Below are 56,848 nucleotides of genomic sequence, written 5' to 3'. Positions count from 1 at the left end.
TATAAAACCCTACGTTTCTTCTTCTTCAAGAAACGTATTTCTTTCTTTATTATAATTTAAATATACTCATTATACTTAAATAACATATTTCATAACAAAGATTAATCATGTATATACATATATATATATATATACTCCCATATATATATTTCATTTTTCTTTTCTTTATTTTCTTTGTTATATATTTCTTTTTTTATCGAGAATAATTTCGACTTGGGGTATTAAGCCCTCATAATATTTTATTATTATTTTACTTGAGCATTATGCCTACCTTTCTTGGCTTAATAATCTCCACACACACGGGAAGCACTTTGACTCTATCCTCATTATCAACTCACTCTTGATAAACCCTTTGACATGCTTATCGAGACGCTAACTCTTCACGGCACGTACTTCGAGATGATCGTCAGGACGTCAGGGCAGCACCTCCTTCTTGATTAGAATGTTGTCGGGAACTGGTACGTATATCGAGGTAATGGGCATGGAAAACGAGGAATCGGGGCACGTTTATCGAGATGGATCGAGGGCACACTTTTTGAGGTTTAGAGAGAGGCTAGTGAGAGAGTAATGTGTGTGTTTTGATGTGTGATGGAATGAATCCCGTGGCCTTCTATTTATTGCCAACATCTGGACCCCATCGCGGTACGCGATGGGTCCCTTGGCAAGCCCATCGCGTACCGCGATGTAGGCTTGCTGAGTCATGGCTTAGACCTGCCATGTGGCGACACGTGGCGGGCGTGTTACCACGTGGCGGCAAACGTTGCCACCGTGTGCCACGTGGCACACGTGTCACGTTGTGTCAGATACCCCATCACGGTACGCGATGGGGCTTTCTTCTGATCCATCGCGTATCATGATGGGTCAGAAATTCAGAATTTTCATTTTAGCCCTTGAAGTTTGGAAATTGATAGTTTTGGTCCCTTGACTTTGATTCTTGACATTTTTGGCACGAAATTTACGTGATGTTACATCCTCCCCACCTTGAAATAAATCTCTTCCTCGAGATTGCTTACGAGAATAAGTGGGGGTATTTCTTTCTCATTTCAGACTCGAGTTCCCATGTATACTCGGGTCCTCTTCGGGAATCCCATCTTACTTTAACGATTTTCAGTGTTCGTCTTTTAAGTTTCTTTGTTTTCAAATCTTCGATTTGTATTGGTCTTTCAATAAATTTTAAGTTCTCGTTAATTTCTACATCTTTTAATGGCATCGAAAGAGATTTGTCGGCTAAAAACTTACGTAGATTCGAAACATGGAATACGTCGTGTATCCCTTGCATTTCCTCGGGCAGTCGCAATCGATATGCAACAGTGCCAATTCGTTCAAGTACCTCGAAGGGTCCAACGAATCGAGGACTTAGCTTTCCTTTCCTTCCGAAGCGAACGACGCCTTTCCATGGCGAGACTTTTAATAGAACTTTGTCACCGACTTTAAACTCTAACGGCTTACGACGGACATCGGCGTAACTCTTTTAGCGATCACGTGCCGTCTTAAGTCGTTCGCGGATTTGAAGAATTTTGTCAGTGGTTTCTTAGATGTAGGCTTGCTGAGTCATGGCTTAGACCTGCCACGTGGCAGGTGCCGCGCCACGTGGCGACACGTGACGAACGTGTTGCCACGTGGTGACATGTGGCGGAAAACGTTGCCACCGTGTGCCACGTGTCACGTTGTGTCAGATACCCCATCGAGGTACGCGATGGGGCTTTCTTCTGATCCATCGCGTGGCGCGATGGGTCAGAAATTCAGAATTTTCATTTTAGCCCTTGCAGTTTGGAAATTGATAGTTTTGGTCCTTGACTTTGATTCTTGACATTTTTGGCCCGAAATTTACGTGATGTTACAATTCGTTTATGAAAGAATTGAGGAATCTAAATTTTCATATCGAATACATTCATGATATGCTTAAGGATCCTATAACTAAAGGTCTATTACCCATAAGTATTACGCGCTTATAATCATAAGGGGTTTATTGATGACCACATACAACTGCATATCGTACTATGAATGATTAACTATTAATTTTTCTCATCACTTTTAATTTTGTACGTCTCTTAATATGTTATGCATGCATAATGACATATAGACAAATTATTATTCAAATCAAACGTTTGAAGGTCTTACTTGAAAATTTTGATCATAACTACTTAAGTTTTAAATAAAGACTGCAGTATGATTAATGAGGGTCTTGAGCTGATGTTCAATTCAGTGACTGTATTTCTCTGCTCCAGTTTAAGTTTAAAGCTAAAATGAGTGTTAACTCATGATCAAACTTATCTAATACTCATAATAAATGATTATTCGGCCAAGTTGGAGAATGTAAGAATAATAATATATAATAATATTTATTTATATATGGCCATTATAATCATTTATATTATAATAAATCAAAATATTAACTATACCTTATTATATATTAGTTTGGTAATTGTTGATGGACCATATTACCTATAATTAACTAATAAAGGGTTTCCCATTGGGTGTATATATAGAGAGATATATATTAACATCATAACCTAATTATACACACATAACAATTTGTGTGCCTCCACTCTCCTAAAATCGGGTTCCTCTCAAGAACCCTAACACCATCCTTAACTATACATCCTAAAGGGGAACTCGATCAAGATGACAAACATGTCGACCACATCATACTCTGCTTCGATTACTATTCTTCATGCTGTAACAGGTTCATAGGTTTAATATTTATCATGTTTTATATTACTTACATGAAGAACTGATAAAACAAGAAAACAAATGAACAGTGATTCCGTCTCTTAACCGCTACTTGAAAAATAATATATAATATATATAATAATAATAATAAAATATAATATATAAATAAAATCTATCTATTCTAATAAAAAACTACTCATTTTTGCCACTTGTCAATCTCTTAGCCATCCTCACCTTTTTTCAACCAATTTCAATATATGGTCCTTATCTTTTTAGTCAATTAAATATATGAATTCAATATTTTTATTAAATGTAAATCCTAACTAATTCATTTATTAACATTAACTGTGAAATAAGGAAATATCAAAATTGAAGTTGCATGCATGTTAGAATAAAATTTTAAAGTCACACATAATTGCAAATTAAAGAAAATAAAGGTGCATCATTGTCGAAGAATCTAGATTTGTATGGTAAACTACAAATTGTTTTTAAATTGATATTCGAGCAGTCGTGCATAGTGTACAGGGAATGTTTTACTTATTTGTAACATATTTGTGTAATCTTACTTATGTAATTGGCGTAATTTTAATGTAAATTGTAATTGTTTTAAGAGAATTCTGCAATTTGTCTCCCTGGTTAATATACACATTTGATGGGTTTCCCCCTGAAAAAAGATTTTGCGAAGTTTGGGCCCCTGTGTTTCTCCGGCGGGTTCCTCTGACTCCTACCATCAGTTGACCCGTCGTTGACCCGTTAAAAAAAGGAAATTACTTTATTACCCCTGATTCGTTTATAACCAGTCGATCTACCCTCTTTCCCTTTATGTTACCATCTCCGGCGATTCTCTAAAGCTGTAATTGAACGGCATTATCCAGCGACCCGATTGACGGATGTCTCAATCCAAGTCAAGTCAGTTCTCCTCGGGTTCACCTTCCAAGCCTTGCCGTGCAGATGAGCTTTGTGTGAGATGTTCATGTGGTGCCGCGACATGTTACCGGATGTAACGATTCCGACGAAACCAGGTATACCCTAACCGGTAGACAATAGTTACGTTATATTTAATGTCGGGTACATGAATTACCATAGTAATTATACGAGAATACATGGTTCACTGTATTGATTGTACGTGAATATATAATTCATCGTATTGAATATGCGATTAATCGATCGATAGTTATTGAAACCCGAACGAATCGAGGGTTCAATTATAGACGATATCTATAATATTTAGTGACTTTACGAAGTATTAAAGCTTCGGGATAAGTGAATTAAAGCACAGAAAAAGAATTTTCGAGTTAATGGTACGTCGGTACATTAAACGAAACCTTCAATACCAAACCGAGCAAGAGACGATCGATCAAGCCGAAAAAGATGCGCAATTATTAATAATATGATGTTTTAAGTTAATAAATGTCATGGGTTAAGTTTTTAAAGTTTTTAAATCGGTTTTATATAAATTTCATTTTTTAAGCCGAAAACGACCGTTTTAGCCTCGTTTTAAGCTAAATTAAACATTTAACCGACAAACGAACTGAACCAGATTATCCAAAACATTATCCGGATTCCCAAAATCTGAATGAATGGCTAGAAATGGAGAAGTGGGTCCCACCCCACCTCCCCTCCTTGTCCGATCGGAATAAGGGTATACACCCCTAGCCCTTTTGTTTTTTTTTACAAACATTTCCATATTCTCCTCCTTCCCTTCCACATTATCACTCAAAAATCCAGAATTTTCGCAAGAAAACCGAGGTAAAAATCGAGTTATTTACGTGTTCATCTTCTGTTCTTGAGTTTATTTGCAAGAAAATGAGGTTTCAAGTGAAAAAGGGTGAAAACCCGAGATGGAAACTGATTCTTGCATGATCAAGTGATGTATACGGGTTATACAAGGGATCTTGGTCCAAGAAAGGAGTTAAACGAACCAAAAACGAATTTTTACGGTTTAAACTTTAGTTTTGAAACAATAACCGAAACTATAGTGTAAGAGGCTTGATGGTGAGTGCAACTTGCTTGGTATTGTGGTATGTTGGTTGTAGGTTCTGTATTTAGTGGTAGATAAGGCGGAAAGACGGGTTTGTAGCTTGTAGTGGCGGAAAACAAAAGGTATATTCGGTTTATGTTCGGTTATGAGTGTTTTGGACAGATTGTGGTACGTTTAGAGTTAGGTCATGAAATTTTACAGAGGTGTTAGATACATGAAAATATGAGTTCTGTGAAAATTTGGTAATTTTTGGATAAAGGATGAATATTTGGTGAATTTAATGCTCGGTTTTGGCTAAAAATGGTGAAAAATACTTAAATATCATGATAAATTCTGGAAAATTCCATATAAGCTTTTGATAACATGTAAAAGTCACACACAAAATTTTAGGTCAGTTGGAGAAGTCTAAGTAGGTCTTTCGGTTAAATGAGTTCTAGGGTTTTCTAGCTCGGTTTTAGTGAAAATGGCATGTAAAAAGAGATTCTGGTTCTGGAAAAATTACAGGGGACTATGGGGATGGCAGGGGTCATCCAGGAAAAATTTGGGATTTTTCTAAGGTCGTTTGGTATTTACGACATATTTAGTGTTTAAATGGTGTTTAAAAATAGATAAATAAATTTTAAATATAAAAATTAATTCTGGAAATATTTTTATAAAATTCCCCACTGTCAAAAAGTAATTTGTGCAAAATTTCAAGATCCGAGATTAAACGGATAATTATTTGTGCTAAAAAAAAATAAAAACAAACTTTTAAGGCTTAAAACGCGTAAACCGGTAAAGTTCGCCTAAACGAGCTGACTGGTGTATAAAAACCCTAAAAATGAACTATTTTCATATAACTGAGTTGAACAAGTAAAAATAAATCATTCGAAAATAATTCGGATGATTTGAATAATTTTATCCGATTTAACAGTTTCCGGTGCACTAAAGACGGAAATGGGTCCCGCGACCAATCGGGGCGTCTAAACCGAGCTCTAATTTCACAACTTTAATTAAAATATCAGTCAACAACTATTTTCGGGTCGTGTGTGATCAAACTCATTTTGAAACGTAAAACGGATAACCGTGCTAGGCACGCAAAACGGGGAAAACGAACTAATAGTAATTTTGACTATTGAACTCTAAACGATATCACAATCTAAGTCCGGAGAAGTGTTTCTGGGTTAACATTGCCCCCGGAATGGGTACAGTACTGGGTTAACAGTGTCCCCAGATGTACCGGTTAACACGGTTAAAGATTATATAAACAATAATTGTATAATAACGATCGTAGGGATCATATTACAGATTGGACGTGTTAACTAATAATGACTGTTGTTACCTGCTTGCATGTGCTAAGGTGAGTTTCACGAGCCCCTTTTTCTGAATTGTTTTTTAAATATTTTCCCGGGGCGGAAAGCATGTTACTATTGAAATGTTTAAGTACATACTGAACGCATGGATTTGCGTGTATTTATATATGTTTTATTGTACGGGAATCGTACGGAAATGTACTAAGATGGTAATTGTCTGAGTTGCTAACATTGTAAGGCCCCGCAACACGAGTGATTAGCTGAAAGCCGGTAGAGTGTGAATAGTACTATTGGTCTGACAAACCCAACTGGTCCGGCATGGATTTGCTGATGTTTCCCAGCCAGTTGCACATGTCTATTTTGTTGTTATTTATTTTGCTATGTAATGTTAGACATAGCGGTTTGGGGCAGGCCCGTGGGCGGAGTATGCCACGGGGTTGTGTGTGGATAGTCAGAGGTTTCACTTGTGGGCTCAGCATAATTACATCGATAATATTATATTATGATATTGATTTATCATGGTTTACTCAAATTGTGAAACTCACCAACTATTCGTAGTTGACCCGTTTTCTCACATGCTTTTCAGGTACGATTAAGATGAAGTGATTGCTTACGTTCTAAGTGCTTGATGTGTGTAAGATTTGCGTGCGAGATGTTATGATACATTATATTAAATAGAATTATGTATCGTATTGTATGATGTGTGTATCACCTAGACGGTAATGAAATATGAGATAATGTAATTTGAAGTATATTAATGTATTCAGTTTTCTTTATAAACAATGTGGTTGATATCAGAGGTGTCTGTTGCATCCCGTTTACGTTTCCGCTGCGGTTACGGGGTGTTACACCGGATATCCAGGACCGATGCAAACCCGGGGCGTCGATTCTTGTGCTGTGTAAGTTTTAATTAGACACGAATTAGGGTTCTAGTCTTTTAATCGATGATGATTTGATCTGTCGTGTTGCTTAGGTCAATTTTAGGGTTGTTTGTTTGTTAATCTGTTAAGCGATGATGATGATGATTTGGTAATCTGTGAATTGTGAATCGAATTAGGGTTGTTTGTTTGTTGATATATTTAGTCCGTTACAGAAGGGGAGTTGTGGATGGCTAAAATGGGCTGATGATCCCACATGCCCTAGTTGTGAAAAGGTAATACAAGCAATGGTGAAGATGATGAACAAGAAAGATGATTTTGCAAGAATGAAAACCAAAGAAGTAACAAGCTTGAAGATGTTGCTAGCAATTAGTTGGTTTTTGTTCTTTGTTTATGTTTGGGTTTATTGATTAGTTGTTAACATTGTATTTTTAGTATTGGATAATGTAATCTTTGTTGTTATTGTAGTTTATGTTAAATGTTTACAGTTTCTTGTTTCATATATTTACTTTAAATTTGTGTTCCACATTATTAGTCATGTTGCAGCCATGATGAAACTAAGAATGTTGAGTTAGGGAAGGATGATGAAAATGTTGAGTTAGGGAAGGATGATCATAATGTTGAGTTAGGGAAGGATGATCAGAATGTTCAGTTTGACCAAGACAAAAGTCAAATGGAAGACAAGGAATATCAATTGGGTGAAGATGAGTTGATGGCTTATTTAGTGCAAGAAGATGACTTATTTTGAACAAGTGAAGAACATGAGATGGATCCTGGTGATGATTATGACCCTGAGGCTGTGAAAGCAGCTTTCAAGTACACCAGTGAGCCGGAAGAAGATTACTATCATGATCCATATGAAGACGATCCAGTGTGGGACTCTGACTGGTCAAACGATGATTGTCATTGGAAGTAACATTGTAGTTGGCTTCTAGTATTGTTTGCATTTGAATTGTACTTTAATTTGACTATTGTAATGTTTGCATTATTTGCCTAAATGCTACTAGTTTTAAAAGCATTAACCAAAATACTGTCAAAATAACATACAAACCATCATGTACCAAATCAAACATAGCATACAAACTATCATGTCCCAAATCAAACATAGCATACAAAAACTATCATGTCCCAAATCAAACACACATGCTACTAGTCTTAAGATTGTTTCAAACACAAACCATGACATGGTACCAGAAAGTTCAAAACAAAAGTCTTAAATAGTCTCAAACACACACCATCAATCTAACTCAAACACAACTTTATGGTTAACATCATTGTTGTTGAATTGGTGCCCTGCAAGGTCTGATGTTGTGTCTGTAACCTCCACATCTTCCACAACTTTTTTCATGCCCCAACCTGGTAAGTCTTCCTCCTGCAGAAAACAATTCATGAACCTCTTCAATCTTCCTCTTCCTCTTCTTGCTAGCTGCCACTTTCTTCTTCTCACATAGTGCCTTCTTCCTGTTCATCTTCGGTCTGCCAATCTGGGTATGATGTTTTGGAGGAGTTATTATTGTTGGGCAATTTGATGTTGTCCACATATCAGGGCCTGGTATGGGCCTGATTTGGTGATTATACACCTTCTTCCAAGTGTCTAACCAGTAAGCTTCATCAACCCACTTCTCCAATGGACCGACATACATGTTGTTTTCTATCATGTTATATAGGGCTGCCACAGCATGTTTGCATGGCATACCTGTCAAGTCCCATCTCCTGCACGTGCAAGTTCTATCCCCCACATTCACCACATAATTAGTGTACATGAGTTAGCCTGTTACAAATATATCCTACGTGTACATACCTTTTGTCGGTCACTTATGAAAGTAAAATTGGCATCATGAGGCAAGTCAAGATCATCTCCAATGAGATCTAAGAACCATTTCCATGAGTCTGTGCATTCGGCTTCCACTATTGCAAAGGCAACAGGATACAAGCAATTGTTACCGTCCGTCCCGACAGCAGTCAAAATCTGTCTGGGGTATTTCCCTTTCATAAAACAACCATCCAACCCAAGAAGTTCTCTACCAAGCAATTTAAATCCTTTAACCAAAGCAGCATAACACACATATATCCTTCTAAATTGCCTTGTTTTAAGGTTAGGGTTAGCACATGGTTCAACATCTAATTTAATGGTACTACCTGGGTTTGCTTTAAGAAGCTCATCAATATAGGATCTGAGGTGGGTGTATTGTTTGGTGTAGTCACCATCCTTCCTTTGCAAGGCTATTGTCTTTGCTCTTCTCATCTTGGATTCAGAAAGTTGTACTTGATGCATATGCTGGAATTTGGCCTTCAATTCTTTGGCAGATAAGTTGGGGGTGGTTTGTAACTCAACCTCAATCTCTTTGGCAACAGTAGACATTGAGTACAAACCAATTGTTCTACTTCTTAGACAGTCGTGTTTTCTAGGAATGACCTTCACACACCAATTATCCTCAACAGTTTGTCTTGAGATGTGCAGCGTCCAAGGGCAAGTGGGTTTCATTTCCCTTTTTTTTACCTTCAACTTTTCCTGACTTGACACATTTGACCCCTCACCAGCAACCAAATTAGGATTGGTCCCCAAACAAATCACCCTAAACCTTAAATGATCATTCTTCTTGATATACAAATCTCTTCTAGCATGAATAGCATAACTCTTAACCATTTCATTGAATGTTTCCTTTAATGGTATTAACTGACCAACATAAAATGGACACTCATCATCATTATTCCTTTCCTTACCCTTGAACTTTCTTAGTATACTATTCAAGACACTTAGGCGCTCATCATCAGAGCTCTCATAGGTATCCATGCAAGGATTTAAACCATCATCATCACTAATATGATCAGCTGTTGCTTCTACCACATCAAAATCTACAATAGCTTTATACAACCTCATGTCAACTTCTACATCCTCCAAGGGTGTTTGAAAGACAACCGTATACTCAGGATCACTTTCATCTGATCGATCACTATCATAACTGTCATCATCTTCCTCACTAGAACTATTTTCGGCACTCTCTTCATCAACACTTACACCACCCACTTCATCAACACTTTCACCACCCACTTCATGAACACTTTCACCACTCACTTCATGGACACTTTGACCACTCACTTCATGAACACTATCAAAAGCAAAACCAGGTACAAATCCATAATCATAGACCACAATTTCAGTACCTATACCACTAGTCCTGCCATGTTCTACAAAAATCTTAACAATGTGAGTACCTATACCATCACTACCTCTAATCATATCACAAACATCTTGAAAATGATAATCTTCAACCAACGGCTTTAAACCCAAGTCCAAACTAATAGGCGGATGTTTGTAATGAAAACAACAAGCTGTACCACAACCATATTGTAACTTACAAAGTATTCCAAGCAACAAACTTTTACAAAATTCAGAAACTTGAACTTCATCAACGTAAGTGATCTTCCCCCCTTCGTATCTTCGCTGCCCCTCGGTAGCGAAAGGCCCTCCATGGAAAAGTTTTATGGTGAACGCATTTGAGAAATTTTCACCTACAACAGCAGTACATTCAACCCGTTAACAACACACAAGTAAATAAAACGAAAATTTTGAACACACAGTAACACCTTACCATATAGGTCGTACGGGTCACAATACTCACTGTCCGGCCTAATAGAATACGAGGTCGACATTGCGATGTGTGAAGTTGATGTTTGATTTTAACGGTGATCGGAAAAATTAGGGGTTCAATGTTCGAACGGTTGGTTTGTATTTGGGTGTTTGGGGAAAAAACCCTAAATCGGGGGTTTTATTGAATCAGGGGTGTGTAAATAAGGAAAAGTCTATATTACCCTTCGACATTAACGGTCAACGACGGGGCAACTGACGGTAGGAGTCAGAGGAACCCGCCGGAGAAACACAAGGGCCCAAACTTCACAAAATCTTTTTCAGGGGGAAACCCATCGAATGTGTATATTAACCAGGGAGACAAATTGCAGAATTCTCTTGTTTTAACAATATATGATCATGTTTTTGAATGTATTTCAATTAATGGCTAAAGTTTAAAATTTTTATCATTATCAATTACTTGTGTAATACACGAGTCTCAAACTAATAATGTAATAAATACGACAGTTAACCTCATAAGCAAAGAGCGAAGACGATTCTGATTCGTGTGGTGTGCATATCTGGCGAGCGTCGACTAAGCAGTCCAAAACAAAACTAAAAAGCGGACTTCCCAATAGATCCATCCATCCATCCATCCGCCGGAAAGGAAAAGAAAAGAAAATGATCTCCGAAGGCAGCGTTGAAGACGAAGAGAAATGGCTGAGCGCCGGCATCGCAGGCCTCCAACAGAACGCCTTCTACATGCATCGGGCTTTGGTAATCTGATCATAAACCCTAATAATTTACACAAAAATAATTAAATAAATAAATATCCTCCTGTTTGATTGATTTCAGGATTCCAATAACATCAAGGACGCCTTGAAATACTCTGCTCAGATGCTCTCGGAGCTCCGTACTTCCAGGCTTTCACCTCACAAATACTACGACCTCTGTAATTATATTATCTATCTCCAGTTGTTGTTGATTGATTGATTGATTGCTTTGAGTTTGACTGTGATTGTGTCTCCCTAGATATGAGGGCTTTTGATGAGTTGAGGAAGCTGGAGCTCTTTTTCAAGGAGGAGAGTAGGCGCAGTTGCTCCATTATCGAGCTCTATGAACTCGTCCAGCATGCAGGCAACATATTGCCCAGACTGTATGTAGCTCACTCTTATCTTAGACTTTATGTATGCGTTATTAATAATTAATAATACATTCGATTATAAAGTATCTGCCTTTTCATTTCTTCAGGTATCTACTTTGTACAGTAGGATCTGTCTACATCAAGTCAAAAGAGGCTCCTGCTAAGGATATCCTAAAAGATCTTGTTGAAATGTGTCGGGGTATCCAGCATCCTCTTCGTGGACTCTTCTTAAGGAGTTATCTTTCTCAAGTCAGTAGGGATAAATTACCTGATATTGGTTCAGAGTATGAAGGGTAAGACTATCAAATCTTTACATGCTTTAGCGACCAGTTGTAACTTGGAAACATATTTTTTAACATTCTGTATTTGAACTGATAAAACACCTTGTCTTTCTACCTACAGATATGGGCTTCTCTTTAGGTTTGATATATCTTTGTTTTATTCGCAACCATTTATACTGATGATAAACTATAGACTTCATTCTCATGTTCAATTTCACTTGTAAAGTATATTATTTTTTATATTTAGTTTGTGACTGTATAGTTTGTGTTATCTCTATCTTTATAAGGACACTAGAGTAAAAGGTGATATATCTCTATCTTTATAAGGACGCTTGAGTAACAGGTGAGATCAGAACTGCCATTATGAAAGATGGTCTGATGTATGCATTTTATGTGATTGGCACAGCACAATTTCTTTTGATATTATTATACATAAAAATGGACTTACAAGAAGCCTGAAGATCTAATGCCCTGATAAGTTTAAGTTGCTAATCTTAATGAATGTGTGGATGCCTTACTGTTGTAGGGATGAAAACACTGTTATGGATGCAGTTGAGTTTGTACTTCAGAACTTCACAGAGATGAACAAATTGTGGGTTCGAATGCAACACCAGGTTCGTTTATTTGTCTATAGAAGTATATATACTTGTGAACAAATTATTATATTTGCTGACGTGAGACACAATTGGACTTTCTGGATTGCAGGGACCTGCACGTGAGAAAGAGAAACGAGAAAAAGAGAGGAATGAGCTTCGTGATCTTGTAAATAATTAATAATCTAAATTGCTGTGATCACTTTAATAATAAACAATAGAAGTTTCCATGTATGTTCTCATGTAAGTGTGCTTGCTCTCATCATGTTTTGTCAGGTTGGAAAAAATCTACATGTTCTCAGTCAAATTGAAGGCATTGACTTAGAGCTGTACAGAGATGTTGTTCTTCCCAGAATCCTGGAGCAGGTATTATACACACGCACGTGCGTACACACACACACGTATCTTATAAGTGGCAAGATGGGCTAGTCAGATAGGTTGTGCAACAGGTAAAAGTAAGTTGGGTCAAACGGGCAGTGTTAGGTTGCTTTGACCTTCAAACATTATGTTGTTCGTTTAGAGAAATCTAGGATTAATTAATATATTAAATGTGACTACGAAAAACAGCATAATAATAATCTGAATCTTTGTACAAATACTATATAGGAGGTTGTAATGTTGTATGCTTTAAAAGTTGATTTTCAACCTGTTTGACGTTTGAGATAAAAACGCAACCCAAATCGGCCCTTTTAAAAGTAAAGGGGCCAAATGACGCCGCTTATCTAGATGTGCCTACATGGCATTCTTTGGTTTGAGAATCCATTACTAGTTATGTTTCTTGTTATAAGTTTAATAATCTCAACAATTGCAGGTTGTGAATTGCAAAGATGATCTTGCTCAGTATTATTTAATGGATTGTATAATTCAAGTCTTTCCGGATGAGTACCATTTACAGACTCTTGAAACATTATTGGGTGCTTGTCCACAACTTCAGGTTGGTTTCCCCATCCCATTTGGCTACTTATTTTAGTACGTTGTCACATCATTGAAAGAGTGATTGTAGGAGTGAGCAAAAGACCGATTAACTGAACCGAAATAACTGACCCAAACAAATAACCTATGACTTTGTTTCTTTTGTAAACCGAAAATTACGGTTCGGTTTTGGTTATGCTACCAAAACTGAACCACACTGAACTCGATAACACTGAACTTGTGTATAACGTTTGTTATTGGATTTATGGCCCAAACTCGTTCTTTGGGGCAAAATTTTTAGGCCCAAATTCATTAGTTGTACTAGTGGTTAACAAATACTTTTAGCCATTAGTTTTGGGCTCAATTTTCTTGTTTTAGGCTAAATTTGCTCGAACCTAAAAATTTTAAGCCCCAATGAAAGGCCAAAAAGTGACCCATAACCGAATTCATATGTAAAACCGAAACTCCGGTATAAAACCTCTGACCTTTTTTTTGGTGTTGTTTCTGGTATTATATGTCAAATGTTTTTAAGTATTTATATTTTTTTTGCAGCCCTCTGTTGACATTAAGACCGTACTTTCTGGTTTAATGGAAAGGCTATCTAATTATGCTGCATCAAGCGTTGAGGTGCGTGAACCCGTGCCAAATTTGGAAAAGGTTCAATTTCATAAGCTCTAATAATAATTTTGTTGTAGGTCTTACCAGAGTTTGTTCAAGTAGAAGCTTTTGCAAAGTTGAACAATGCCATTGGTCAGGTAAAAAATGTCATCTAACACCTCAGAGCATTTTATGTTGAATTGGCATAGAAAAACATCACCAAATGCACAACATATACAGGTTTATTGGAAATAAAAGTTTCAACAAGATTCTATTTGTTAACTGGTTTATAGATCTAATAGTGGATGTTTTGAATTCTACTCAAGCAGTTTTGAACTTGGATTTTTATTATTATTTTTTTAATAGTTTTTTTTAATACAGGTGATAGAAGCACAACCTGATATGCCTGTTTTTGGCGCTGTAACATTATATTCATCTCTTCTGACATTTACACTTCATGTTCATCCTGATCGGCTTGACTATGTGGATCAAATACTGGTATGCTCCTCTTTATATTGGTTTTTCTACTTTCTTTATTGAAGCTATTATTTGATCAAATTATAATATGCATTTGTTAGTGAGGAATAACTATATAAATTGATTATATTGGGTTTTTTGTTATTCTCTTAATGCAAAAAATGCACCTTAAATGTATTGCTGTATAGTTGGAGAGCTCAATTTATCAGACACAGCTATTGATTTACATCATGCGCATATGTAAACATTAAACTCTAGTAAACACCAATAAAGGCTGATGAAACCATCAAACAATTTGATTATGTGTTGCGAGTGTTGTAACTTTGATCATTTTGATTTTCTGCTTATTAACAATATATATCCAAGCATTTAACAATTGAAAAAGTTATTGTCATAGATTCATAGGCCATCTCCAATCATAATTTTCTATCTCTAGTTATAGTCATAGATTAAAATAAGCAATTTTCATTATATTTCTTTAAAAACAGTTCATCTTTAATTGTCTGCCTTAAGAACTAACCTAATTTTGTATATACTAAGTTAGTTCGTCTTCATACAAACATTTCTTTTACAATTAATTTATTTTGGTTGTTAACCAGATAGGCATACTGTTATGCTCTATTTTAGAAATTAAGAATAAATAATTTAAGTTTTTATATTGATTATGTTTTAATTGTACTTTTTCAGTTATAATCAATGTAGTTAAATATCTTAACATATTTCACAATTAATGAATTTGTTGTTTATTTGCACCTTTTACGCATCTTCTATGTTATATATATATATATATATATATATGTATATCAATCAATCAATCAATCATACCCAGTGGAGTCCCACCAATAGCAAAGCTATAAGTAGGGTCTGGGGAGGGTGGGATGTAGGCACACCGTACCTCTATCCAACGGGATAGAGAGATGGCTTTCAGAGAGACCCTCAGCTCTTGACTACATATGTATGCGGCACTATAAAAGGAAATCAAAGTTCAACTATAGTGTAATTGATAGTAGCACGTAGTAAAAATGATAATACTATATATATATGAAAAGAAAATACCATAATGGTGTGTGACCAAAAAAAGGTAAATAGAGGCCCCTAAGGTATTCATTTCTCCCTAAAAATCCTTAACTTTAATTCTACTTCTCCAATAATTCATATCCCTAACCATGTCCTCTGAGAGATTTAGGTCTATCAAATCATGCCTAATCCTCTCATCCCACGTCAACTTAGGTTGTCCTCTCTCTATATATATAATTAGTTGAATAGGAAAAATAATTTTTATTCTTAATAATTAACCTGGCAAATAATATACAGTTAAAGTATGATAAGGATAAAAAAGGTTAACTGCAATAAACAAGAGAGTTAAAATGATAAATTAGGCCTTATAGCACACTCTTCTTCCTCCATCTTCATATTTAAAGATAGAAGACACTTTTTGAGGACCCTTTGCAGAGGACCTTAATAATAAGATTATGTTTGTTTGGATGAACAATATTGATTTAAGTTATTAAAGTACTTGCATTTCAAAGATACTTATTCTTTCAGGGTGCATGTGTGAACAAAATTTCTGGCAAGGGGAAACTGGAAGGCAAAGCAACAAAGCAGATTGTTGCACTTCTAAGTGCTCCATTGGAGAAATATAGTGATATAGATATTGCACTAAAACTTACAAACTATCCTCTAGTAATGGAGTACCTGGATGATAGTACCAATAAAGTCATGTCCAATGTTATTATTCAAAGCATCATGAAAAACAAAACTCACATCTCAACCGCTGATAAGGTATGTAGCTCTTTACATGTTGTCTCTCTGAACGTATTGTATAGATAATATGTTACAAGGGGTCAGTATATATACAGTACAATATTACAGTTTAGTACTATAATATTACAATATTGGCCTAATACATATATCAGAATATCATATATTCCACTTTTTAATAATTGTGGATTTTTTTTGTAGGTTGGAGCTTTATTTGAACTAATAAAAGGGCTTATTAAAGATTTGGACTCTGATAGTAATGACGAGGTGAACATAACATCTTGTTTCATCATATTTTATTTTTTTAAGACATGTCAGGGGTCGGTTTGGATTGTTTTTTTTTTGGCTCAAACTGAACCAAAAACCAAAAATTCGGTTTTGGTTTTTAGGTTTGTCTGTTTGGGCTGAAGTTTTTATTTTCCTCAAAACAAGGAATTTGGGCCCAAAACTTGAGCTAAATCTTTTTGTTAACATGTGATTTATAGATTATTATACATTGGTCATTGGGGTTACACTATTTATTAAATTCTTATAAATTATTTAAAATTCAAATAAAAATTGAAAATCCATCAATTCGGTTTGATTTATTCGGATTTAGTTACATGCAAAAATGAAACCGAATTGAAAATTCAGTGTTTACGTTAAACATAAAACCAGACTATTGGTTGTTTGGGTTTGGTTATTTAGGTTCAGCTATTTTGGTTACGGATCAGTTTTCTTGGTTTCATGCATACCCTTGTTATATATTATCACTGTGATCAATATTATTATCAGATGTTATTCTAGACAGATGTTGCATGATGCCATTTTTTAAAGGTTTATATTTTGCAGAATTTCAGTAATGTTTTTTTTCTGCTTTCTGCAGATGGATGAAGATGACTTTAAGGAAGAGCAAAATTTTGTTGCTCGTTTAATACAAATGTTGTATAATGATGATCCAGAAGAGATGTTAAAGGTATTCTTTTGTTATGATACTTCTTTTGGCTAGGCTTGTAAATGAACCGAGCGAACACGAACAAAGCGTGTTCGTGTTCGCTCATTTAACTTTAGTTGAACAAATGATCGTACACTAAAAAATAAACAAACGGAGGTTCTTGCTTGTGTTTACTAGTTAAGAAAATAAATGTCTTCATGTTCATTCATTAACTGTATAAATGAATGGTTCACGAACTTAAACAAACGCACATAAATGAACAAACATAACCGAGCTAAAACCAATTAAAATTAAATATGAACAACATTACATGGCCTAAAAGGTATGAAAACTAAACTAAATTGTTTATAGGTCTAAAAAAATTTAAATGAACATATTAATTAACATAAATGAGCGAACTCAAAGCACACATAAACGAATGTTGATGAACATAAATGAAATAACGAGACATGTGCCATGCTCGTTTGCTTATTAAATTGACAAATATAAACGAACTTCCCGTCGAGCCGAACGGTTCATAAACAGTTCACTGAACATTCTGTTTGTTTCCAGGCCTAATTTTGGCTCCTCAATTAAGTTCTGCAAGTCACCTTTATGTTGTCAGCACCCTGTGAAATGATGATGAATGAATGCATACTAAATTTGCCATCATGGTTAATGGTTATTGATATGTATATTATGTTGTGTGACAGATTATATGTACAGTGAAGAAGCATATTATGACCGGAGGACCCAAACGACTTCCCTTTACAATTCCTCCACTTATATATAATGCTCTCAAGGTTTTTTTAATGTTTTATTTTTTTGAGTTGGAGCCACAAATGATTTGTTGTAACTCAATCCTATTTTGGTTTTTATGGACTTTGCATGTGACTACAGTTGGTTAGGCGAGTACAAAGTCAGGATGAGAATGCTAGTGAAGAGGCCACAGCATCAGCCACACCAAAAAAGATCTTTCAGTTATTGAATCAGGTAATTATCACCACCACCATTACAACTAAGAATACCTGATTTCATGAGTCTTTAAATATTGGTCAAAATCTTTAAAATGGGCGATAATATATTACATTCTTGGGTTCTTTTTGGGTCTGGTTTGAAGTGTTATAGGTAACAACTTGCTAAGATTAGATTTGTAAATAGGGTCAAGCAGATTAAACAGGTCTGAAATTTACAGATGCGAAATTCTGACACAACACGAACTTAGCATGAAATTTGTGGGTTTGCATTTGGTATACAAAAATGGGTTGGGTCATTTTCAGGCCGAACCCACGAACCTGTTTAGCTAACGGTCATGTTTGTGTCAACCTGGGGTATTTATTTTATTTGTTTAAAATGTGTTTTTTATGTAATAAATTAAATTGGTTGGGTATCTTATGCCAAAATTTTAAACTATAAAAGAAATTGACATAATATTTTATAGTTAAAATGTAATTGTCTTATATATATTTGTTGTAAAAATGTAATTTAAAGTAATAATATGTGAAAGCGAGAAAAAATGAAAACTTTTGGGTTAGACGGGTCGCATATGTGTCAATCTGTGAATATGTTGTGTTGTGTTGGACCTGCCAATCTGCGAACACAACCAGTTTAGCACCCCTGCTGAAAATCTACCCTAATAAAGCTTCAGTGTAACATTCAAATAGTTATCTTTTAATTTTATGTTACAAAATCACCCTTGGGTATTTCATTTGCTAGGCAAAATTCATAAATCACAAAGATGCTAGTTGACATGATTACAATTTATTTATTTACATATAGTGACTTTAATATTTTAATTTGATATATCAATCGTTCTTGAATTTTAAGAAAACAGAAAACGTAACGGGCCAAACCAAACCCTATTTCATCGAATGATTACTATTACATGCTCATTATTTGGCTTAATGTATCAGACAATTGAAGTTTTGTCAACAGTTCCAGCACCTGAACTTGCATTGAGGTTATATTTGGAATGCGCTGAGGTCTGTCTATAACTAAAGTTGTTTCTAATATATATGTGTGTGTGTATTTCCTCTAATTTCCTCTGGCTCTACCTGATGCAGGCTGCCAATGACTGTGATCTTGAACCTGTAGCATACGAGTTTTTCACCCAAGCATACATATTATACGAAGAAGAAATTTCAGTAAGTTACACTTCATATTTAGGCTCGTAAATAAACTGAACAAAACAAAGTACCTCCACTATGACTTTAGTGGGGTAAATGACAATGAGGACGTTCAGATCACCATTGAAGGGCAAGTGGTTATGCAGGTAACGAAGTTCAAGTATCTAGGATAATTTGTTCAGAGCGATGGACAATTAGACAGCGATGTGGCCCATCGAGTTCAGGTAGGATGGTGTAGATTGAGAGCAGCCACAAGTATATTGTGCGACAAGAGATTTCCAACTAAACTAAAGGGAAAATTTTATAGGGTCGCAGTTAGACCTGAAATGTTATATGGAACAGATTGCTAGGCCGTCAAGAAGGCACAAGAGCGGAAAATGGAGGTAGCAGAGATTAGAATGTTACGCTGGATGTGTGTGTGGGCACACAAGGTTAGACCGAATAAGAAACAATGTGTTTCAGGAGAGATTAGGGGTAGCTAACATATCCGACAAGATAAGAGAGTGGAGATTGAGATGGTTTGAACATGTGAAGAGAAGACAGACAACGAATCCTGTTAGATCCGTAGTAAACATTACTATAGAGGGGAGGAGTGGTAGAGGCCAACCTAAATTGACTTGGGATGAGAGGACTAGACATGATTTGCTAGATCTAAACCTCTCAGAGGACATGGTTGAGGATAGGAATTCTTGGAGACTTAGAATTAAGGCTAAGGATTTCTAGGGAGAAATGAATACCTTAGGGGTTTCTCTTTACCTTATTTTGGTCACACACCATTATGTTTTTCTCTTTTCATATATTTCTATATTGTTACCTATACATGTATTAGTATTACTAATTTTACTACGTGCTATTATCAATTATAGAACTGTTGAACTTTGATGCTCTCTTATATTCTCTCACACATATGTTTATTTGAGCTGAGGGTCTCCCTGGAAGCCACCTCTCTATCCCCACCTCTCTATCCCATTGGATAGAGGTACGGTGTGCCTACATCCCACCCTCCTAGACCCTACTTATAGCTTTGCTATTGGTGGGATTCCACTGGGTATGATTGATTGATTGTTCGTTTAACTTAACTAAATAAACGATTGAATACAAACAATTAATGAATAGGGTTTTCTTGTTTTTGTTTGTTAATAGCATAAACAAACAGTTCACGAATGTAAACAATGTCAAACGATCATAAATGAACGAAGATTACTGGACATAGATGAACAAATATAAACAAACATAATTGAGCGGACACCAATAAAAAGTAATCGTGAACATCAAATTGTCGGACCTAGAATATCAATAAAACCAAACTAAATTGTATTGGGTGATACTTCAATCATAAAACTAGACTACATTGTGACAGTCTAAAATTTTTAAATGAATATTTAAACAAACAAACTTAAAACAAACTTAAACCAACAAATATAAAAGAATTTAAGTTAGCAAACGAACATAAACGAAATTCCTCCGAATAGCTCAATGAACGTTCAGTATGTTTGCAGGCGTATTCATATCTTTTCAAGTATTTTGATGCATGACACATTGATTCTGTCTCATTTCTGTATAACAGGATTCAAAGGCACAGGTAACCTCATTGTACCTGATTATTGGGACTCTGCAACGGATGCACACGTTTGGGGTCGAAAATCGAGATACTTTAACCCACAAAGCCACTGGGGTAATAATATATTTAGCTAATCATATATCATGCAATTCATTGATCAAACTTGTACGGTTTTTATTTTGACATTTTATGTTGTAGTATTCTGCCAAACTGTTGAAGAAGCCTGACCAGTGCAGAGCAGTTTACGCGTGTTCACATTTGTTTTGGGTTGAGGATCAGGATGGGGTCAAGGATGGTGAGAGGTACTTGATCATCTTCGCTTGAATTTGTCTGTGCTTTAGTCAAATTTGGCGGTTGTGTAAAAATAGGTCAATTTTAGTTCTTTAAAGGGGTCAAATAGGTAAATATTTAAAAGTTGAGCTAAAATGAAAATGGGCCTAAAGTTACCCAAAGGTTTTCAAACGCTTAAAACCTCCTAATTCAAATTAAATATAAGATGGAGGAAACAATTCAGTTGGGGGGCTACAAAGGGTCAAACGGATAAAAGTTTCAAACATGACCTAAAATGAAAGCGGGTCTGAGAGTTGCTCAAAAGTGTTCAAATGCTTAAAGTTTTCTAAATCATTTTAACAAAATAAAAAAAAAAATTAACCGGAGTCATGTGGAACCATATAAAGTAATGATCCTTTTTGACATGTTACTGACCCACCCAAACCTCCCTTTACACTAGGGTTCTAAATGAGTAGGTCCGAGTTGAAGCTCATTAAGGCTTGAGCCTGGCTCATTTCTAGCTCTAATTCTAAAGCTTGAGCCCGGCTCATGAGTAGTTTTTCAACTCGGGCTTAGCTCAGCTCGTTTAAAATTTGATAATTAGTTTATGTACATTTATAATTTATTTTTATATATAAATTTTAGCAAAATCTTTTATATATAACATAATAATTATATATATAATTATAGTAAATTATATAATTGATATATTAAATAAAAGTTATATAATTAATAAGCTCGTTTAATCTCACGAGTCACGAGCCAGCTTGAGCTCGATAAGTGACGCTCCGAGTCTGGCTCGTTTATAGTACAAACTAATTTTCAGGCCCAAGCTCAGCTCGTTAAAGTGAGCTTTTAGCTAGCCGAGATCTCGAGTAGCTCACAAGCGGCTTGGCTCGTTTACACTTATACTTGACACCACCTCTTGTTTCGGATTTGTTGATGGTTTTTGAGGCCAAACTTAATCGGGTCTAAGTCAAGTTATTCTGTGTGAAATGTAGAGTATTACTCTGTTTAAAACGTGCGTTAAGAATTGCGAACGCTGCCCAACAAATGGCAAACGTGACAAAAGGTAGCAGCGGGTCAGTCATCCTCTTTATAGAAATTCTAAACAAGTAAGTCACAATAATCAGTAATTCCAGCAACCAACTTTAATTTCTTGAAACCCATGCAATAATTCATATAAATAACATGTGCACGACTGGAATGCACTCTTAGGTACCTATACTTCTTTGAAAAGGGGAACACGCAAATCACAGTTGCTTCAATTCAAGGACTGATTGAGTTAGTTACAACTGAAATGCAAAGTGACACCGCCACGTCAGATCCAGCTGCTGATGCTTTCTTTTCGAGTACCATCCGGTACATCCAGTCGCAAAAGGCCAAAGGTGGACCCACTGCAGAGAAGTTTGAGCCAATTAAGGTTTGATTTGTTTTTGTTTTATTTTATTTTTTGTAAAAATAGTTGGGGTGTAGACTACAAAATTGAAGTGTGGAGATTTTAAGAACGTTTGGAATATTCTGGTATAGTAACATCTTTGATTTTAACTTTACTGTCTTATCCTCAAAACCTACTTTTGAGTGAATGGCTTTCCTGTTATTTTTGCTGTATTTTTGTGTAAAAAGATTAAATAAACATTGTTATTTAAGGGGTACCCTGTTTTATTATTATTATTATTTTTAATTAATAAAGCTGTTTAAATAACTTGTTGCTTGTAACTAGCTCGTAAGAAGTTCGTTTGAGATTGCTTGAACCGAACGGTTTGTGCATATTACGAGTCGTGTTTGGATCTAGACTAGCTTGTTCGAAAACAAAAGAAAACTGACTAGAGAAGCCCAACTAATTTATATATATATATATATATATATATATATATATATATATATAGGTAAAGGATGGAATACGAAAATCCTTTATCGTACATTACGTACGCGAGGCTATGAAACGTCGATCTTCAATAACCCTAAAATCACAATTACGCGAGCCGGCCTCTGTCAACCTCTTCTCCAGTCGATTCCGTCCACCTTCACCATCGCCGTTCAACAATTCCGTCCACCATCCACCGTCGCGACCATCGTCTACCGTCGTGACCACCATCTTCTTCCGACACAACCATCAATCGTTGCTCACAGGTCAGTTGTCAAATTGAGCAATTGAAATTGTTGAACCTAATTGATCAATTAACCTTGAAATCGATCCAATTAATCATCATTTTGAAGCTTCAGTCGATCAATTTTGATAAATTTTAAACCTGAACGTTTAAAGGTTTAACCTTTGAACGTTTAAAGGTTGTGATTTTGTTGAACGTATTTAGTGTTTTTAACCTTGAACGTTTAAAATTTTGTGAATTTTGCTTGAATGTTTTAGTGGAACGTATTTCGCGTACGTAATGTACGTTAAGCGATTATTGTACGTTAAGTCACCCATATATATATATATATATATGTTAAAAAGCAAGTGGTATTTAACTACGTTATTCATTAAATAGTAAATATATTAACCATTTACTTATTTACTCACATAAAGTCATTGTTCATTACATAGTAAATATATTAATCACTTGTGACACCTCACTTACTTTTTTTATTACTATAACTAACTTTTGATTTTAACATATTTTACTTGTACATATTTTACTGTTTTTTTAATTTTCAAATATGCGATCACCAACGCTTATTTTTATTTACGTCTTAACATATGATTCGTTCAAAATCGATGTGTAGGTCAAACACTGTATTTTTAACTTCTTTTCGCAACTTAATGTTACTCTAAATTTAAATACAAATGACAATGTTTCTACGTATGTTTTGATATAAATTTGATTCAATACCGAGCTCATACAATGCATAATCAAATCATGTGTGTTAAGTATAATATATTTTTGTGCATCAAAACATGTGTTAAATATAATATATTTTTGTTTTCTTTACGGAATTACAGTTTTTTGGAAAATTGGACATAAATAAATAACCCAGACTATTGGCATTTGGCCAACAATAATCCCAACTAATGACGTAATTGCTGATAATCCTAACTTTAAATTTTGTTACTCTTAACTATCCTAGTTTAACAAATCATTAACTTCGTTAGTTTTTTTTTTTAAATTAGCGTGAAATTCTGAAAATTCCAAAATGCCCCTCAATAAAAATGAAAAGAGAAAAAAAGAAATAAAGACAACCATCACCATCTTCGTCTACCATTCATCACCGTTGACAACTCCCACTCCGGTGACTTATGAGATGAACTGTTAACCCGTGACCTAAAGTTAGTCACGACATATTCACGCTAAAAAGTCTAAAACACTAGATGATAATGAAACAAGTTAAACTATTAAACGAGAGTGACTAAGGAATTGAGAATTATGTTTTATGAATATGGATTTTAAGGAATTAATTTAAAGTCAAGAAATGGTTCTTGACGAGATACCCGAGTCAAGGTATTCCGTTTATTTGGATGCTACAAAATGTGTGACATGACCTATAGAATAATTATTGGTGGCATGGCATGAAGAGAGGCATAACAAAGTATGTGGAAAACATCATACATGCCTACAAGTAAAGGGTGAACATCAATGACCTTATACTAAGTTACAACCATTTAGGATAATCGTATGAAATAGGAACACATAACCATATACTTAGTAACAAAACTAGCAAAGACCATCAGCAATAAATAATACTAGATGATTCATAGTCAATGAGCTAAAAAAAGTGTGAATTTTTAATCATTAAGAAAATGTGTTCATTGAAGAAGTTGGATGAGCTATTTATGAAAGAGATAGTCTCAAAACACATGGTGCATGTGTCTATAATATCGAAATACTAAAGTTACCTCTAGATTCAATAGGAAGTTTCAAGAAAATTAGGCATTAAATTTGTTTGACGGTACAACTTTATCCGTAACCTGATGATCAAAATATGAGAACGATTCAAATTCTCGCACATGCTAAGGGCATGTATTATTGACTAAGGGAGTAGCATTCCTAACAATGCTAGCTTTAGGATACCATCATATTAATTGTTTTATGGACAATAATATAAAACACCCACATGATAGGATTGGTATGAAGGAACTAGGCGGTAACGAGATTGTTAAAGTTGCTATAGAAAAGATCCAAAAAGAAAAAAAGGCTTGACTGGAACAAATGAGACAGACAAAAGGGTAACACTAATAAAAGAAAAAGACAACTTATTTTTTTTAGTGGGAGATTTCGCGTCTTTTTTTTAAGGTGTCTTCGTGAAAGGGCATAATTAGATATAGGAAGTAAGACAACTTAAACTCATGATTCACTTAGCCATTTTAAGAACATTGCATGAGTAGTAATTGTAGCATATTATTAGACCTACTAGACGAATTAAACTTTCATAAGCCTAAAATGGTTTTTGAAGGACCAGATACGAGAATTAAAACTTGATGACGTCTATCATTTTAGGAAACAAGAAATTTCGAGGACGAAATTTTTATAAGGTGGAGAGAATTGTAACATCCTGTTTATGGTAAAAAAATAAAAAAAAAAATGTATGAAACTTATATTATATATATTAAACGAGTACCTGATGAGTAAAAAAAGACTATTTGAGACATGAGATATTGAGACAAGCGATTAATAGTATGAGATACCGTTTAGTAATAATAAAATATATTATATTTGGCCATGCTCTGTATTTAATGAAACTTAGGTTGAAACGTAGAGAAAAATGAGCTCACCCTAACGGTATATTAGCAATTTTATAAAATGTTGTATTTTAAAAGTTATAAAAGAAAAACGAGATTTGTGTTAAATTAATTATACTAGTAATACAATAATAATTATAAATTAGAAAAATTATAAGTGTTCGTGTGAAAGGGAAATAATAACAATAATAATAATAATAATAATAATAATAAAAAAATTTGGCGTCTACGTTTATGAATATAATAATATAATATTATCTATATTTATATCTATATTATGTATAAAGGAGGAGTGATGGGCACAAAAGTAATTTCATAATTGCATGACAAGGGTAAACTCAACATTTCATAATAGGGCAAGAAAAGTAATTTGTCAACGTATACATCAATTCTTAAAGCTTTTGGTACAACATCATGAAGCTACACGTTTTGTGACATTACTTTTCAATCCTTTAGAAAACAAAAGGTTATGGTTTAAATATGTTATTATTATTATTATGGTGACTATTCACATTCTTAACTCTCATGTGTCATTATGTGTCTATTAACTTTGTTAGCCTATATATAGTGGGTTCTTGTGTATACATGCATACATACCGATGAAGAACAAACTCTCTTTTCTCTACTTATTATGCTCTCTATACACAATTCAAAACGACAACGACAACTAACGTAAAGCAAGGCCCGGCTTTGGATTTAGAAGGGTGGACTAATCGTTGTTGGTTCTCATTTCGGGGAATGTTGTGTAGAAATTAGAATGTTTAATGTTTATGCTACTTTAAATCAAACTTGTACTTGATGTATATGGTTGATGAAAGTGATAATAATGTTTTATGTTAAACTGAGTAATGTAACAAAAATTAGAAATAAAATAGTTTTACTTATAAGTGTCATATATACATGTGTGTGTATACTAGCGAGAGAGAGAGAGAGAGAGAGAGAGATAGAGAGAGAGAGATAGAGAGAGAGAGAGAGAGAGAGTTACCGAAGCTCCTTTTTTAAAGGATCATAAAGCTTAAAGAAAACTAGGATCTCCTCAGCTTTCGCAGGTGGGGAAACTGGCTGTGAATCCTACATCAATAAAATAATCAGTGAAATTATAAAATATTGTTTTTAATATTACCATACAATGAGTATTTGAGTAAGGGTAAGAAGAAGTATGATGGACAAGCTGATGATACTGATGATGCAGCTGGTAAGAAAAGAGAGCTCAAAGAGAAGAAAAAGATTCCAATTATCAAGAAACTAAACAGAAGCCAATCTGTTAAGTCTCAAATTTATGAGAAATCAGCTGAATCTGAAAAGTCAACAAGTTGTGAAAATGAGAGCAAGATTAATAAGAATGTATTCAATAGAAAGAAATCAAAAGAACTCACTTTATATGAGAAGTTTCTCTTGAAACATGGTTATGAACCACATGTATTTTGAAGCTCAAGTGACTATCATGAAAAGAGAGACTGTCATTGAAGAATGCACAAGCATAGTTTCCTATGTTGGAAATTTATTTGAAACTGGCTATGAAATTAATGAGTCTTGTGAGCTAGTGTATGAGGATCCCAAACAAATTTCAACTGATGAAGAAGTTGCTGATGATTTGCAAGTTGAATCAGCTTGTGATTCATCACATAACTAATACTTTTTCTTTGATTTGTGCAGGAACAACCCTGTAACATCCTAAAATTTTTAATGTTGAATAAAGAAAGTTACGTTTAGTGATTTCGCGTTATTAATTAATTAATATCGAGTAAGAAGCGGATCATGGACTTAGATTAATTGAGATGAGTTAAATGAGAATGGGCCTTAGGTCCATGGGCTTTAAGGGATATAAATATCCCCTAAACCCTAAACCATCATTCATTTCCATCTTATTCTCTAACACACTCCAAAACACACACACACCACACACCGCCATACGGCCGGCGGCCGAGGAAGAGGAACGAACAAGATCCGAGAGAGAGTGAACGATTAGTTGTGATTAAACAAGTTAAACGAGATCCAAACGAGCACAAAAAGGTATGTTCTTGACCTTTAAAGTTTAAAGATCCAAGCTTTATAGTATATACGGGGTATATATACGACCGAAAAAAGTTAGGGAACGTAGTGGGTGATGTCGAACCATAACAAGGGTGTTAAAATCGCCAAAATGCTTGATGAAAACCAAACCCGTGGCTGAACTGGGCAACTTCGCCTTCAAAACGATAACTTCGCCTTCAAAACGATAACTTCGCCTAAAGCTAAATTCGCCTAAGGTTTAACTTCGCCTAAAGCTAAGTTCGCCTAAGGTTTAACTTCGCCTAAAGCTAAGTTCGCCTAAGGTTTAACTTCGCCTAAAGCTAAGTTCGCCTAAGGTTTAACTTCGCCTAAAGCTAAGTTCACTTAAGGTTTAACTTCGCCTAAAGCTAAGTTCGCCTAAGGTTTAACTTCGCCTAAAGCTAAGTTCGCCTAAGGTTTAACTTCGCCTAAAGTTAAGTTCGCTTAGAAAATAAATTAAAAACCAAATGGAAAATGTGTTAAGACAGTTAATGTAAATAAAATTTTTCCAAGCTGACCTGGCAGCTCGACCCCAGCCAGGGGCTCTGCCCCTTGGACCCTGCTAGGGGCTGCCGCCCCTAGATCCCGCTGCCAGGGGCGCTGCCCCCGGACCCCCGTTTGTTGTGGGTACTAGTTAAGACTAGAAAGATGATATGAGTAGTGATAGTTAATTGATACGTATACTTGTTATACAGTCAGCCGTGCACAACTGAAGAAAGGGATTACGATTAACGGTGAACGTAACCGCATTCAGGTGAGTTTCTAGCCCCACTTCTGTGTTATGTTTTCGGGGCTGTGTGCATACTCGATATGTTTGTTAATACACTTATCCTAAGTGATAAGTGTATGCCTTATATGAATGATGTGAAATGTATGAATGATTGCTTGTCAGTACGTGACCGATCTTCGGATATTGCACGTACTATCAGGTTGTAGTGTTACGTATAAGGTAAGTATAATGTATTTGCTCATATGTATGAATGCGATAAAGTTAATAAACAAAGGAAAGGCATGGTTGTATGGTAACGAAGAGGGACCAGACCCTAATAATATCTGTGATGTTAGGGACCAGACCCTTATAATATCTGTGATGTTAGGGACCAGACCCTTATAATATCTGTGATGTTAGGGACCAGACCCTTATAATATCTGTGAAGTTAGGGACCAGACCCTTATAATATCTGTGATGTTAGGACCAGAACCTTATAATATCTGTGATGTTAGGGACCAGACCCTTATAATATCTGTGATGTTAGGGACCAGACCCTTATAATATCTATGATGTTAGGGACCAGACCCTTATAATATCTGTGAGGTTATAGGGCGAAAGGCTCTTTAAAACGTATGATTATGTATGTAAAGAAAGTATGAAGGTAAGAATGAAAGTATATGCACTTATGTGTGTATGAAAGAAAGTTAAGAGGTTAAGTATGAAATGTAAGAAGGTATTGTATGATTATGTGATTAACTAGAACTCACTCAGCGTAGCTGACTTTTAGTATGCACGCAGGTGAGTAGGATGAGGCAGCTCGCTTGAGGAGACACGTGGCACCGAATAAGAGGCTGGCATCGGAAGACTCAAGACGTTTAAGTTTAATGTTTCGTTTATTTTGAAAGACAAAATGATGTTTTAAGACAAGACGTGTTTTGTTATGAAATGTTTTATGAAAGCTTTTATATTCCGCGAATGTTTTAATTAACTCTGATATTTAGAACTGCGTTTATGAGTAAATCCAACACGAAAGTAGGGCTACCGGTATCGGGGCCTTACAAGCCCACAACAATGAATGCTGTATGGTACATGGACAGTGGATGTTCCAGGCACATGACCTGTGATAAAAGATTATTGGTCAATTATGAAGAGAAATTTGAAGGACCAGTTGCCTTTGGTAGTGATGAATGGAGGGAAGATTGTGGGGAAAGACATTCTCACCAGTGGAAAAGTTTCGTTTGATAATGTGTTTTATGTGGAAGGATTACAATATAATCTTTTGAGCATATCTCAAATGTGTGACAAAGGTTATAAGGTTGGATTTGATGAATCTCATTGTTTCATCCTTAAACTTGAATTTGTAATTCCTCCTGACATGATCATGATGATGACCCTTAGAAATGGAAATTTGTACGAATTAAGAATGAAAGATGCCATTTCTTTAGGAATTAAATGTTTTGTTTCAAAAGCCTCTAAAAATGAAAAAAAGCTGTGGCACAGAAAGTAATGTCATTCAGTCTTAAGAACATGAACAAACTTGTTAAAGGTGAACATGTAATTGGTTTACCAACAAGAGAGTTCAAGCTTGAAGATAAATGTATTTGTTGTCAAAAGGGAAAGCAACAAAAATCATCACACAAAACAAAACTCATAAACTCCATTGAACAAATACTTGAAATGCTTCATATGGATCTCTTTGGTCCTGTGAGTGTTCCAAGCATTGGTAAAAAGAGATATTGTTTGGTGATTATTTAAGATTTAGTTGGGTTTATTTTCTGAACTTAAAAGATGAGGCTACTGAAATGATTAAAAGCTGTGTGACAAGGATTGAGAACCAACTAGATGCAAGGGTGAAGGTCATGAGAAGTGACAATGGAACTGAGTTTAAGAATGGGACAATGACTGAATTTTGTCAAGCTAAAGGGATTTCTCAACAATTCTGTGCCCCTAGAACTCCTGAACAAAATGGAGTTACAGAAAGAAGGAACAAAACATTGATTGAGGCTGCAAGAACAATGATAGCAGATGCTTACTTGCATGTGACCTTTTAGGCAGAAGCAATTAACACTTCTTGCTATGTTCAGAACATGGTCATTCTAAAAAAAAGTCAAAACAAAACTCCTTATGAGATTTTATATAAAAGAAATCCCTACATCAAGTTTCTCAAGCCTTTTGGTTGCAAGTGCTCCTTGTTGAATACTAAAGATTACTTAAACAAGTTTTAATCTAAATCTTTAAATTGTTTCTTTGTTGGTTATTCCACACACTCAAAAGCTAATAGAGTATATGTGAAGGATCATCTGAGTGTGATTGAATCTTTTGATATAATATTCAATGAAAATCAATTCAACACTGTTGATGGAGCATCATGGCTATTTGATCTTGAGAAGTTAATCAAATCTTTCAAGATCTATCCTGAAGACTTTGATGAAACCTTGTATAGAACAAGTATCCCTGAAGCTACTTCAGAGAAGAAAGTTGATTTAGATAAGTTATGGTCCAAAGTTGCTGATAAGAATCCTGAGTATTCTTTTGATAAGAATGCTTTTGAAGATGAGTTTGAAGAAAAACAAAATGAACATCTTGATCATCCTTAAGATCAAGAAAATGATGTTATAATTGAAAATCAAACCAATGACCTGCAAGATCAAGACCAAGATGACATACAATCAAGGTTTGAAATGATAATGTGCTTAGGACAGAATAGACTATACATGATTTATCTTATGTGAACTTTATGTTAGTCTGATTGTGTTAATGCATACCTTTCATTTTTTGATTATTCTTGAGTATCTTATTGATTGCCTGTGTCAAAATTGTGCTTTGATATCCAACTGGTGTGCTCAAATGAACATTTTTTCAAAGAAGTTTTTCAAAGTAAATCATTTTTGACAAACTGAGCAATTTAATGGTGTAGAGAAATGATAAGATTATTCAGTTTAAGCTTTATAGAAGCTAAAAAGGTATTTCAATGAAAATTGATCCAAGCTTTTGGAAAATGATAGTAGATTGATTATGTATACCAATCATATGGATTTAATAGGCTAAAAGGACTATTAGTGCAATCATTAATATGTATGGTATCTTTCCATGATGTGTAAAAACTGAGGTGATATAAATATAATAAATATACTAAACTTAATGTGGAGATACATTGTTGAAATATACATGTTTCAAGGTAAATCTCTCCAAATGATAGGCAGAAAAGTAATTACCCAGTCATACACAAGCTTGTTGGTATTTGGTTACTAAAAATGAAACAATTTATATATATGACTAAGAACAAATTTGAGCAAAAAGATTATATATCAACCAAAAGTTGATAAATTTACTAACTTGAGGGTTTAAACTAGAACTATAGAGGTGGGGAATCCAAATAAGTCCTGACCACCCTGAACGAAAGGCATGTAAGTCCGTGTTGCATGGAAACTAGGTCCAATGTTCAACCTCAAATGTTTGAAAAGTTTTGAAAAGTCGAATTATTAAAGAAATTTAATGAATGCTCTGTCATAAAATATTTTGTCCAAATATCAGGGGGTTGAAGTCAATTTCACTCTGAATATGATTGAATATGTAATTTCGAGTAAACTTTAACTGTTTTAAACTTTCGACTAAACTTAGGTGTTTTATTCGAAGTTTAACTCATTCGAGCATACTTGATACTTGTTTGCTATGCATATGTCTGATTATGTAATTTCGAGTAAACTTTAATGTTTTTAAAATTTCGAGTAAACTTAGGAGTTTTATTTGAATTTTATCTCATTCGGGCATACTTGATACTTGTTTGCTATGCATATGTCTGATTATGTAATTTCGAGTAAACTTTGATGTTTATGAACTTTCAAGTAAACTTAGGTGATTTATTAGAAGTTCAACTAATCCGAGCATACCTGATGAATGTTTAATTTGAATGTGTCTAAATATGCTTCTTGTATGAGCTTCGAGTAAACTTATGTGTTTAGTTGGAATTTTCTTATTTCAAGCATACTTTATGACTTTGAATTGAAATTGATCAAAATGAATATTTTTTGAGTAAACTTGACTATTTACTTGTAGTTTAGATCTATCGAGTAAAATTGGTACATTTTCAAGCATCTTTGTTTAAATATTAATTTACTTAAGTGTTGAATATTTCTGAATACTTTCTCAGAAAATTACAAGTGTTTTTCGAGTAACACTTTATTTATTGAGCAAACTTCATGCTTTGAGCACACTTGTATATTAAAATAATAGCTCAAGTGTTCTTCAAGCAAACTTGCATATTTCAATACTTCTCGAGTACACTTTATGCTTTGGCATACTTGTATATTAAAATAATAATTCAAGCCTTCTCAAGCATACTTTGTATTTTTGAAGTTTATCGAGTAAACTTTGTTTTCGAGTATACTTGAAGGTATATCTCTGACAATGTTAAATCTTGTGCTGGTAAGGTATTCGAGTAAGGTTTGACATTTAGAAATATTTCTAAGTTACTATTTTCGGATCTTTATTGAACTCGAGCAAGGTTGCATATTTGATCAAATATACTTGATAATATGGTTTGCGATTAATTTCTCGAGCAATCTTGTATATTCGAGTAAGCTTCTTTCATTTTATTTACTTAGTTTATTTATAATAACTTTAAAACATGAGCAAACTTTGGGGACAAGCAAGCCTTTGATAATGCACTTTATCGAGCAAGCTTTGTACTTGAATATTTGAAATCTGGGTTTTTGGCATTATTCATATACTAAACGACAAAATTAATTTAATACTCACTTTCAAATGCACAAAGGTACACTATAAAAGATGGACTTAGAAAAAATTTCATTTTCACCTTTTCCCCCTTTCCCTCTCTTGCATTATTATCCTCTTGCTCGAGACCCAGACACCCAAACGTTGCTGTTTAATCTTACTCATAATTAGTCATCCACTTAATTCCGACTCAGTAAGCTTCAATTGAATGATTTATGACACTCATTATATGAGTTTATGGTTTCCATTTTATGTTTACTGACATGTCTGTTTTCTGTGTAAGTAATAAATTTGTCGAAGAACAGGTCCATAAAGATTATTCTTTTTATACTTTCTTCTTCAGTTTAAACTTAATGCATGTTCAATTAATGATCTTTAATGACTAATTATTGCTTTGAATGTATTTTATTTGTGATTGTGTAGAATAATTGGATATCCATTTGAGCCGAAGCACAATACCTGCGCATTTCTCCAAAGTATAGAGGAGAATAGTCCTATGGAGCTAATGATCAGATGGTTGGTGCGCTCCAATCTTCGGTTTACTTTGATGGAAAGCCCGTTATATACAGAAATCACCACTTGGATTTCTGGCGATTGGCTCAACTTGAAGATGGTATTAACGGTCGAAAATTTGAGGCCACTGTGTCAGGAAGGGAGGTCGAAATTATTGAGACTCTTATCCGTGCAAGCCTCCAACAGCAAGATGATCTGGAAGTACAACTATCTTTCACTACCCAAAGATTGTTGAGGATATTCCAAGAGACAATGGGGTATCAGGGAAATGTGAATGAAGGCTAATTCCAGAAAGGAATGTTCCCAGTGCTATACATGTTTCTTATTCATCACATTATCCAAGGATTTACACCAAGAAGGGGAACTTAGATCCTGATGAGCCGTGAGATCTTAACAGCCATTGTTGCTATTGTATATGATCGCCCTTTCAATTTTTCAAGAATGATTTTAGAAGGGTTGTTAGTCAACTTGAGGAAGGAAGAAAAGGATCGATTCTTGATGTATCCTCGGTTTCTTCAAATCATATTCAATATTCTGCACCTAGACCTTCCAACTACTGGAATTACTCATGTTTTACAAGACCCAAACGTATTTAGAAGAATTAATAGATTGGGTGGTACCAGTCATTTCAATCCAGAAGTTGAATATGATATCCTTCCATGGCTGGTGGATAATGAAGTTGAGATCATGGAGGTTCCTGCTTCACCGAGAGTGAGCAGTGATGAGGAAGAAGATGATGATGAGACTGACTCTGATGATGATAATGATGATGGTGGAGATGATGTGCAGGAAGGAGAGAATGTTGTTACTTAAGGAGGAGTTGATAATGATGTTGTGAATGAGATTGTGACATCTGTTCAGGGGGAGTGTGAATAATGCTGATGTGAACATACATAACATTGTTTCTACACCACCTACTTCTCCACAAACTCAATCACCACCCCAAGACCAAACCCATGAGCCATATATCCCTTCACCACCACATCAATACCAAATCTATGAACCATACATTCCATCACCACCCACTTCCCCACAAACCCAAACCCAAACTGAACCTGAAATCCACTTACAAACCCAAACCCAATTTGAACATGAACCCTACATTCCAGAATTCATTCCATCCGATCTCATAAACCAACCTAACACACCATACCAATCACCAACACAATCCTTCACCATTGACCCATTATTGAAAGCCCACCTCACACCACTCAACCAACACAATTATGTTGTACAACTAATTTATGAACTTTGATTGTTCCATAGTTCTATCAGTTCCTTCCATAAGGAACCTTCTTTCCAAGAAGTCAGCCTTTCGAGCTATAAACACTTTATGCTCGTTTGGATTGTAAAAATTATATCCCATCGAATCTTTGGGATATCCTACAAAGATACACTTAGTGGATCGGCTTTCAAGCTTGTTTTGGGTGTTGTTCTTGACATAAGCCTCACAACCCCATACCTTTTAATATGATAATGATGGAACTCTTTCATGCCATATTTCAAAAGGTGTCCTATCCACTTTCTTGGTTGGTGCCATATTTAAAATATGGGCTGCGGAGATCAACGTGAAACCCCAAAATGATAGTGGTAATGTGCTTCTAGCCATCATAGATCAAACCATATCCAATAAAGTTCGATTCCTCCTCTCGGACACACCATTATGTTGCGGTGTTCCAGGTGGAGTAAGTTGTGAGACAATCCCGCAACCCCTAAGATGTTCTAGAAACTCATCATTGAGGTATTCACCTACTCTATCGGAACGTAGTAATTTGATTTTTTTGTTGAGTTGGTTTTGTACTTCATTTTGGAAGACTTTGAACATTTCAAAGGCTTCATCTTTGTGTCTTAACATGAACATATACCCATAGCAACTATAATCGTCGGTAAAGGTAATGAAGTATCTCTCACCATTCCTTGTCATTGTCTTAAAAGGACCACATACATCCGAATGTATGATACCTAGTAAGTCTTTTGCGCTTTCATTAGTTCCACTAAAGGGCTCCTTAGTCATTTTCCCCAATAAACAAGTGTCACATTTATAAAATGAATCATCATTCACTTCCAACAGACCATTCTTTTGAAGTGTATTAATGCGATCCTTGTTTATGTGACCAAGGCTACAATGCCAAAGAAAAGTTTCACTAAAATACAATTTGAGTCTTTTGGTGTTAGCTTTGTACAACGAGTTATCAATAAATGTATTATCATGAACTAATTCATAAATGCCATTAGACGGCATTGCTTTAAAGTAAAAGACATCATTCATGAAAACATAAATACCATTGTCAATAAACTTAAAATCATATCGAAATTTTCTTAATACAGAAACAGAGATAATATTCCTAGTCAAACTAGGAGAATATAGTATGTTTTTCAAAATAACTTTCAAACCATTTGGAAGCTTTAAAACATAATCTCCTCGGGCTTGGACGTCAACCTTTGCTCCATTGCTCATGAAGAGACTAATATCTCCTTTCTTCACATCATTTCTTCTTGTGAACTCCTGCAATGAATTGCATATATGAGTTCCACATCTGGTATCCAATACCCATGTGTTAGAAGAAACAATATTATGATCAATATAGATCATGATAGTTGTACTTGAGGTTTGCCCCGCATCCCTCTTAGCTTTCAACTCCTTGAGGTAGGTCGGACAGTTTCTCATCAGTGATCTATCTCCCCACAACCAAAGCACGGATCCTCAGCGCCAACCTTTAGCTTCTTGGGTTTTGGTTCCACCTTTGCCTTTCCGTTGAAACCCTTCTTGACTTGCCCCTTACCAACGACAACCTTTACCTTTGGTTCCGGGTGATGTCTCTTCTTCAAGCCACCCTTATTGATCATAAGAACAGGTAAAACCTTTTTACCCATGCCGGCTTCGACTGTCTTAAGCATTGCGTGAAGCTCACCCATGCCTTTGTCCCATCCGTTCATGTTGTAATTCATAACGAATGTCTTAAACCTTTTAGTTAAGCCATTGAGGATCAAATCCATGGCTAACTCTTTTGAGACGGGACAATTAAGCCATTCAAGCCGATCAATGTGGCTTTTCATCTTAAGCACATAAGATTAGACAGATGCTCTTACCTTCCTAACTGGTTGATTTCTCAAAATCAACAGATTTTACAGATTGTAGAGACATATTAGATTTAATTCTGACAGGTTTCTTGTTCATCCTAACCTTCTTCTTGTCCTTCAGATCCTTTTTCTTACCATTTTTAGTTGTATTATTCCTTTTCACACATCCTTCTTCAATACTGATAACTGGATCATCATCCTTTTTCTTCCCTTTACTCAAGTATTCATTATACTTTGTCTTGTAGAATGCAAAATCATGTCCAAAGACTATATGTTCAGGAAGATGAAAAGGCTCTGGTGAAAACCTCCCTTTACATGAGTCAGTGTGGTAACCATAGACATCACATATTTTGCAAAAAACTTGACAATTAAACCTCTCACTTGAGTTACCTCTCCTAAATCTTTCACTTGGTTTTGGGGGGATCAACTCCTATGGTCTTTTGATGAGTAATAATACCATCAAAGTTAATTGAGAAAGGTACAAATTCTTCAATTTTTATTTCTTTTCTCTCAAACTAAACTCTTGACAAAGGTTATCTTCACCATCTTGATTGGTGTTACATCTTTGTAATTTCTTGGTCTTGACCATCATCTTTCTTAGTCTTCCACGCTTTCCACCTTTCCAACATCAAACAGTTCTTGATTAGAGAAAATAGGATAGACATGAATAAACATATCATTGTTTTTAATGGTTTCTTCATTCTTCTTCTTGTTCTTGACACTTGCCTTTTTTGGTGATTCTTTGCTTGAAGATCTTTCATTGTTCTTCTTTGCCTTGGATCCATCACATAGATCAAATGATTTATGTTACCTTCTCATTTGTTCACGATGTTTCTTCATTTTGGGAGTAGTATTAGGCAACAAAGGGATCTTGTCCTTTGATTTCTGTTTACTCCTCTTTTCTTCTTTTAAGATTTCACAACATGAACTCTTCTCACTTGAATCACTCAAATCATCTTTATTAAGCATGTCACTAATTTGTTCTTCCAAAGAGACTTGTACACCCATAGATTTTTCAACAGGTCTTTCTTTTTCTTCAACAGTCTTCATAAAAAACCCACCCTTATCATCAACCTCAACCAACTTGTAGTTTTCAACAAACTCCTTTCTGTCTTCAAACACTTCTCTGAATTGATCAAGATAAGCATTTCTCTTTTCCTTAACACTTTCAATGAGTAGTTATCATTAAAAGATGGAGGAACAACTTTGTACTTATCCTCCTCCTTGATATTTTTCAATTTGCCACAAATATTACCATTGGATACCAAATTCTTTAGAAAATCATTCTCAACTTGAAGTTGAGTATTCTTCAACTTCTCATCAAGATACGTTTTTTTCAACTTCAGTGATGTACCTTGATTGAATGTTATAACTATCCATACAATAATGTTCCAAACTTTTAATTTCGTTCTCATATGTCAAATCAGTTATTTCATACACATTTTGTCACACCCCGATCGTGATGGCGGAATAATCGAGGCGCGGCGACTAAGTCGTGATTGTTGAGCACAATAGTATAAAAGTCTAAATGCATAAACATAACCAAAATGTCAAATATTACACCATCCAGGTAACATGAAACAAATTGTTTTAATACAAAATATCAAGTTTCCAAACAACTCCTAGACTAGCCTTCATCTCTCTAAGGCCTCTAAACTTGCTAGGGATTTCTTGCTGCATTATTTCCTGAAAACATGTAACAAACTGTCAACTACATAAAGTAGATGAGTGAATTCATAGGTTTAAAGAAAAAGAGTTTATACACAAACATACTAGTATAGGTTGTAGGGGTTTATATATAGGGTGTACCTGCGGCTAACCCACCACTCCTACAACTTATACTACTATGTTTGGATATAATACCCGGTTTTAAGATGGTTTGTAAGAAAAGGTCTCTTGGTTTTCCCAAAGAGGTTTTTGTAGTAAGTAAAACATGAAATGTTCTCCTGGACTCTCAGCGGGCTTATTATTCTCCCATTAGAGTCGTTTGTGATAAGATTACTCAAAGATTTGTGGTCTCCCAACGGTACATGTAGCACATAGCAGTTAAGCATAAATAAGGACATATAGATTTGAGCATGCTAAGTTTACTAGATAAACCAACACCAAGATCCCACTGTTTACTAGTATCCAAGATGATGGTGAATAAATGATGATGATGATGAATGATGATGAAACTCAATGATCACACAAGACTTGATTGATCCCACGCAAGACTTAAACCAAGACTACCTCGTTCTTGTCATCCAGGACTCAGCTAGGTTCTACCGAGAGTAGGATAGACTCCCCAAAGAATCCTGGGTTCCCTTGGTCCCTACCGAGACTAGTATAGGTCCTCAAGAGTTATGGATTTCACCGAGACTAGTATGAAATCCCATGAGTTATGAGTGCCACCGAGAATAGAATGCCACTCATGGTCGCGAGTTCTACCGAGAGTAGAATAGACTCTCGCGTCCAATTCAACTCATGATGCTTTGATCTCTAGATTTCCATGCTGACACAATGACTATGATGATATGAATATGATTCCCATTCCCATGATGTCAATGTTCATAGAATTTCCCATACTCATTGATTTCCAATGTTCTTAGATCTCCATAAGTTGATGGGTTTTCCCCATGTTCATAGATTTCCAAAGTTTATAGATTCTTAAAAAGCTTGTGGATTTCCGCACGTGTGTAGAAATCCAAAAGTTTATAGTTTAAAGAGTGTTTGCATAAATGATTTTATCCAAACGTGTAAAGTTACCATGTTTCCACCCCATAGTTTTGAAAAGCTTAAATAGGGGCTATGAACTCACCTTGATCTCGGGTTAGGATGGTGCTACAATAGATCTCCTTAGCCTAGAGTTGAACATATATATAAGGTTAACAACGTGCTATAAGTCTAAGAAAACGAGCTTACGCGGCCTCGAGCAAAAACTGGGTTTTAAAGACGAAAACAGCTTGGTTCTGGCTTGATTCGATCGAATAGGAACACGTTCGATCGAATAGACACACATTCGGTCGAATCTGAGGCACACTCGATCGAACTAGAAACACATTTGGTCGAACCAGTTGGAAAAACTCGTTCGGTCGAACATGGAACTTGTTCGATCGAATAGACACTCGTTCGATCGAATACGAAACTCATTCGGTCGAATGAGTTGGAGACCATTCGGTTGCTTTCCTATTCGATCGACTGGACTGATTCGATCGACTGGTTCGATCGAATGAGTCTGATTCGACTCCTTCAAGCTGGGCGACGGAGAAACCTACGGGTTTTTCAGATTTTCCAGATTTTTGACCCAAAATCGAAGTTTTTGACATGGAAATGCTCGGGATTGAAAGGGCTATCGATTCCTAGTGATTTTAAACACAAAAGCCTGCATTTTGACACCAAAACAAGACGGTTTTTGACCCGAAAACTCTAGAAACGAAAATGGGTGTTTTTGCTCGATTTGAGGCCGAAAATGGTTATGAAAATGGATGATTTTCAAGAAGATCTTACCAAGAATAACAACAAACAGATTTGTGGACTCGGATTTGAAGTTTGAAGACTTTCTCTCTCTAGTTTCTCTCTCTAGAATGAGAGTGTTTGGGTGGGAAGTGTTGGTGGAAATGAAAGAGATGGTGTAAGAATACTTGATTTTCCGCTTAAATACTCGGGTGACTCGGGTTCGGGTTTAGGCTACCGACGGGTCAAGACTAGTCGAGTTCATAAGTTTTTAAACAAACTAAAACTTTTTCAGCAAAACTTTTATAAAACCATTTTCCGAATAATTATTTGAAATCTTTTTAAATAAGAACATTTAATTTTTCGAAAGCATAAAAATTAATATTTTTCAGGCGTAAATGTCGTTTTATAAAATAAACATTTTAAATGATAAAAGCAGATTTTTCCAATGATATGGGTTCCGAACTTACCGTCAAGAATCCCAAAGTCTATAGTTTCCGATGATTTCACGATCCTAGTTTACCAATCGAATTTCAGGGCGTTACATCCTCCCCAATTTAGAGGAATTTCGTCCCGAAATTTAGAACTTAGTATAGTTGATGCAATGATGTTTTAGATCAAATGATCCCATGATGACCACTATGCGCCACTACCCCTAATTTTCGTCTTGGATACCACCCAAATCAAGTTGAAGGGGTTTATATATAGGGTGTACCAGCGGCTAACCCACCACTCCCTCAACTCCACTTGGGTGTTTCTTTCGACTCCTATTAGTTCAATGACACACATGACGACACACTATTTTCCACTACAAGGCATCACCTTCAAGCTTTACATCAGACATATTCATTTCGGATTGAAGGGGTTTATATATAGGGTGTACCAGCGGCTAACCCACCACTCCTTCAATCTCCAATGAATAATTCCCTCAATAACTCTTGAATTTAACGCCTCACAGCTGCCACGCTAACTATGAGTCCCTAATTCCAAGTCTCGCTTCAGACATAATCAACTTGTGCCGAAGGGGTTTATGTATAGGGTGTCCCAGCGGCTAACCCACCACTCCTTCAACATTCATTGATTAATTCCCTACACGAAGCTTGAGTTCACGACTCATAGTTACACAATAGCATATTGTTTATACACGTATACACCTGTGAACTTGATGTAATTATATTCCGGACTATAATTACGAGTTCACCTTGTATCAATGTATAAACTCCATTGTGTGCGGCTAGAAAAATCGACACGACACCACACACACACACACAACCATGCTTCATGAATGCTAGAATGATGACAAATTTTGGCTCAATGATACATAGTTTACCCCAATGTTTACATGATTAAGTATGCACAACTTGTGTTTTCCAGCACGAGTCATGGGTAGCCAAACTTGGTGTTATGCAAATAAGAGAATATTTATAAGCAAATAGGAACAACATGATACTTCATTGATTGATATTGGTCCCTGATTACATGATTACGATTACATAGACTCCAAGATTTCTAGAATTACAAAGATGATGACTATGCGAACAGATGAGGGTATTCCTCCTTCATCTTATCCTCTCGCTCCCATGTGAACTCGGGTCCACGATGGTTGTTCCAACGTACCTTGACTATGGGTATCCGGCTTCGCTTAGTCCTTTTGACTTCTCGATCTAGGATCTCGACAGGTTCCTCAACAAAGTGTAGTTTGTCGTCGATGCGAACCGTGTCGATCGGGATTTGAGCGGTCTCGTCAACGAGGCACTTTTTGAGTTGCGACACATGAAAAACGTTGTGAACACGGCTGAGTTCTGGAGGCAATTCCAAGCGATAGGCTACGGGTCCGACCTTTTCGATGATCTTGAAAGGTCCTACGTACCTTGGAGCAAACTTTCCCTTTTTCCCGAAGCGAACAATGCCCTTCCAGGGGGAAACTTTGAGCATTACGCGATCGCCTATTTGGAACTCCAGAGGTTTGCGGCGTTTGTCAGCGTAATACTTGTGTCGACAGCGGGCGTCCTTAAGTCTTTGCTGGATGATGGCGATACTGTCAGTGGTTTCCTGTATCAGTTCCGGGCCGAGGATTTGAGAATCTCCGGTCTCGGACCAACACAGTGGAGAACGACATTTCCTGCCATAGAGTGCCTCGAATGGTGCGCATTTGATGGTAGCATGATAGCTGTTATTGTATGAGAACTCTGTAAGAGGAAGGTGAGTCTCCCAGCTACTACCGAATTCAAGGATACAGGCTCTGAGCATATCCTCCAGGGTTTGTATGGTCCTTTCGCTCTGTCCGTCCGTTTCAGGATGATAGGCAGAGCTAAGTTTCACACTTGTCCCAAAGGCTTTCTGAAATGACTTCCAGAACCTTGACGCAAAAGAGGGGTCACGGTCAGACGTGATGCCCTTAGGCACACCGTGACGGGTTACGATCTCACGAATGTAAATCCGCGCCAGCTTCTCCGTAGTGTAGTCCTCGCGGACAGGGAGAAAGTGGGCAGACTTGGTCAAGTAATCCACGATAACCCAAATCGTGTCATAACCGCTGGGTGTCCGCGGGAGTTTGGTAATGAAGTCCATAGCGACTTCGTCCCACTTCCACTGCGGTATGATCGGTTTTTGTAACAGGCCAGATGGTCTCTGATGTTCAGTCTTGATCCGCGAGCATGTTAGGCACCTACCGACGTACAAAGCTATGACTTTCTTCATACCCGGCCACCAGAAGTGAGACTTGAGATTCTGATACATTTTATCACTGCCCGGGTGAATAGAGTATCTGGATTTGTGCGCTTCGTTCAGGATAAGTTCTCGAAGTGGTTCAGAGTTTGGAATCCACATGCGATTTAAGTAGTAAAGTATACCATCATACTTGGTTTCAAACTTCCGTTCGGCACCGCAAGATAGCATATTTTTGAGATCACCACCAGCAATCGCTTGCTTTTGAGCTTCAAGAACCAAGGAGGGAAGATTGGACTGAATACGGATCGCATGCAACTGGGTCCTTTCCTTGCGACTTAACGCGTCAGCCACTACGTTAGCCTTTCCAGGGTGGTAGCGGATTTCGCAGTCGTAGTCACTTAGGAGTTCAACCCATCGACGTTGTCGCATGTTTAGCTCCCTTTGGTTGAGGATGTGTTGTAGGCTCTTGTGGTCGGTGAAGATGACACATTTCGTACCGTATAGGTAGTGTCTCCATATTTTTAAGGCAAAGACCACAGCACCCAATTCCAAGTCGTGGGTGACATAAATCCTCTCATGACTCTTGAGTTGGCGCGAGGCATAAGCGATGACCTTACCGCGTTGCATTAAGATGCAGCCTAGACCTTGGCTCGAGGCGTCGCAATAAACAACAAAATCATCGTTACCCTCAGGAAGTGACAGGATTGGTGCATGACAGAGTTTATGTTTCAATGTTTGGAAAGCCTCTTCTTGCTCTTGGTACCAAATGAATGGTTCCCCTTTTTGAGTTAACATTGTGAGAGGCAATACGATCTTTGAAAAGTTCGAGATGAATCGACGGTAGTACCCAGCTAAACCAAGAAATGAACGAATTTCGGTTGGCGTTGTAGGCGCTCCCCAATTTTTGATGGCTTCAATCTTGGCAGGGTCGACATGAATGCCTTCCTTGTTAATGATGTGACCTAAGAATTGAACTTCCCTTAGCCAGAATTCGCATTTGGAGAATTTGGCGTAGAGTTGCTCTTTCCTCAGCAGATCCAAGGTAAGCCTGAGATGAAGCTCATGGTCGGCTTTAGAGCGGGAATAAACGAGAATATCGTCAATGAAGACGATAACAAACTGGTCCAGGTATGGACGACAAACGCGATTCATGAGATCCATGAACACCGCAGGGGCATTCGTCAAACCAAAAGGCATGACTAGGAACTCGTAGTGTCCATAACGAGTTCCGAAAGCGGTTTTCGCGATGTCGTCCTCCATGACGCGTACTTGGTGATAACCTGAGCGTAGGTCGATCTTGGAAAAGTAAGTGGCTCCTTGCAGCTGGTCGAAAAGATCGTCAATCCTTGGTAATGGATACCGATTCTTGACCGTGAGTTTGTTAAGCTCACGATAGTCTATGCACATCCGGAAAGATCCGTCCTTCTTCTTGACGAAGAGGACTGGAGCTCCCCATGGAGATGAACTAGGGCGAATAAAACCCTTGTCTAGTAGTTCCTGTAGCTGGCTCGATAATTCCTGCATTTCTGACGGAGCCAAACGATACGGAGATTTTGCCACGGGGGTTGCACCGGGAACTAATTCGATGTGGAATTCGACTTGTCGGCTAGGAGGTAGTCCGGGTAAGTCTTTAGGAAAAACGTCTGGAAATTCACGCACAACGGGGACATCAGAGAGCTTCTTCCCCAAAGATTTCTTGATGGAGACATGAGCTAGGAAGGCGAGACACTTCTTTCGAAGGCATCGCCTAGCTTTAAAGCAGGAGATTAATTTCAGACATCTGCCTGATCTTTCTCCTTGAATAATTATGGACTCGCCAGAAGAACAAGGAACGCGAATGAGCTTCTCAGCACACACCACTTCCGCGTGGTTGATGGACAACCAATCCATCCCAACAATTACATCGAAACTTCCTAATTGCATAGGGATGAGGTCAATGTTAAGAGACGTCTGATCAAACGTAAGCGTGCAATTGCGAACGATTTTGTTCACTTGGGTAGACTCTCCGTTTGCCATTTCGACAGAGAAAGCGGGGTCTAAGACAGAGGTTCCTAGATTAAGCAATGGGACCAACTCGCTAGAAATAAAACTCCTATCTGCACCCGTGTCAAATAGAATAGAAACCCAGAGATTGTTAAGGATGAACGTACCAGTAATGACGTCAGGATTTTGGCGAGCTTCAGCAGCGCCAATAGTAAAGGCTCGGCCTCGGGCCGGAGGAAGATTTGCAAGACGAGGACACCTGCTCCTGAAATGGTCCGTGGCTCCACACTCGAAACAGCTTCGAGTGTTGCTGGGTTGGGAACTGCTGCTCTGTATTGCCAGTTGATTACCTTGAAATCTGCAGCGTTCCGCTAGGTGCCCCAAACGTCCACAGTTCGTGCATTTCCAGCACGGGGTTCCGGCAGGGTGATGAAATTGGCAAGTGCCGCACTTGGGGTGAACCCCAGTGTACTCCCTCTTTGGCCTTCCAGAAGGGGTGGGAGCAGGAGCGACAGAGCTGATTGGGGTTGCGGGAGTAACCATCGCGTAACTGCTAGCCTTACGCTTTTTGATGCGGTTGATCTTTTTGGATGAGCCCTCAGCGGCCTTGCCCGTACCTTTGGCTAGGACCCCAGTCTTAACCTGGTCCTGGGTCAGTCGGGCAGCTAGTTCAATGGCCGCTTGTAGGGTTGATGGGTCAGCCCCGATAACGATTCCACGGACAGTGTCAGGTAGGCCATTGATGTAAAGCTCAATAGCCCGGGAGGGAGGGGTGACCAAGTGTGGTACGAGAAGGGAGAGCTCGTGAAAACGCTCCGTGTACCCTTGGTGATCAGCGCCCTTCATTCTGTGCACCCAAAACTCAGCTTCAAGTTTCTGCACCTCACTGCGAGGTACGAACTCGCGGGTAACCAAAGCTACAAATTCCGACCAGGTCATGGCCAAGGCAGCCTCACGCCCGCGGGTTCTTATCTCGTTGTTCCACCAGGTCAGCGCGCGTTTAGACAACATGCTTGCCGCGTGCGTGACTTTCAGTGTCTCAGGGCACGAGCTAATAACAAAGGCAGCCTCCATCTTTTCGATCCACTGGAGGAGACCAACGGAGCCTTCTGAACCGCTGAAGCTGGTGGGTTTGGTAGCCATGAAGTCCTTGTATGGCTTATTTGCTGGTTCATTTGCGTTCTGAGCTGGAATTTGGTTGGCCCCAGAGGTTCCTTCTTGCCTCAGCCCCTGGCTGATGGCTGTTACCATGCCTGGTAACACAGCCGCGATCTGCTGGGCTATAAGGTTGGCTAGATCAGTGGAGTCCAAGGGGGCGGGTGCACGTCTGGGAGGCATTCTTGACAAAACGAAAAAAAAAAAAAAAAAAAAAAAAAAAAAAAAAAAAAAAAAAAAAAACGAGCGTTAGATAGAATCAATGACACGCCAAAGATTAAGAATAGAGGACATAGATTATACCAAGAACACAGAATGACATGGCTCAAGAGATTAACAGTTAATATACAACACATAAGCACGCAGCACGTATATAAGTGTAGACATGTGATTGTGATGCATGAGCTATCTAGAGTCAAGGATCCTAGGTTATAGTCTAGGTCGGTTTCCTAATTCCCTATAATAACCTGGCTCTGATACCAATCTGTCACACCCCGATCGTGATGGCGGAATAATCGAGGCGCGGCGACTAAGTCGTGATTGTTGAGCACAATAGTATAAAAGTCTAAATGCATAAACATAACCAAAATGTCAAATATTACACCATCCAGGTAACATGAAACAAATTGTTTTAATACAAAATATCAAGTTTCCAAACAACTCCTAGACTAGCCTTCATCTCTCTAAGGCCTCTAAACTTGCTAGGGATTTCTTGCTGCATTATTTCCTGAAAACATGTAACAAACTGTCAACTACATAAAGTAGATGAGTGAATTCATAGGTTTAAAGAAAAAGAGTTTATACACAAACATACTAGTATAGGTTGTAGGGGTTTATATATAGGGTGTACCTGCGGCTAACCCACCACTCCTACAACTTATACTACTATGTTTGGATATAATACCCGGTTTTAAGATGGTTTGTAAGAAAAGGTCTCTTGGTTTTCCCAAAGAGGTTTTTGTAGTAAGTAAAACATGAAATGTTCTCCTGGACTCTCAGCGGGCTTATTATTCTCCCATTAGAGTCGTTTGTGATAAGATTACTCAAAGATTTGTGGTCTCCCAACGGTACATGTAGCACATAGCAGTTAAGCATAAATAAGGACATATAGATTTGAGCATGCTAAGTTTACTAGATAAACCAACACCAAGATCCCACTGTTTACTAGTATCCAAGATGATGGTGAATAAATGATGATGATGATGAATGATGATGAAACTCAATGATCACACAAGACTTGATTGATCCCACGCAAGACTTAAACCAAGACTACCTCGTTCTTGTCATCCAGGACTCAGCTAGGTTCTACCGAGAGTAGGATAGACTCCCCAAAGAATCCTGGGTTCCCTTGGTCCCTACCGAGACTAGTATAGGTCCTCAAGAGTTATGGATTTCACCGAGACTAGTATGAAATCCCATGAGTTACGAGTGCCACCGAGAATAGAATGCCACTCATGGTCGCGAGTTCTACCGAGAGTAGAATAGACTCTCGCGTCCAATTCAACTCATGATGCTTTGATCTCTAGATTTCCATGCTGACACAATGACTATGATGATATGAATATGATTCCCATTCCCATGATGTCAATGTTCATAGAATTTCCCATACTCATTGATTTCCAATGTTCTTAGATCTCCATAAGTTGATGGGTTTTCCCCATGTTCATAGATTTCCAAAGTTTATAGATTCTTAAAAAGCTTGTGGATTTCCGCACGTGTGTAGAAATCCAAAAGTTTATAGTTTAAAGAGTGTTTGCATAAATGATTTTATCCAAACGTGTAAAGTTACCATGTTTCCACCCCATAGTTTTGAAAAGCTTAAATAGGGGCTATGAACTCACCTTGATCTCGGGTTAGGATGGTGCTACAATAGATCTCCTTAGCCTAGAGTTGAACATATATATAAGGTTAACAACGTGCTATAAGTCTAAGAAAACGAGCTTACGCGGCCTCGAGCAAAAACTGGGTTTTAAAGACGAAAACAGCTTGGTTCTGGCTTGATTCGATCGAATAGGAACACGTTCGATCGAATAGACACACATTCGGTCGAATCTGAGGCACACTCGATCGAACTAGAAACACATTTGGTCGAACCAGTTGGAAAAACTCGTTCGGTCGAACATGGAACTTGTTCGATCGAATAGACACTCGTTCGATCGAATACGAAACTCATTCGGTCGAATGAGTTGGAGACCATTCGGTTGCTTTCCTATTCGATCGACTGGACTGATTCGATCGACTGGTTCGATCGAATGAGTCTGATTCGACTCCTTCAAGCTGGGCGACGGAGAAACCTACGGGTTTTTCAGATTTTCCAGATTTTTGACCCAAAATCGAAGTTTTTGACATGGAAATGCTCGGGATTGAAAGGGCTATCGATTCCTAGTGATTTTAAACACAAAAGCCTGCATTTTGACACCAAAACAAGACGGTTTTTGACCCGAAAACTCTAGAAACGAAAATGGGTGTTTTTGCTCGATTTGAGGCCGAAAATGGTTATGAAAATGGATGATTTTCAAGAAGATCTTACCAAGAATAACAACAAACAGATTTGTGGACTCGGATTTGAAGTTTGAAGACTTTCTCTCTCTAGTTTCTCTCTCTAGAATGAGAGTGTTTGGGTGGGAAGTGTTGGTGGAAATGAAAGAGATGGTGTAAGAATACTTGATTTTCCGCTTAAATACTCGGGTGACTCGGGTTCGGGTTTAGGCTACCGACGGGTCAAGACTAGTCGAGTTCATAAGTTTTTAAACAAACTAAAACTTTTTCAGCAAAACTTTTATAAAACCATTTTCCGAATAATTATTTGAAATCTTTTTAAATAAGAACATTTAATTTTTCGAAAGCATAAAAATTAATATTTTTCAGGCGTAAATGTCGTTTTATAAAATAAACATTTTAAATGATAAAAGCAGATTTTTCCAATGATATGGGTTCCGAACTTATCGTCCAGAATCCCAAAGTCTATAGTTTCCGATGATTTCACGATCCTAGTTTACCAATCGAATTTCAGGGCGTTACACATTTATCATGCTTTGTTTCTTAAAGCATTCGATTTGCAATTTATCAACTGTCTTTCTCAAAGACTCATTCATTTAAAGTAATTCAGCTTTATTCTCTATCTTTGCCATGAGTGCCACATTAGCCTTTTCAATATCTTCAACATGGTTACTCCAACCACCCACGCCATCTTGCTGTGGTTGAGCTAAGGCAACTTTTCCTTCATTCCTTGGCTGATTGGTAGGAGATTGTGGAGGGATTTGTTGGTTTCTCTGAAATGTTGCTGTTGTGGGATCACTTGTTGATGATTTTGTTGTTGAAAGTTGTTGTTGTTAAACTACCATTGTTAACCTTGATTCTGATTTTGGAATTGAAACTGATTTCTTTGTTGGTTATTGTTTTGGAACTGTCTTGGCTGGTTGCATTCTGTGGCAAAATGTCCTGGTAAATGACAATTGTAGCAAATTGCTTTGGACTTGTCAAACCCAATTCTGCCATTTGGTCCATAGAGCAAAGATCTTCCTATTCTACTATACAATCGTTTGCTTCTCGTAGCCAGAATGGCAGCTTGCCACTTGAGATCAATATCTTCGAAATCATCTGCATCAATATGTTCAAGGTCTTCTTGCACTAAATTTGTGTGAATCAGATTCTTTGCCACAAATGCATTGCAAGACTCAGTGAATATCAAGAAGAGAGCTTGATAATCATTTCCATGATTCACAATTCCAGCAACATAGGGTGCTTGTCCACTAGCCATTGATAATGTAACACTATCATCCATCAATTGAGCATTGAATCTTGACTGTCCATCTTGATTGCTTGACTGACCAGCAACAAACACTCTTGGGGTTTCAGCACCATACTCAGTTGGTTCTTTAATTATAGGAATTTGGTGTTGGTTCCTTATTGATAGATTCCCCATAGGTGCAATTTGAGAATTTGCCACTTGCAAGCTTGGATTGTCTTTATTGATCATATGATTTTCAGTCATCTCATGCTCAGCAGCTTGCAAAAAGCATATAATATCATCACGCTTGAATGTTGGAAAATTTGCCATTTTCTTGATGAATTTGCTTGCAGTGTACCACTCTCCAGACAAAGATTATAACAGTTTCTTGTTTAGATCAAAATCTGTTAATGCAAGGTTAGTGGTCTGATTTCATTGTCAATAGCAACAAACCTCTGCAAAAACAGATTTCAATCTTTCCTCTTCCTTCAACTTGAATCTGTCAGGTTGTTGCTTCAATCTATCTTTCTTGATGTCCTTGAGCTCAGTGTGTCCTTCAAACATTTCCACAATGGCATTAAACATAGCCTTTGCAGTAGTGTGATGAGCCACAATAGTCAAAATCTTCCATGGCAAACCAAGTTTCAGTATAGACAGTGCTCTATCATCTTTCTTCTTCATTGGTCTTTCCACAGTTTGATTGTTTCCTGTGCCATTAGGAACATATGGGCCATTTTTTTATTGAATTTCACATGTCAACATCGTTATAGCACACAGTTACTTCAAACCACACGTTCCATTTAATGTAGTTTTCCTATCCCAGCAATCGCGGAATTTTGTTAGTTGACACTTCTTGTTCATCCATTACTCCAGACATGTTTTTGGTATTTTGAAAATCTTTCAGAAATTAAAACTTACATAAACTTTAAGAAACTTTTGAAGAACGACTAGAGCTGTGGATTAAATCCTCAGATTTGATGAATCTGGATGGATAATAACTAGATCTAGACTCAAAAGAAAAGAAATTAATGTAAATCTAAGTAAAGAACACCTTTAAACCTCAATAAAATAGTATATTTGAGAAAATGAAAAACAGAGCAGCTGACGTATCAAATCAATGGAACAGTTGTCAATTGACATCACCTTCATATTCAAAATCAGCAAAGTATTCAGCAAAACTCTCAATCAGCAACAAATCTTCACAAATGGAGAGACGAGGCTCTGATACCACTTGTCAGGACCGATCAATCAACACAACATTCTGTCTGGTAACCAACAACATCGTGTTGACAAGACGGGTATGAGTTCTGTTTTTGTGAAAATCCCATGAATATTAAAGGCGGAATCAATAATACTCAAATGGTTGCTAATACGAACAGAAATATAACAAACACACAAAGTACCTCTAAAGATTTCCATTAATATTGTGAAGGATACAATAAAAATCGATTAGGGTTTCTAGGTGGAATGTTTGTATTTGTGGTAGCTTTTTTATACAAAGATATTCTTTTCAGGAAAGAGACAGCCCTCAAATCACAATATTCTCTCTGTGTCCATTGTCATAGGCATGCCCTAAAGTTTCCTTAAATAGGCACACCTGACATTTTCTAGAAACCCTAATGATTGATACTTAATGTATTCAAACATATTACAAAATATTACATGTGTAAACAGGTTTTCGGGTAAGTTTGTAAGCTTTTGTCCTTGTCGAGCAGACCTTTGTAACCTTAAGTGTGCTTGAAACAGGTCTCCGAGTAAGCTTTAGTTAGGATATTTTCATTAGAAAATATTAGAAAATATCCATCAAGCAGACTTCAATCTTCATGATAATATCAAACTTTGCTCGATATATATCATATGAGAAAACTTGTTCTTCCCGAATCCCTTCAACCTTTTGTTAGTTAACTTATTTAAACAAATTAAGTGTGCTAGTGACACTATAGCTTGCTCGAGGCTGAACCTTGCTTATTGGAATCCTTAGTAATAAATTCAATAAACTTCCTTCAAATTTGTTAGGACCACTGTTTATTAAACCTTGCTTGATCTACCAATGTACTTGGTTTTAGCATGGTTATGTCAAGAGTTTGCACTAAAACAAACCTTCCTCGTTTTTTAAGAAAGACCTAGCATGATGAAATGTAGTTTGCTCGAACTAACACTTAGAATATTTCCAAAAGATAATTTTGCTCGTAAGCAAAATACCTTGCTTGAATTAAGTTTAGGCTTGCTCGAAGGCCTAAGTTTGCTCGGTTTCCATACTTAGCCATTTTCTTGAGGAGGTTGAGAAGATTCCAATCTTCCTTTTGCATACTCCTATCCCAACACCCCCCTCGGCTGTGGCATGACCAGATGATGAAGCACCAACACCTGGTTATTGATCAACACCATCACCAAATTCAGGATTTTTGTCATCGTTATCCTACAACTTCTTCAGCATATCTTCTTTACATGTCAGTTGAAGAATAAGCTCCACCTGTTTGTTGATTCTCTCTGATGAGCAGTAATCAGGGCATGCAATTCCCGGTTCTCACGTCGAACATAAGATAAATGGCTCACCATTTTTCTTTGATCAGCTCGGATATGCTCTTGAAATAATCGATCTGGTGCCATTTGATTTTCTTGTAAATGAATCAGGTTCAACAACTGGAGCATTTGTTGTTGAATCGGCAAGTTGAAGAACGTAAGATTCACTGGCTGCTTAGGACCTTTAGGTATGTTAAATGATATGAAAGAGAAGTATGACCTCTAAATTGGACGTGTGCAGGAACTGTTGGACTTGTAAAAGCCAACATCGATTGAAGAATCGACGTGAATCACCAATCTATCGATGTTGTAATCATAAGTGTAACTCCCAGTGTACTCGGAGTACTAGTAATCATCGGAGCAGAAGATACATTAATTGGAGCAGATACCACAACCCTAGGACATTTGGTTGTGATACCGGTATCTCAACACCCGAACCTCTACAATGTCTCCTCTTCTCAGGCTTGTCAACAAAATAGCTTTGCCCTTAGCCTTACGTTTACGAGCTTCAACAGTACCCTGATCCCCTCCTGGTCCACCATCGCCACCATCATTCCCACCTTCACCACCGTCATCGTGGATCCAATGATCATTAGGTGGAGCTAAATAATCAACACAAGAAACATGACTGATTAACCTTTTTAACTTCTGCTTTGTTAAAATAGTCTGACCACGACAAGTTCTGATTTGTCTCATCATATCTTCTTTCATGTGCCTGAGAATCAAAAAATCTTCAAAAATCTTAGGGTCTTTAATTTGATTTGGCTCGAGGTGATTGATGATTAATTGGAAGATGCAAGGATACATCAAGAATTTGTTCTTCCACGTCGTGCAATTTTCCTTTAAATGATAGAACAATATTTGGAAAAGTTGATCGACTTGTTCAAAATCCAAGAAAAGAAAGCCGTCTGGAGCATAATTCTACATTCATCAAAGCCACCCTTTCGTCCTCCAAGTCAATGAATAAACAAATGAAATATGTATTTACAATGCTCGCATAAAGTGCCCTTGTTATACTTTGACTTTTCCAAAACTCCTTTATACTTTAAACATCGAAATAACCACTTGATCAAGTCTTTGTCAAACTCGCTTCTGTCATCCGTTGTATCTTGAAACTATAATACATTATGCATCACATCGATGTCAACAAGGATCTTCTTTCCTTGTATCATAACCTCATCGTGTTTCTCCTTCGGAATATACTAATGGACTGTTAAATCTGCAGACATCGCATAATCCTAGACCTCTTGAGAAATGCTATCACACTCCCAAAAATTGTGCGCCCAAAGAAGAATTCATTCGAGAAAGCACATATAATATGTTTCACCATATAATAACTGAACTGCTTGTGCTTGTTGAGCCTCAGGATTCTCAGCAGGGTGATTAACCTTTGGTTCGTGCATAATAGGATCCTCTTGTGTAACAGGCTGTTTTAGCTCACCCTCGGGAGCATTAATATGAATATTTTCAGACATTTATGCAAAAATGCACAATTTAATGATTGAAATATAAATAAAAAAGAAAAAACTGCCCTCATTCGTTCATAATCATTAAGTAATAGCTCCTCGTTCATTAACATTGTTAAACGAATATACACATTCGTTAATATTATTAAATAATAGACACATTCATTAATATTATGAAACAAATAGACACATTCGTTAACATTGTTAAACGAATAGGTACATTCGTTAACATTGTTAAACGAATGAAAATATTCATTAAAGTCTTGCACATTTGTTATTTGAAAAAATATCTCATTCGACAAACAAACCAACGAATAAGGCTATTTTCTATTTATCATAACGATTGTATTGTACACGAATGAGAACTCATTCATTACAAGATAAACGAATGTACATTAACGAATAGTTGTAACACCCCGACCAAAGGCGGATTATACATCGGGGCGCCACATATTGTTTCATTACTCGTGACACTATTTGGGTGTCAATATTTAATAAATATATTCATTCGCGCACGCGCAACGTAAGCATAAGATAACATAAATCAACATAAATTATTATATTATAATGCAAAATATTCGAACAACAATAACTTGTCTTGATACATTTTAATCTAGGTCCAAAAATAAAAACTTCCTACGTGTCCACAAGCTCCAAATGTAGCTACAGCAAACCTGAACATGTGTTAAAATAAAACGTCAAACACTTGCGTGTTGGTGAGAAATCAAGTTTAATAGGTAATAGATAACAATAATCACTGCGCGCAACACGTGTATGTCTGGTGTTTAACAAGGGTGTAATCAGATTGTGATCAAGCCTAAATAGATCATAGTTCATAGTTCAATCCGTGCTCCCAAATGAGCACAAAAACAAGAAAACATCTGTGCAAGTGTAAACATAGAAAACCGTAAACGATAGGTCTCCCGTGTTCATCTAATGGATCCATGAAAACTTCGGAATAGGCCGAACAAAGCGGTTAATGATACACACATACAAATAAACAGCCAAGTAAACGTCCTCAACACATGGGATACTGCGCGACTAAAGTTCATAAACAAGTTTAAGACTCGAGTTTGTACGAACACATGAACATCCCAAAACATTAAAAATAAAAAGGGATTAGATACGAGATTACTCACTTGATAAAGATGCGTTGAAAGATAATGCAAAAACCAACTTTAAACAAGCACAAGTTAACCTATAAATAAGATTATTGTTTTAATGATTTGTTTTAATGTCTTGAATATAAGTTAGCATAATTAATAAGTAAATTATTATATATAATATATATTACCGGAAAAGCAGGGCAGAACAGGGAGGAAGACGGAGGCAGAGAGAGGAGGCGACAGAGGATCAACGGCAGAGAGCAAGGAAGATAATAAGTATTTGTGTGTGTAGTGTTAAGAAAATAGCATTATTATTTATAGGGAAACCCTAGAAAACATAATCCCATAAAAAGGGGAAAAGATCTCCAAAAAGCAAAAGATTCCAAAAGCAAAAGATATCAAAAGATATGGCAGCTGCAGGGGACAAGGGAAAAGCTGACAGGTAACAGTAAAAGCATGGGCGGTTCAGATAAAGGTACTGGTCAAGCATGGAAAAGCAAATCTCAAAAGATAGTGTCAGTCACTTTTTCTGCCAACCAATGGGGTTGGTGCGCATGCTGCGCCGAAAGTAACTTTTCAGACAAGATAGGTCAGGTCAACAGCACAGAAGATAAGACATCACAAAAGTAAACGGCTAGATTAAACAGAAGAAAAGACTCAAAGGGTTTAGCGCGAGAAGGCTCGAGCGCGTGAGCGCGAAGGCAGACCGAACAAACCTTAGCGCACTGCGGGAAGAACTACAATTCTAAGCGCGCTGCGGGGACAGTTCGCCTTGTGTATCGCAGCAACAGATGGTCTTCACGCAGGCTTCCTTGTAAGGAGTCTGGCGCGTGGAGCTGCGCAGACAACCTTAGGCGGGAAGAAACAAAGGACAAACAAAGAAGGGGGTTCAAGGCTTAAGGGCGGAACGACGACAAGAGAGAGAAAGAAGCGGGACGGCAACAAGAGGGAAAAGAAGGCGGAGAGAAGAAGAGGGACGGGACGGCGGAAAGGAAGAGAGAGGAAGAGGCGGGAAGGAAAATATTATTAGTAATATATATATATTTTAAATGTCAAGTTTTAAAAGAAAATAATTAAATTTTAAATCATAAAAAGAATCGGATCAGAAAACGGGTACCTGGGTCGGGTCGGATTCGGGCAGATGTCACAGTCTCCCCTACTTTAAGAAATTTCGTCCCGAAATTTATCTCGAAGTAGGTCGCGCAGAGAACAGGTGCGGGTACTTGATCTTCATTTGATCTTCCCTTTCCCATGTAAACTCGGCTCCGCGCTTGGACTCCCAGCGGATTTTCACGATAGGGATGCGACTGCGCTTGGTTTGCTTTACCTCGCGATCCAAAATCTCAACAGGCTTCTCAACAAAATGCATGGATTTATCAACTTGAACTTCATCAAGTGGAATGTGAAGGTTCTCGTCGGCTAAACACTTCTTGAGATTGGATACATGGAACGTTGGATGCACATTGCTGAGCGCGGGCGGCAGGTCTAGTTTGTAGGCAACTTTTCCCACACGCACGAGAATCTTGAATGGACCAACATAACGAGGAGCAAGCTTACCTTTCTTCCCAAAGCGGACAACACCCTTCCAGGGCGACACTTTGAGGAGAACAAGATCACCAACTTGAAATTCGAGAGGCTTCCGCCTACGATCTGCGTAACTCTTCTGTCGGCTTCTGGCAGTCAGCAGATGATCACGGATCTTGGCGATTTTATCGGTTGTCTCTTGAACAAGTTCGGGTCCTGTGATTTGAGCTTCACCCACTTCGCTCCAACAAATCGGGGAGCGGCACTTACGACCGTAAAGTGCTTCAAATGGGGCCATACCAATACTGGAATGATAGCTGTTATTATAAGAGAACTCGACCAGAGGTAGGTGTGAATCCCAATTACCTCCAAAATCAAGAACACAAGATCGGAGCATATCCTCAAGAGTTTGAATAGTTCGCTCAGACTGTCCGTCAGTCTGAGGATGATATGCAGTACTCATGTCCAAGCGAGTTCCTAGCG

At 37.0% G+C, this 56,848-nt stretch overlaps 1 protein-coding gene across 1 annotated transcript; it reads left to right on the top strand.

Moving 5' to 3' along the window:
- The first annotated feature begins 11,070 nt into the window (after window positions 1-11,070).
- On the top strand, window positions 11,071-22,575 carry LOC143557966 (vacuolar protein sorting-associated protein 35A-like). Its single transcript, XM_077046908.1, has 22 exons — window positions 11,071-11,169; window positions 11,248-11,344; window positions 11,425-11,548; window positions 11,644-11,829; window positions 12,344-12,431; window positions 12,523-12,579; window positions 12,687-12,776; window positions 13,222-13,344; window positions 13,875-13,949; window positions 14,018-14,077; window positions 14,301-14,417; window positions 15,942-16,178; window positions 16,359-16,424; window positions 17,023-17,112; window positions 17,784-17,873; window positions 17,971-18,063; window positions 18,984-19,052; window positions 19,134-19,214; window positions 20,764-20,871; window positions 20,956-21,059; window positions 22,029-22,142; window positions 22,246-22,575. The coding sequence occupies exons 1-22, from the start codon at window positions 11,074-11,076 to the stop codon at window positions 22,454-22,456; spliced, it is 2,376 nt and encodes a 791-aa protein (XP_076903023.1). The 5' UTR covers window positions 11,071-11,073; the 3' UTR covers window positions 22,457-22,575.
- The last annotated feature ends 34,273 nt before the right edge of the window (window positions 22,576-56,848 follow it).

The sequence above is a fragment of the Bidens hawaiensis genome, unplaced genomic scaffold, assembly GCF_021521415.1.
Source record: "Bidens hawaiensis isolate Kalapana, Puna unplaced genomic scaffold, B.hawaiensis_p1.1 tig00019299_1, whole genome shotgun sequence".
Taxonomy (NCBI): Eukaryota; Viridiplantae; Streptophyta; class Magnoliopsida; order Asterales; family Asteraceae; genus Bidens; species Bidens hawaiensis.
The sequence above is the reverse complement of the archived record's forward strand: the minus strand, read 5'-3'. Positions and strand labels throughout refer to the sequence as shown.

Excerpts from the sequence above, each read along its gene's own strand:
- LOC143557966 (XM_077046908.1), top strand. The coding sequence starts at position 11,074 with ATGATCTCCGAAGGCAGCGTTGAAGACGAAGAGAAATGGCTGAGCGCC. Across the intron at positions 12,777-13,221 it reads TTCCCAGAATCCTGGAGCAG|GTTGTGAATTGCAAAGATGA; the intron begins GTATTATACACA and ends CAACAATTGCAG. Across the intron at positions 16,425-17,022 it reads ACTCTGATAGTAATGACGAG|ATGGATGAAGATGACTTTAA; the intron begins GTGAACATAACA and ends TGCTTTCTGCAG.